Below are 57,350 nucleotides of genomic sequence, written 5' to 3'. Positions count from 1 at the left end.
TACTGAACTGTCGGTGGTGCTAAATCAGTGACGGAAATTCAGCATTCCCATGGAGGGAGACAATCCTCGCGTAGAAGGCAAACCACTTTTTGTCGACTTCTCTCCAAAGCGGTACCCGTTTTATCGGCCCCGGGGTGATGATGGGCCGAGTCTATTCGCACTCGGTTAAACAAAGGGCCGCATTGCTAACGCTCCTACGGAGATGTATGGACCTTACAGGATGAACGTGGGAAACGGTTGCTGCAGGTCACGTGACGCCGCACAGGCATACACCTGGTTCACCTGGAACTCACCTGGACACACCTGGCGGGAGGGTGGGGGGTGGTGGGGAGGGGGTGAGAGGGGAGGGGGTGAAAGGGGAGGGGTTACACCTGCCTCCCCAATGTGCTCTATACAGTGCGTCTATTTATATGCAGATCCTGTCGGACGAGGAACAGCGGAGGGTTAGAGGGTAGCTGTTGGGTCCACGTGGCTCCTTCCAGAGACGCAGGGCAGCATTTGACACGCACCATTCCCATGGAACACAGCTCTTGTGTGAAGAGGGTGTCACAGTTGTGTAGAGGAGGATAGTATTCACTGTTTAGATGAGAGTATTGAATATATACGGTGATAGTATTGATTGTATATAGTGGTCGTAACTGTATCATTGATTGTATAGACGGTGACGCAAATATTGTATTGAGACTAATACTATTGATTGTATAAATGGAGTATAGTATTGATTGTATCGACAGTTAAGCATTGATTGTACAGTCCTATTTTTTTTTTAATCAGGAATAGGACTGGTAGCCTAGAGGGTGATGGTATTGGTCGTATAGAAGAGGGTGATCTTGTTAATTGTTTCGATAGGCATAACACTGGCTGTAGGTGAGTGTATGAGCCTATGCCGTGTCTATTGTTGATGTGGTCGCTCAGGCTGGGACACGTGGGTGGTGTTGATGGTGGCTGCGAGGTGGATTCATAGAGGATTAGGGAGGCTGGAGAGGTGCTGGGCAGGGAGAGGAGGGGGTTGGAGAGGCGAGGGAGGGGAGAGCTTTAGCAGCGTAGGGGGAGTGAGTAGAGAATAAGGATCTGGAGAGGAGAGAAGGGGACAGATGAGAGGGGTGTCTGTGGAGTAAGACGGGGTGTCTGCGGAGTCGGGTGAGCAGACGTTAGGGTAGAGGGGTGTCTGGAGCGAGAAGAAAGGCGGGAGGAGCATCTACGGGAGGACCGAGAGGATCCTGAGTGTCTGGAGAGGAGAGAATAGTGTGTTGTGTGTAGGGGGGACAGGGGTGTCTGTAGAAGTAAGCAAGGAAGGGGGTGGGTGGGGGGTCCTCTGGGGAGGGAGAGGAGAGCGGCGAGCGCCATGCGGACCGTGATGCCCGCGGAGCCGCTCGTACCGCGCGCCGCCGCCGCCGCCACTGCCGCCGCGGGCTCCCCGGGCTCGAGCCACTCGCGCAGCCCCAGCGCCGGCTCCGTGTGGTGAGTGTCGAGTTCACACACACACAGACACTCAGATACACACACTCACACACACACAGATAGATATACACACACACAGATACACACAGACACACACACTCAGACACTCAGATACACACACTCACACACACAGATAGATATACACACACACAGATACACACAGACACACACACTCAGACACTCAGATACACACACTCACACACACAGATAGATATACACACACACAGATACACACAGACACACACACTCAGACACTCAGATACACACACAGAGATAGATATACACAGACACACACAGATACACACAGACACACACACAGACACACACACACACACACAGATACACACACAGAGATAGATATACACTCACACACACACTCACACACAGACACTCAGACACACACAGACACACACACAGATAGATATACACACAGACACACACACAGACACACACACTCAGACACACTCACACACACACAGACACACACAGATACACACACAGAGATAGATATACACTCACACACACACAGACACTCAGACACACACAGACACACACACAGACACACACAGACACACACACTCAGACACACTCACACACACACAGACACACACACAGATACACACACAGAGATAGATATACACTCACACACACACTCACACACACACACTCAGACACACACAGACACACACACAGACACACACAGACACACACAGACACACACAGACACACACACTCAGACACACTCACACAGACACACACACACAGACACACTCAGATAGATATACACTCACACACACACTCACACAGACACACACACACTCACACACACACACAGACACACACACACTCACACACACACAGACACACTCAGACACACAGACACACTCAGATAGATATACACACTCACACACACACACACTCACACACACACTCACACAGACACACACACTCAGATAGATATACACTCACACACACTCACACAGACAGACACGCACACTCACACACACACACAGACACACACACTCACACACACACACAGACACACACACATAGACACACACACAGACACACACACACACACAGATACACACTCAGACACAGATACACACTCAGATACACACAGATACATTATAGATACACACAGACACACACACAGACACACACACAGACACACACAGATACACACAGATACACACACAGATACACACACAGACACACTCACACAGACACACTCACACACACAGATACACACACACACACAGACACACTCACACAGACACACACAGACACACACAGACACACACAGACACACACACAGACACACTCACACAGATACACACTCACACACACAGACACTCACACACACACAGACACACTCACACAGACACACTCACACACACAGATACACACACACACAGACACACTCACACAGACACACACAGACACACACACAGACACAGATACACACACAGACACATACACACAGAAACACTCAGACACACACAGATAGATATACACTCACACACACACTCACACAGACACACACACACACTCACACACACACACAGACACACACTCACACACACACAGACACACTCAGACACACTCAGATAGATATACACACTCACACACACACAGATACACACTCACACACACACTCACACAGACACACACACACAGACACACTCAGATAGATATACACTCACACACACACTCACACAGACACACACGCACACTCACACACACGCACAGACACACACACTCACACACACACACAGACACACACAGACACACACACATAGACACACACACAGACACACACACACAGATACACACTCAGACACAGATACACACTCAAATACACACAGATACATTATAGATACACACAGACACACACACAGACACACACACAGACACACACAGATACACACAGATACACACACAGACACACTCACACAGACACACTCACACACACAGATACACACACACACAGACACACTCACACAGACACACACAGACACACACACAGACACACTCACACAGATACACACTCACACACACAGACACTCACACACACACAGACACACTCACACAGACACACTCACACACACAGATACACACACACACAGACACACTCACACAGACACACTCACACAGACACACACAGACACACACACAGACACAGATACACACACAGACACATACACACAGAAACACTCAGACACACACAGATACACACACAGACGCACACACAGACACACTCACACAGACACACACAGACACACACACTCACACACACACAGATAGATATACACACAGACACACACAGACACACTCAGACACAGATACACACTCACACACACAGATACACACACAGACACACACAGACACACTCAGACACAGATACACACACACACACAGATAGATATACACACAGATACACACACAGACACACACACAGATACACACACAGATACACACACACATACACACACACATACACACACACATTGATACACACACATTGATACACACACATTGATACACACACATACACACACATCGATACACACACAGACACACACACAGACACACACACAGACACACACACACAGAGAGACACACACAGACACATCCACACACAGACACACACACAGATACACAGTTTCAGTTTATTTATTTTGGTATAGCCCTGTGAGCCATTCGGCTCTTGAATCGGGTGCAACCACAACAAACAAAAAAACAAAAACACGAACAAGAAAAACATCTTAAAGTGACTGTGTGTGACTGTGCAAACAGAAAATCCATGAAAAAAGAGCAAAATATTCCTGAAAAAAGCACCGTACACCAACGCTGTGTGCAAAAAAAAAACACAGATACACCCAGACACACACAGACACACACACAGATACACAAACACAGATACACACACATACACAGATACACAGACACACACAGATACACACACACAGATAGATACACACACAGACACACAAAGATACACACACAGACACACGCACAGATAGATATACACACACCACACACAGATACACACGCAGATATACACACACAGATACACACACACACAGACACACACATAGCTATATACACACAGATACACAGAGATACACACACAGAGATACACATGTAGATATACACACAGATACACAGACAGACACACACACACACAGATACACACACAGATACACACACAGCTACACACACACACAGCTACACACACAGATACACACACATTCACAAACACACAAACAAAGATCTCACGTACAGCCTTTAACAGACTGTTGGTCCAAGTGCTGTTAGCGAGCACTTATAAAGACCGGCGCTGTGGCACACGAGGGGTGGGTGGCCAGCACCACGCCCGGCCGCCTTTGTCTCCCCAAGGGCCACGTTTACACATCGCACCAGGTATACTAATTTGAGGCTGAGTCGACCTAGGGGACCGGTTAAGATAATCGTCGCTGGTGTTGGTGGCCGAGGGTTGGAATACACCGAGTTAAACAGTGGGTTTACTCCCCAACACTCCAGTGTGCTGTACTCGTAACGAATTGCCATGTGTTTTTCTTACTTGACAAACCTTACTAATTGGCTGTGTCGGGTGGTGGCGGGTTTAACGGCACATATGTACGCAATCTAACGCAGAAAAAAACCTATGGGTCTACGTGTTAAACTAAGAAAAATATACTTCCTGAGCCAGTGACGAAAATTCCACATTCCTAAGCCGAGGGCGAGTATATCCATAGGACAACCACTGTTGACTTCTCCACCAAGTGGTCCCCGTTCAACTGGAGGGATGATGTGCTGAGGCAACCTCCAACCAGGAATTGAACTCGCGACCTTCTGATATGGTGAGTCATTAAGTTCAGTTGTTCAAAAGCACTCCAATCTGTTCTAGTCTGCCTCTGTACTTAGTCATATGTTATCCCGGGTCTCCTTCCATAACTGCCCTGGCAAAACACAGTATCTTGTATTCACCAGTCCCGACCCCCTGACAGATGTGTTCAGTTGCTTGGCGAACTTTGTTTTGCTCATATTCATCTTTAGCCTACCTTTGCAGCTTTCTATACGAGGTCAGGCGATAAATTCCCATGGTTAATTTAATGACTGTCATCAGGAAGTGACTATTGCAACCTTTACTGTGTGGTGGTTGCTATGTACGTGACCTGTAATCCAGCGCTGTGAGGGCGAGGGTTGATAGATCACACAAGTTGTGAAACTCCCTTCCTGTAGGCGTCGAGGAGGAGTGATACCCTGACTCACCAAGAGAAGGCTGTACAACAAATGTGGACTCAACCTGTTCCATCCCTATGGGATAGAGTGTTGCCCCCTTCCATGCGTGAGTTTGCTCCGCGTGCTCCGGTTTCTTCCAGCATGTAGACAAATTAATTGGCCGATAACGCCTTAATATGTAGAGGACTGCAGAGCTTTGGGGGGAATTTGGTGGCCGCACATCGCGTGAGTGACCGAACACTATGTGGCACATTGCCAGTTGAAACTATTTTTACTATTGACCCCACAGATGCCGAGGATATAGCGCGTGTTTCTAACACTGCAATTCCTGCAGATGTATATCCAAATAGACCTACCCTTGATTACAACTACTCGTTAGCGGTTCTCCTCAAATCCCACTTGTTTAACTTTCAGTCTATGATAAAAACGTCACTGTTTTAGCCTTTGTGCACTCTTACAGGTTACATTTTAGGGTAAGGATTTCAGTCTCGGGATTTCAGCTTGGGGTTTAGGGGTCAGGCATTTCAGATTCGGGATTTAGTATTCTAGGTTTAGTATTTCGAAGTTGAGGATTGGGGATAAGGATTCAGGGGTTAGGGTTGGGGGTGTTTGGTAAGGGATTTAGGGTTTAGGATTATGAGTTTGTGAGGCATTTGCGTTTGAATGGCAAGACTGTATTTGTACTGAGATTTGGTGCATGTTCTGGTGTTGAACTTTATTGCAGTAGACTGCACAGTCTTGATAGACCTCTGTAGGGACTGGCCTGTGCAAAATACGGTCACTGCTTTTTTGTTAAATCACAGACCTAGGAAAGTTTAACACGTAGGCTTTCGCGACCAATATTATTCATAATAAAGGTCTTTGGGTTAGATCGCGTTATTTATAAATGTGTCGTAACCCTCCACCACCCGACACGGCCAATCAGCAAAAAAGTATCACGTTGACCAAAGACAAATAGTTCACTACTTTAGCCCACCGGTGTGTTGAAGAGTGCGGCTTGGAAGCGTATTATTAAATAATACATATTACAATTCCTTATAGGGGAAACACATACTAATTAACGGATTACTAACGTAGCATGTAATCACAATAACACACATTACAACTAATTACTAATCTACAATTCATTACTAATCACAACCATTGACTGATTACCAATCGATTATATAATTACAATACCCCCCCTCCGCCTCAAATCACTGTACCTGAATGAGTTAAATGATGACGTCACCCTGCTGCTGCTCTATTTAAGACCGGGAGCAAGTGAGGGCTTTACCATTCTGGCAAATTGCCCGATGATGCTGGATGTAATTACCAGTGAAACGTCGTACTCAAACTGTAAATGTTGTGGATTCACTCTTCAACACACCGGTGGTCTAAAGTAGTGAACTATTTGTCTTTTGTCAACGTGACACTTTTTTGCTGATTGGCCGTGTCGGGTGGTGCAGGGTTACGACACATTTATAAATAACGCGATCTAACCCAAAAACCTTTATTATGAGACCTAGGAAAGTCTACGATCGGGATCAAATCAAGATTCTGGGCTATGATTGGATACAAAGTTTTGGTGAGAGTGTTTGCTCCGATGCAATTACAGGAGAAACGCCCCCAATCTGTGGTGGAATTAAATTGGTCCTTAAGGTTGTCTGCGATTTTACTCTTATCCGTGGGGTAGAAATTTACAGATGACCTGTGGCTAATAGGATGAATTTGTCATGGGACTTCCCTTATCCACGCACAAATCGGATAATATGATGCCATTCCCGCAGAGACCCATGCAAAAGGTCGCTCGTAATCGCGGATAATAAGGATAATAGGGCCGGTGGGTAATATGGGTTTTTGCGGACCTCAGCGGTCACCAATAATAGGAGTAATGGATAAGAGGGTTGCAGATAAGAGGAATTGGCATGGCACTGGAGATTACAAAATGCTGTCTTGTCCTAAAAGGTCGACATTGTTAAACGTGAGTTTTAGACATTGAAAACAATTCAATGTCTTTGCACTATTGACAAATTGTTATTGAACAACTGCACGTGCAAGGGATACATTAATGGTTACACAGCCAGTATGAACATTTAAACATCGAGTAAACAAATACATATAACTCCAGAGATCCTAAATTTGTCTTAATCCCAACCACGTTTGTCCAATGATCTAATACTGTACTAGGTTTTCATGCATTGACTTATTGCTCATAGCTGGCACAGAAATACGTTATAATTGAGTGCCAGATTATAGATGCTTGTAGTTAATTACGTGTGTAAACAGTGTGTCGGTACGTGTGATTGTTGTGTATTGTATATGTATGTGAGTGTCGGCGTGTGTATGTGTATTCGTGTATCTGGGTACCTTTGTGTGTGCCTGCAGGCTGGTGTGTGTTTGGGTATCTGTATGTATATCTGTGTATGTTTGTCTGTGTGTGTATGTTTGGGTGCCTGTGTGTATACTTCGTGTTATTGTGTGTGTCGTTGTTTATTGGTTGAATTAGTCGACTACTGTACTCACTTTTCATAGTCGGTGATTCCCTGCTCAATCAAGCAATGGTGGTGAGGAACCCTGAGCCATTGCTCGAAATCCCACGTTCATATGACAGGCGCCATGTCAATTCATGGGACTAACACCGTTGATTAGCATCCGACGTGCTCGATAATATAAGTTCCGCTTTTTGGAATGTGGAGTTGCCACCCCGCACGTTCACTTGTGCAGGGAGACTCTTGACTTGGCATTCAGATACCAAGTGTTTGGTAACGGAACGAGTTCACATTTGTCATCGCCATCAATCGCCATCGTCATCCCTACCTCCGCGATGGTAAAAAAAAAATGAACAACACCCCACGAGGCTGCGTCCACTCCGTTGCAGAGAAGCCTGCGGTAGCTGTTGCCGAGTGGAGCCTGGGCACCGCCACTGGAATGTGGAATTTCCACCACCGTTCTCCGAACTCGGAGGTGTTTGGTCGCAGTTCAAAAACGCTTAAGTCCGGGAGCAGGCAGATGGATTTCCCCTTCCGTTTGCAGCCCTGACCTTGAGGGCGAGGCTATCGCCGATGCACTTGCAAGTCGGTACAAAGTGTTGTCAATTTGCCGCAAGCTTCAACATACCTTTGGCACCCGGGCCCATAGCTCAGCCAACACCCTCGCTCTGAACACCTTGCGCGCGCGTGCGTGCGTTCGCACACGCACCCAGGGTTCGGAGTTTAGTTTCTCGAGGCGTTCGTAGACGCGACACGGGCGCCGAGGAGGACGGAGAGCGTCGTGGTGATCTTGGGCTTCGCCGGGTGTTTGTGGACAGGCCCACCGGCAAGTCGCTCGAACACCGACGGAACCTGTGTATGTTGGCTCAAGGAATAACGCTCCGAACGGCTTCACGTTTTTAATTTGTATCTGCTTTGTCTCGTGCTCCTCTTAAGAGTTGTAAACTCATCTGTGTGTCTGGGGGGATCAGCCCAACGCATCACTCGGACTATCTGGGAATGGTAAGACTAGTTCAGCTTTTTGGAAAAGCGCTATGCATAGATGGACTGGTCCTTGCCATAGGAATGTGGAATTTCGCACCTGCAGGCTTAGGGATGCCAGTGGAGCGGAGCGCTGTCCCACGCTCACTTGAGCAGGGATATATGCCGACCTCTGACTTTCTAACTCCTGTGTTTAGTCCATGTACTTATTTACTTTATCAATGCTATAGAAACATACAGTACCTTTGGATCGGACTGTTTAACGCGAATAGGTGTGGTCGTTGATCTGTTTAATCCTGTCGGAGCAAGTCGTTTGTTTACACAGAAAACCCGCACTGAATCTCGGGACTTGTGTGAAATAGGGTCCTGCTTGGGATATTTAGCCACTTTTTATGAAGGTGAGGAAACCAGAGACGAATATTCAGATGTCTTATCTAGAGATAGAGACAGTGCAATCCATAGAGATAAGATTGGTAACATTTATACATATAGAAGATCGGTCAAAGGCAATGATGAAGCCCTGTGATCGATTGGTCACGCGTTGGCTGATGACCCTGTAGAGAAGAGCTCTTGGGTGTGCTTTCGCCTACTCCTCCACACTGGCCAGACGTCTTCTCGCAAGAGGTTGGTGGTGGAGTACCCACAATTTACCCCTCCACAGGCAACCTGTCCATTGACTGTGGTGGTTAAATCCACTTACACAGCTGGGTGGACACGAGGGGCAGTGGGGATTTGGGGAGTTTGAGAAACTTGTCCCATTGTTTAAACTGCAGCGAGCCGGCGGACCTCTGGATTGCAAGTCCAGTGCTGCTGACCCTCACAGCACGGCAGCATCCCAGATAGGCCGGCAACAGTGGAGATTATTAGGTCAGCTGATGCTTCCAGCCAGCGGCACACGTGATCAGACCCCTGCAGCTACTGTAGGCACTCGGATGCACTGCGATGTTTAAAATAATATGTTGGATCCAGAATTGTGACAATTCATCGAACCGCTAGAGGTTATTCATAGTAAGCCTAGAAATGAGGTACACATCAACAGTCCTGGGGATAAGTGCTGGAAGGGTTCGTTCAATAGCTGCTGACAAGTATAATATCTGAGAAGGGCGTGCTAGTTGTGTGCCACGCTTGCGAAGAAGAGAAGACCATGAAGACCATGGCTTAAACATCATTGGCATTTGTCTCACCTTTTTGGTCATCTGCGTACGCGAAGGCAATGCGTTTTGTCTCAACCACCACCACTATCACCACCTCCCACCAGCACACCACCATTGCTATCAAACCACCGCCATTGCCAGCACGCACCACCACCACCAAAGATCCCCACTAAAGCTTTAACAAACATTTTGGGCAAGTGCTGTTAGCGAGCGCTTAATGAAGGGTGGCACGGCACACGAAGGGGGTGGGTGGCTCGCACCACGCCCAGCTGCCGTCGACCATCTTTAGCAGCAGCAGCACCACCACCGGCATCTGTCTAACCACAGGCCTCCGTGCTCGCAACACAGGTCCAACTCCTCTGCGAGCTCGGGTACCCTCAGCGAGCCGACCGCCTCGGGCCAAAGCGCCGCGAGGCAAGGGCAGAACAAGCGCTACAGCCTGGGCTTCATCCGCGGGATGCTGCCCCGGGGTCGCAACCCGTCCTCCTCCTCCTCGACCGACATCTCCCCGCAGGGCGGTGGCGGCCCGGGGGATGCGAGGGGAGGAGGCGGGGTCTCCCCGGGACCCTCCACGTCCCCCGGCTTGAACGGGGGGCTCCTGCCGTCGAAGCCATCCGTCATCAGGGTCTACGGGGACCTCATCAGCCGCGGCACGCTCTACAAGGGCGTGCTCACGTTGCCCGACAGCAGCGCCCATCAGCTGGTGCAGGTGGGTGTGTGGGCACAGGGGGCTCGCGAGCCTCCCGCCAGCGTCTCTGTGTCTTTGTCTTGTGTGTCTTTGTCTTGTGTGTGTGGATCCGTGTGTGTGTGTGGGAAGCGGTAGTGTAGTGGTTGGCGCCCTGCGCTACGAACCCGGCGATCCGAGTTCGATTCCCGCTCATGGCCAACACCAGTGACGATTATCTGAACCGGTTTTGGGCCTCCCGGGGGTCGACTCAGCCCTCACATGAGCACCCGGTGCGATGTGTAAACTTTAGCTTTGGGGAGAGAAAGGGTGCCGGGCAAACGTGGTGCTGGCCACTCACCCGCTGTTGTGCTCTGCCGGCCTTTAGAGGTGCTCACTAAGAGTATTTGCCCCCAACAGTTTGTGTAGGTTACACGGGAGATCTTTGCCTTAGAGTCTGTCTTTATTGACGCTTGTGGGGAGCGGCAGTGTGGTGGTTCGCAGACTGTGCCACAACATCGGCATCTCGCTCACGGCAAACGGTGGCAATTATTAAATAGAATTATAATCGATCCTTGGCCTCCTCTCGGTAGACTTAAGCCTTAAATGAGGACCTGGCGTGGTGTGTAATTAACATCAGCACTGGGGAGGCAAAGTTAGCCGGTGTGGTGCTAACCACACCACCCCCTCGCGTGCCATGCCAGCTTTAATGGGTGCTCTCGGACCGTACTTGCCGCACGAGTCTGTTAAGGCTATACAGGTGGTCGTTGACTTTGTCTTTCCATGCGGGTGCTCTCCTTGCTCTCTCCATAACGTCATGAGATACTGTCTCTTGATATTCAGAAGCTGTTGTGCACTGCTCATGACCTGTACACAGCCACCATCTTTGCACAGCCATCGAGCTCAAATAATTTTTTGACAAAGCATTTAAGGTCATGTTGGTGTTATATGTGTAAGAGAAATTGGATGCAGTGCTGGGCCAGTTGTGGAAACTCCATATTCCTATGGTGAGAGTTTTTCCATATGAAGACGATTGCTGACTTTCCCACAAAACAGTGCTAGTTTTTCGATTTTAAGCTTTCGTGACTGCAGGGATTCATATTCTTGGTTCTTTCGGTAAAGACACGTAGGAGGGAAATAATAAAGTAATAAAAATAAAACATAATAAAATTCTCACGACGTTTCGGGCACAACGCAAGCAGCCGTCCTCAGGTGAAGAAAAACCTGAGGACGGCTGCTTGCGTTGTGGCCGAAACGTCGTGAGTATTTTATTGTTTTATTTGTATTATTTCCCTTCTACGTGACTTTACCGAAAGAGCCAAGAATATAGTGCTAGTTTTATTAAACCTGTAGGGATGATGAGTCAATCTCCCTCACCCCCTCCCCACCGAGATTTATACTTGCAACCTTCCAATTGCGTGTGGCTCACGTTGGGTACTCAAGGTGAGGAGCATCCATTGCCGAATATTAGAGATCTTCAACATCAAAACATGAACATTAATTTATCCAACGTCGGAGGTGTCCACTGGTCCAATGCTCACTTTGCTGGTGACGGATGTGGGTCAACGTGAACGATTAATTACCTGATCGCCGATCCCACTGGAGGACCCTCGGGGTTTCACCTCCACCTCGGGGAAACTCCGGTTGCCCACATTCAAGTGGAATTCGCACGACTTGCGACGAATCCGCACGCGAGTTTTCGATGGTGCAGGAGGCTGGTGGTCGGTGGGCGTGCGATGACGAAGACGATGACGACGATGACGACGATGACGAGTCCTCTGTCCCCCCCCCCCCCAGGACGCTCTCTCACGATATGGGCTCGACCCGAGCCGGGCGCACGAGTACGTGCTGTGCGACGCCATCGGGCGCCTGGAGGACGCGGAGTGCGCCTGGGTGGAGGATGGGAACGGGTCGGAGGGGACGTCGTCAGAGGTGGGCCTGTGCTGGGAGGTGGCGGTGGTTGCCGTGGATGCGAGGTTGTTGGTGGTGGTAGAGGTGGTGGCGATTATGATTGTGGGGGAGCGATCCGGGTTAGTTTCCCACTCGCGGTCGACACCGGTGACGATAATCTTAAACGGTCCCGGGCATCCCCTAGGTCGACTCAGCCTCACATTGGTTCCTGGTGCGGCGTGTAAACATCGCCACTGGGGAGACAAAGGCGGCCGGCCGTGGTCCTGGCCACCCACCCCCTCGCGTGCCGTGGCGGCTTTCATAGGTGCTCGATAGCAGCACTTGCCCCTACAGTCTGTTCAGGCTACACGGGGGATCTTAGTCTTTGTGTACCAGTGTGGATCAGCAGAGCAGTGCTTCGTGCACTGCGCTTCGAACACGACGACCTGAGGAACATGTCCTCACCCTGGCTGGGAAAGCCGCATCTGACCTTGTCTTGTGCGCTGCGCTGTGAAAGCATCAGCATTGAGGTTGACAAAGGCAGTTGGGCTCGGTTCTCGCCATACCATCCCCCTCATGGTCAGCCCCAGCCTTATCAGGTCCTTGCTTAACAGCACTTGACCCAGGAGTTTCCTTGTAGGCTATACAGGGGATCCGTTGTCCGTGCCGCGTGTGCAGGAGGCGCGTGTGTGGGTGCCGGAGTCCGTGCGCGCCCTGGCCTCAAACGAGCGGCCGCTGGAGCTGCAGGCACTGTGGAGGCCCAGCCCCGGATTCTCGCGCCGATTCCAGATCCGACGGCGCTCGGGCATGGAGCTCAGGGTCACGCCAGGGCCGGCAGGTACTCGCCACGCGCGGACACTTGAGACAAGGACACGCGTGCACACGGATGCATGGACACTGATGCACGGGCGTGGATGCGGGAATGCGGACACTCGACATACGGGCACGGATACGGTACGGAGACACCGATGTGGCATGTGCACAGAGACACAGAGGCGCTGACACACGGGCGCAGAAATACGCAGGCAATGACACTCGCGGCCTGACATGAACTTCCTGTAAAAGTACTCTGTCCACGCTGCCGATGGGGAAGAGAGTGTCTCTGTGGGGCAGGGGAAATGCGAGATGGCAGGGGAAATGCGAGATGGCTGGGGATGGCCCTTGCAGGGGGCTGGCAAGGCGTGAGACGCTGCCGCGGTGGAGGAATGTGCCTCGCAGCACGCTCTGCTGGCTAAGTACACACGGGGACACTCACCGAGGGTGTGTAGAGTTCTACATTTGTGGCGCGCATAAACCCACACGGACAGGTTTTCCCACTTCGTAAATATTAAATAGAAATATGTCCTTCCTCAGCAGAGCAATTGGGCGGTGCTCAGCCCCGTCGTGGATATTCCACATTCCTGTAGCAGGAGCTGGTCTCTCTGTTGTACGATATTTGACTGCTGACAGGGTGGTAGTGATTTTATTGACCTTGAGCTGAGCCACCTACGGCAACCACCGATTTGTCGAACATCAATGAAGATTTTTCGATTTAAAGCTTTCGTGACTGCAGGGATTCATAGTCTTAGTTCTTTCGGTAAAGTCACGTAGAAGGGAAATAATACAAATAAAACAATACAATTCTCACGACATTTCGATTGCAACACAAGCAATCATCATCAGGTGTGAATTTTCTTGCCGTCGTTTTCACACCTGATGATGATTGCTTGTGTTGCAATCGAAACGTCGTGAGAATTTTATTGTTTTTGTATTCTTTTATTATTTCCCTTCTACGTGACTTTACCAAAAGAACCACGAACGTCAATAAAGATTTATGCCTCTGCCATAGGAATGTAGAATGGCCTAGGGTTATCAATGGAGAAAAGCATCTCCCCATTCTCGGTTTCAGCAGAGTGATCCATTGGTCTCAGTGCAGCTGAATCCATTGTTGTACTTTACTTCTATGCTCCCACATCCGAGCTCGCACTGACCACCACCCGACACAGCCAACTAGTAAGGGTTGTCACGTAAACAGAACGTGGCCAATTCGTCACTAGTACAGCATGCCGGTGTGTTGGAGAGCCAAGCCACAACATTTACAATCTGAGTACGACGTTTCGAAAACTGATGAATAAATGAGACCGAAATAATGAGCAACAATACAAATGATGAGGTAAATTCGTGAGATTCTACGATCAAATTAAAGCCCTGGCAATCGAAACAATTCATAGAATCACTGTGGGGGTGTGGGGGGATATTGCTCCACGCTCACTTTAAACATCGTGATACTGCGTTGACCCAAAGAGAACAGATTATACAGTGTGTGATGTTTCGTGGGCAATAGCCTTTAATGCCCTTAATCATAACAGAGAGCCACAAAGGGCAGAGAGATGAAGTGAATAATAATAATAATAATAATGGGGCCCTGATTTAAATGTAACGTTCATAGTGCGTCAGGATGAACGGCGTTAATTTGGCCTATGAACAGTTACCCGTTCATCGAGCCCCGTGGGCAAAGTAGCACAGCCACAGCTCACGTTGCCTCCGGGTGCGACTTGTCATCCTGCAGAGGTGCCCGTCTTTACCGAGACCACTTCGTCGGACGACACGGACACCGACGCCACCGTCATGCCCGCCGGGGTCGCCCTTCCCGGGCCTGGTGATGGGGGGGCAGTGGTGACCACCCCCGACACCGGATCGACAAGGAACCCAGGCGGCGGAGCAGCTGTCGGACAAACGGGGCCCACGGGGGAGAGAAACCGACTGTGCCACCGATGCAACTCGGCTCTGGCGGACGAGCGGACGGGCAACTCGCGGTCAACTGCTTTGCAGAACAACGTCCCGCCGGGCGGCGGCGTCACGGCAAAGCGGCGGCAGCTGCCGCGGCAGCAGTGCAACGGAGTGGCAATGGAGGATGAAGTTGACGATGACGACGATTTGCCGGCGGAAATTAATGAGACGAGGTTTCGCTCGGCGGCCGCGCTATGCTTTGAGCCCTGGAGCGAGGATCTGCTGCTGCACAAGATCCTGGAGATGCCGCCCAGCGGTGGAGGAGGCATCGCCGCTGCCGCTGGCGGTGGTGGCGGCGGTGGTGGCGGCGGGGAGAAGGAGGAGGAGGCCGGCAGCTCGTCTCCGCTGGCGCTCGCCCGGCTGCTGTGCCTGTGCGTGCGCCACGCGGCGCTGCGCTTCTCTGCGCCCGAGATGCGCCGGCTGATGTTGAAGATGGCGAGTCGCGTGCAGGCGGCCGCGTGGGTGAGTGGGACGGCGTGGACGACGCGTGGACGACGGGTGGACGCATAGAGAGGTGGACAACGAAGATGAATGGATAGGATGAGTGGTTGGGCAGATACAGATGGGCAGATGGATGGCTGAAAATATATCGATGGACATTTCTTTCTTTCAGCTTCTTGATTTGTGGTCACATTTAGACGTTATATTGATCCAAATTGTTACTGTATTATTGATAGCTGGATGGCCCTGCAGATAGGCAGGCAGATGGATGAACAGGTAGATGAATTAATAATTTGTATGGCAGACTGATGGACAAGATGAATGGGCAGACAGACAGATAAAGAGAACATGGAAGTCTTACAGATGGACAAACGGTGAGATGGATCAGCATACCAATGGATGGATGTAGGATGGAAAGAAAGACTCATGGGCAGGTAGATAGTAGACAGAAAGATCAGTGGACAAGCAGGCATATGAATAAACATTAGACCCAGACATATGGACAGATAGCAGATGAACGAATAGATAGATAGACAGCTCAATAGCCAGATTATAAGGATGGAAAGACTTGGGACAGATATATGAACAAACAGAGAGGAAGATGGAGAGAGATGGCTGGACAAATTAATGAACATACAAATAGACTGGTGGTGTATGAAAATTTCGACTCGTAGACTAACAGACGGACAGACAGTTACACTAATGAACGGTCGTACGATGTATAAAGGACCTCTGAGGGCACGTACGGCCCCATTCCATCCCCCAAGTTTTAAATCCTGGGTAAACCACCGCAGGTGTGAACACAAAGATGCTCAGAAGTCGCTGGTGAGTGGGTGACAGACAGTTGAACGGAGAGGCATTAAGAAGACAAAGGCCCTGCGGTGATTCAGGCCCAAAGTGACATCAGAACAACATCGGAATACTCGCACGATTAATATGTAACCCATTTCACACACAGGTTACCTTGAGCAATTACAACAATACGCTTGTATGTATGGGCAGGTGTGGTAGTTTATAACGAGTGTTCACAGGAATGACTCACTGGGGCTATAAACACATGGCACCGCTGCCAGCTCGTTCCTGAATTAGCAGTGTGCTGAGAACGCGGGTGGTGTTTGCGTAACGGCCATTCGGTGTGTGTGTGTGTGTACGTGAACATTCAGTGGGGGGGGGGGGGGGGAGCAGGAGTGTTGCATTGCTACTCACCGTTCTATTGTGAGAGCCTTGTATACAAGACGACACCCTTTGCTGTCTCTGCGCGCGTGTGGTGGCAGCTGGCTTGATTCTCTCGTGTGATTCACAATGCTTTTGTTGCCTACAGCATCCGGGTGTCATCATGCTTTTATGTTATGCATTTGAACTTCTTTTGCATCGTACGTAGCCAACCGTGCTGTCCATCACACAAATTCCCCTCCACCTTTTGGCGATCTTTCGCTGCGGGTCTCTTTCCGATTCCCCTGTGTGGGTTTCCATCGCATCAGTTTTCATGGAACTTCTGGAACGGTATCCGTCGTGATTCGATGTCTGAGCCACTGCAAGTCTCTCCTCCTTGACGATGAGACTGACTGCCCCCCCCCCCCCCCCGCCATGTCTCATTCTCTTTCTGACTTCTTCATTGCTCTTCTTTGGTTCTTTCGGTGAAGTCACGTAGATAGAAAAAAATAACAATACAAATAAAGTGAATAAAAATAATATAAAATAAAAACAAAAACCATTTCATGTAGGCTGTAGCCTGGTTCTTAATCAGAATGAGTGTACTGGCAGTCTGTAATGCAGACTGTAGCAATGGTTATTAAGCTGGGTGCGTTAACCTCGACGTTAAGAACCAGGCTACAGTCTACATTATAGACTGCCAGTACAGTATTCACTTTATTTTTATTATTTTTCTATCTCCGTGACTTTACCGAAAGAACGAAAGAATATGAATTCCTGCAGTCACGAAAGTTTTAAGTCACAATTTCTTAATTGCTACTTTTATTTTCCCCGTCGATTGGTAGGATCTTACACAGGCAACACTGCTCATGTGCGGCGTGAGATAATTCATACCCACAATTCATAGTTTCTTACATGCATACATACAAACGTACAAATTGTCAAACACAAACGTACAGATCCCCCAGGTAGACTGAAGGCCAGCAATGATGCACGATGGGAGTGGTTTGGCCAGCACCACTAGGCCGCCTTTGTCTCCCCAGTGCTGATGTTCACAGACGATACTCATTTAAGGCTGAGTCTACCTCGAAGAGGCCCAGGACCACTTCGAGTATAACACTGGCTAATTGTGCGGTTATTTAAACGCAGTCGCCGGGTTCAAGGCGCGGGTGCGCTAACCACTGCGCCACCGCTCGACCCAAGCGCACACACAGTACACACACACAGTACACAAGCACACACACAGTACACATAAAGTCGTCGCACAATCGCACGTTTCCATCACAGCTGCTGTGAAGAAGAGCATTGTGAAGCCCCCATGCTGTGTTTACTTTACATTAATGGTCGCCCAGCCGTGGGTGCTATTAAAGCCAGTGTGTGTGGGCACCCGTGATCCTCCCTGCGCCGTTATCTGCCCCAACAGACGCGGCGAGGTGGTAATTGAAAAACCCAACACGATGAGAAGGGCCACCACCTTCACTGACACACCCCTACATATAGCAGACGCGATACGCCTCCTTCACATCGCTGTGTGCCATGCCGGCCTTCATAGGTGCTCTGCCCTCCATAGAAGACCCCCAACAGACTGTGTTAGGCTAGAGGAGAGGGACCTTTGTCTCTTTGCAGCACCCTAATGTTACGAAGTAGACTACGGGGCCGTCCATAAATGACGTCACGCACCGGGGGGGGGGGTCAGACATTTGTGACGATGTGTGATGAGGGGAGGGGGGTTGAGAAATGTGACGTCACATCAAAATGCGCAACTTTAAATAAATATAGACAACACGTTCTACTTAATTAAATAGACTTTTTAATAAATGTTTTCACCTACAACATCAGAGTGCAGCGCCACATTAAATACGCACCTCAATGACAATAGCTTAAAGCGATTTGAAGCATGTTTTATTTTCAAAATGGAAATGTTTTTTTGGGGGGGGGGGGGGGCAGAGCTTTGTGACGTCATATTTGAGGGGGGGGGTTTGACTTTTTGTGACGCCGTGTGACGAGGGGGGGGGTCAAAAATCGCGTGACGTCATTTATGGACGGCCCCTTACAGGAGAGAGACCCTTGTCTCTTTGCAGCACAGTAATATTACGAAGTAGACTCCTGTGGCCGGAGTGCTAGAACTCGGCAGGGCGCTAGTTCATATTCTCGATCAAGGATCGACTTAGCCCATCATCCTCGATGAGCTAATAACCTTGGAACCGCTGTATGGGAAGTCAACATTGTGATGGTGAGAGACTGGGCTGGTTGCTGTCATGGGAATGTGTACAACTGACAGCAGAGCTGCCAATAGAAATGAGCTCCACCCAATTGAGCATCATCCAGGCATAATCAACAACCATCATCATACCCCTTATCCCAGCCACTATCATTATCGTAATCATTCACAAAGCAATTTGCTTGGCTTGAGTTTTATTTTGTCACACGGATGATCCCGTTTTAGCCAGCCGCCTGGCTATTTTACAGGAGGAGCCACAGCAACACAAACGTGAATATTGCAGAGAACGAGCGCAGGGTTCTCAAGGGACGTTGCACAACGAACGACCTAGTTGGTTGCAAGTGCGAGTAAACTCTATATTTTAGTCTGTCAGTGACTTAAAAACCACCACCATTATCACCACCAGCGCCCGCCATCATACGGAGGTGTGCTGTGGCTTCAGGTCAGGCAGTCTGTGAGCTTCACCCCTGCTTCCTCAGGCAAGAAATCCGTGCAGGCAGGTCTGGCCAGGCCTGATGGTGCTTTCCTCCATGTAACTGTGAATTAATCACCTGCTCGCGTCACCTGCAACGGCAAAACCCGAGGCGGTGATCAATGCCGATCTGAACTGGAGAAACGACCACTGCCTAACAACATCGTTGTCGATAGAGACACTGGTCACGGAATGACTTAACTCTGCCATGTCGTATACAGACTCATTATGCCTTGCTGCCGTTGTTGTTGTTGTGAGTTGTTATGGAGAATTATGGATAAAAGCAAATACAAGAGCAGAACTCCACTCTGTATCGCCTGGAGATAGAGAATGGCGTTCTGCTTGTAACTGCACCATAGAGCCCTTCTCACACATCTTGTGAACTCAAAACTCAGCAAGTTCAGGCTTATACTGGTAGGAACGAAGTTGTAAACTGAGTGTACCAGCCTGCAATAGATGAATGTGTCCGTCCGTCTGTCCCCTTTCAATACTTTAACGAAGTGAAATCTCGTGCTGTTGGGGTGTAAAAATAAAATTGCTCAAAATTCCAATGTTCCTACCAGCCCACCCTGCAGGGACCTGTTTACGTTTACCCTGGTGAGCACTCGAGAGCGAACCCCGTCTCATTTGCAAGAGCGACCCCTGGGTTTACAAAACGGTTCATGGGCATTCAACGGAGGCACGGGGATGGAGGCTGGCGTCGATCCGCACGGTCAGCGCGGCCCGCGACACCACGCGGACCTCGCCAGAGGCTCGCTCACAAGGGCCTGCGACACGCCCGCTGCCGCCTTACTGTGCCTTCTCTGTCTCTCGTTTTAGGACAACACGAAGGATTTCCTTGAAAAGCATCCTGAAAGGTGAGTGGGGAGACGGAGGGACTTGGGGTTGCACCGTTTCTACAAGTGAATGATGGCTACGTGCCTCGCCACTAACAGCCCCTTGCCCCAACAGTCTTATAAAGAGGCGGTGGGGGGGATGGGGAATCTGTGTGGCTGTGCACGTGTGTGCAGCTCTCTGTGGGGAGCAGCAGTATAGCAGTTCGTGCGCTGCGCTATGAACCGAGTTTGAATCGCGTTCACGGCCAACACCGGTGACGATTATCTGAATCGGTCATTGGCCTCCCCTAGGTCGACTCAGCCTGAAATGAACACCTGGTGCGGTGTGTAAACATCATCCACTGGGGAGACAAAGGCGGCCGGTTGTGGTGCTGGCCACCCACCCCCTCGTGCGCCGTGACGGCCTTCGTAGGGTGCTCGCTAACAGCAGTATGTTCAGGCCTAACGGGGGGCGGGGGTGGGATCTTTGTCTTTATTTTTCAGCTCTCTGGAGAGCCAGGTGAGCGCCAGCGAGGTGCCGGGCCTCGTGTGGGCCCTGCAGCCCGTCGCCCACTGGCTCGCCAACGCGCTGCACCTGCTGGCCTTCCTGCGCAACCCTGGGCCGGGGCTCGCGCGGGGCAACGCGCGAGCCCACGGAGACGCAGGTGAGCCGAGCGGCGCTCGAGCAACCGAGCGCAACGCCGCCCACCCGGACGTAACATCAGTGATGCGGCGAATCACCGCCACGGGCAAACGTGCGTGGCGACTCGCCCCGAGGCGCCTCGGATTTGGGGTCGTGATTTAATCGGGTCGCGTGTGCCTTGTCTGCTACGACTTCCAAAATGACAATAGTAAAAAGTATCATTTGATTTTGTAAGGCGCGTTTCAGCCGTAGATCCAAATGCGTTCACGCGTTTGCGCTGTCGGTCCAACCATCACGGGGGCGTGCATGAATCTCGCGTATAGATGGTCCAATGTGTATTGAGCAAACTTACCAGTAAACATGAAACATTGGGCCAACGTTGGTTCAACGGTTGCAACCACATGCCGATGTTGACCCAACGTTGCATGTTTACAGGGGTCGCAGTAGAAGGTTTTTGGCTTAGTTACCTATCCTATTGAAAACCGGCCACATAGATCAAAACCTGGAGACGTAATCCAGCGCAACAAGGACAAGTTCTGTTCTTGTACATGTATATTGCTTGTGCGCACACATACACGCGCATGTACGCGAGTGCGTTTTTTGCCCTGACAGCTACCCATCAGCTTATCTGTTTGCTAGTTCAATGCTAAGCGTTACACAAGCCATGTGTATGCACGATTTTCCTGGTCTAGTTTACCGTCTCCTTTTTATCTCGCTTTTTTTCGTTTCGCACAAAACACACGGCAGGCGTGCAGGCACGCATGGAAACGCGCAGGAGTGCACACGCGCGTAGGCACGCGAATACACGCACACATAGGCATGCTTACGCATGTGCAGGCAGCACGCAAAATTGTCATTATTATTATCATCATCATCGTCGTCGGCCTAAAACCACAGAGAGTGATTAAAACAAAACAAGACGTCAAAACCATAACAACGAGGCAATGAAACCGAGATGAGGCTTCTTCAGGAATTCCTGTTTCCTCCCACGTGCAAAAACGTTCAGTAATTAACCAGCCCAGCATCACAATTTAGGAGCCTCCTGGAAAGAAAAAAAAACAGCATCTTGAGGCTCAGTAAAGGTTTCCTGGATAAATTAGAGAGGTTTTTTTTTGTATTATGATAATAACTAAGCCCACGGCACCACGATTAGACTCCTGGACCCACTGTGGGAAGGCCGTGAGTTCTAATTGCAGTCAGGCGTTGATTCAGCCAACTATCATCCCATTGCTGCATTTGCTTGACCCGCACTTCAGATGGAGATACAGGCCCCTGCGATGTTAATTACTCTCGCATCTCCGATTAGCACGGTAGGCTATGTACGGTGCGACAGAAGTTCTACGTACATTAATGCAAAATAAGAAATATATAATTATGCACATATTATCAGAGCATGTTTGTGTGCATGTTTTGCCACAAGTACGTGTGGTTAATGCAAACTTTATACCTTCCAAAAGGTGTTTATGTGGTGTTTGAACATTTTAACAACTGTTTTATTGTCCGAAAGGGTAAAACCTATTCTTATTTTTCATCATTTTTGATACTGGCAAAAAAGGTCCCATAGACACAATAAGGAAGTTCCACCCTTGGCTTGGGCATGCCCCATACTTCGATTGTTACAGATTATTACAGACATCCCAGAGGGATTGCAGTCTGTTTAGCAATGAAACAAAGTCATAAATTTCGATTTAAAGCTTTCGTGACTGCAATGATTCATCTTCTTTGGTTCTTTCGGTAAAGTCACGTAGAATGATAATAAAATAATAAATTGATAAAATAAAATAACACAATAAGCGGCCTTCATGAAGGCCGCTTGTGTTGTGGCCGAAACGTCGTGAGAATATTATTGTGTTATTTTATTTTATCAATTTATTATTTTATTATCATTCTACGTGACTTTACCGAAAGAACCAAAGAAGAAAAAGTCATAAATGCCCTACCTATTGTATATTGGATCGACCACAGACCTTCACAACTATGTTGTCAGATTTGCGGTGATGGTCGAGCCATGCTTTGTTTCCAGGACCGGTCCTGGGCCGTTCCAGGATCTCTGATCTGCATTCCCAAACTTCATGAGCCGCAAGAAAGCAACTTCAAATCACAAGTTGCTTTTACAAGGCATACGTTATGCTTCGGGTAATTTAGGCAATCCAAAGCGAATATTTATTTGTCATGAAAAAAATTAGGCCCCAAAGTTTGGGTTGGACAAGAGACTTAAACTTTTTAAAATAGATATTTATTTTACCAGGTTAGGCCCCCTGAGCTATATAGCTCTTTTTCAGAAGCGACCTGGCCACAAATGATAGCTCAGCACAGTGGCATATCACGTGCAAATTTCGAGCAGCCAAATACTCTCAACCCATGTTTCTAAATGTGGAGGGAAAAACCTCAGGACCCAGAGAAATATCCACGCCACCAAGGGAAGAACATTCAGACTCAAAATATGCAGGCGTCAGGGTCAGTATCGAAGCCACAACCTCCTGCATACCAAGCGAGGTAGTTAACATCTTGCCACGATTGATAGCGCAATCCAATATGTGAGTTGACCCCTTGGCGTCACATCTCGTTCCAAGGGCTGCCCGGGTGAAAGCGCAACCGTTCCCTTACGGAAGGGAGCTCTTGAGCTCACATCCGCAGACCGCTTGGAGCCAAATCGTCTTGCCGGGCCCGCCGTGAGAATGCGGGCTAAGGCCGGTGAGCCTGGTTCACGAACCGAGCCAGCGTGCTTTCCCGGCGGTCATGGAAAGGCTGTAAAGAGATTTGGTTCTAATCGGGTTCTGATCCCGAAAGCAAAGCAGCAGTAAGCGAGACGAGACTCCGTCTCGTTCTCGCACGTGTCTTGAATGCCTGCGCGCAGACGATGAAACGCAGAACGTGGAGGCAATGGAGGAGGCGGCGTCTGTCCTGGAAGAGGTGGTGCTCTACACCTTCCAGCAGTACGCCTTCTACATATGCAAGGTCAGCTAATTGTGTGCCCGTCCGTGCGTGCGTGCGTGTGTGCATACAAGGGTGTGCGTGTGACTGATGGGGAACAGTGGTGTATCGAACCCAGTCGCCTGAGTTCTATTGCCAGCCACAGCTAATATTCGACGTGTATATCTGAACCGATTTTGGGCTCCCCTAGGTCGACTAAACGTTAAATAAGTCATATTCTTAGCTCTTTCGGTAAAGTCACGTTGAAGGGAAACAATGTGACTTTACCGAAAGAGCTAAGAAGAGCTAAGGATATGACTTACTGCAGTCACGAAAGCATTAAATCAAAAGTTAAATAAGTCCTTGGAGTGTTGTGTAACATCAACTCTGGGGAGACGAAGGCGACTGGGTATAGTAATGGCTGCACCACTGTGGTAGCGTCAATAGGTGCTCGCAAACAGCGCTTGCTCCAACATCCTCTGAAGGCTACATGGGGCATGTTTATCTTCCAATCACATTGCGTGCTGATGGCCTTATTAACCACTCACTCTTCGTACATTACATACGCTGGCATGATTACTGGACAAAAGAGCCCAATAGCAAAGTGTAATTTCAATGAGATAGGATTGATGCTAAGTTTAGCCCAGGTGCATACCTCTCCAAGATGTGCTGATGTGCTTGCTAAGAGTGGGTGCCCTTGGGAAGTCTGGTCTATTTGTGTGTGTGTGAGGAACTCCTTGTGCCAGGATGACTGGATCCCATCGCAGCAGCCTTGCCAACAGAGGCAGTAAATGTGTGTGTCACGTGTTTTTGTTTTGCGTTGCATTTTCTAATCGAGTGGGGATTGATTGGGAATACGGGTGGGGACAATGGGGGGCAGATGGGGGGGTGGGGGGGGGCGGCTGGGTGGGGGGTGGGGACATTAATGCCACAGAGGTTATTCGTCTTTAGTCTGAGAGAGGCTGGGTTTACTGCGTGATAAGATCCAGCAGGTAATGCTCGTGATGGATATGATGATGATGATGATCATGTTCATGATGATGGTGTTGATAATAGTCAGGATGATAATTGTGATATTTCAAGATTACTTCACTGAACCATACGAGAACTAAAGAGGACCGGGGCATGGTTTAATTTGCAAGAGTCGCCTGGGTCACCAACATGACAAAAGCAAAAGAAATACATTATAGCAATGAAGCAAATAGAAATCGGAGCAAAAACAACGGTGTCGAAAATATTGTGGTGATGATAATGGTGGTGATGGTGGTCATTATATTGTGTTGTTGGTGATTGGAATATAATAATGATGGTGATGATGGTATTCTCGATGAGATGACTAATTATGGACCAATGATGATTTGCAATGATGATGATGACAAGGCTCACGATAATAGTGCCGACCTGATGGCGTTAATGGTATTTATGAAAGTCACTATGGTAATAATAGTGGTCATGTTGATGGTAACCAATGTCATTAGGGTGGTGACGCTTGTAAAAAAAAAATCCTCCTCCAGTTGTAATGAAATAACATTCTTCACTTCACTCAAAGGGCACACACACACACAATCACAGACGAGCACGCGCATCTGGGTGAAGGTTAACCGTAGGCTGCTCTGCCCTGGAGCACATTTTCTGCGCGAGAGGCAGCGAGCTGAGCCGTAATGGTATTCCGTTCACAGAGACACGCACAATAATGACATCAGCCCGCCACGTCAGATTCAAATGCTGCGGCCTCCTTGGCAACGGTTGCCGCGGAGAGAGAGGAATGCAGCGAGTCGCTAAGGGGGAGGCCCTTCAAATTCCACGCCGTGGATTTGGAAATGGGATAAATAAATTATAAGTAACAAAAAACTATCGCACGGAAAACAAAAGAAGACTTGGTGTCCACCAGGCTTGAATGAGTTTTGGGGGACCGAGTGCTCTTTTCCGTTGACGGTTCTGAGATAGATATTGTAATTCCACATTCATATGGCAAGGAGCAGTCTGCCCCGTAGTGCAACCGCTGTTGACTACTCCTGCACCAAGTAGTGAAGCCTCCATCAATTTACTGACCCCAGAGATGATGATGGTTGATGATGGGTAGTGATGATGATGATGGAACTGAGTTCACTGTGGCTGCGATTCGTACTCCTGGGCTATCATATTCCATAGTGACTGATTTTTCTACATCAGATTTAACACGTACACTTTCGCGACCAATATCATCCATAATATAGGGGTTTTTTTGGGTTAGATCGTGTAACTATAAACACCGGTGTGCTGTACTAGTAACGAATTGGCGTGTTCTGTTTACGTGACAAACCTTACTAATTAGCTGTCGGGTGGTGGCGGGTTTAACGACACATTTATATTTATGCGATCTAACTCAAAAAACCTATATCCCCATTGCTACCAATGGAGCTGGCTCCACCACGATTTTACAAACAATATGACGAGCAGTCATAAATATGAGAATGATACCCATTATGTTGTCCAATACAGCGTATATGTATACTGCTAACTTGGTAGCAGGCTAATAAGCGAGCTTTTTATTTGTTCCAACATCGCACTTCATGTTAGGCAGCTTGCTTGGGTCACGAATGATAGGGATTGTATATTTGTGTGTGTCGCATGAGACTTAAGGCAAAAACTTTATGCTGAGCGCGCCCTTACCCCTGTCCACTATCAGGTTCATTCAAGGGAGTTGTACAGGCTTCTCTCGTTAAGCGCTTTATCATTTCGATCTCAGAATATCACGTGATGGGGCTTGGGCTATGAGGTGGCCAGGAAATTGAGCTTTGAGTTGTACCTCTCCTCATATGCATGGCGGATTTTATCTTTCCAGCTATTCCAGTCTTCTGCCACGTTCCAATTGGCCGTGCATTCCAAAATGGAACCCTCCTGAAAAAGAGTCTTGAGACTCGGTGAGGTTTATCTGGGTTAAGGGAATTAATATCATAAACTCTGTTTATGCGGCAGGCTGAGGTGCTCGGTGTTAATTCAGTGAAAGGCTGGAGATGACTCTACTGTGACTCACCATGGTAAAGAGCTCCCGGTTTAAGGGCCCTGATTTAATTGCAGGTTAAACATTGATGAGAATATGACATTCATTTGTGAAATGAAACGAGCCTGCTTATTGTGTAGCCGGAATGGCTTTTTGCCAATGATCAGTGGACTGAATAAATTGCCGGTTTAAAAAAAAAACACATCGAATGAGCAAAACAGAGACCCCGAGGCTGAATCACCACTCCCCCGGCAATGCGGTGAATTGTCACGATTCAGAGTTCTAAAGGATCAATGATTTGTGAAGCACAGTCGTAAATGTAGCAAAAGCCTCGGGCGGTGGCATGGGTCACATCAACACATTACACACAACATGTTATCATCAGCCATGATCTATCCACTGCTGTAAGAAGGCCGCCCCCCAAGCCCTCTCGCCATCCTTCGCAGTCTTGTGACGGAAGAGTCCACCTAGCACATGCACGAGAGATTATTTCATCTCCACGGGGGGGGAGGAGTGGAGATCCTCTCTGGCGCGTTTTCGCTTTTGTTTGCCACTCAATTGTTAATCTCGCCCACCGGCCATCCATGTGTCCTGCCCAAGTCAAACGTCACTTGATAGTCAACGCTGTATTTTGTATTTTGACATCTGACAAGCATGTGTCTTCTCTGATCTATGTGCATATTCCTCTTTACGTCTCTCAATGGCATCATTTGCATCGGCCTCTCTCCCTGGTTTTCTGCAATAAAATGTTTGCACATTTTTTGGAACATTTTATTTTTGTTAGTTTCTATTTAGTTTTCTTTGTCAGTGCCTCTATATCCGATCCACGAGGTTTTGTCATTTGCAATGATTGCAACTGTTTACTTCAGATATGTATGTACGTTTAACTTCTTTCATACCGTACGTAGCTGTGGCAAAGCTTTGCCTTTTCGAAAGCATTCCAACCCATTAATCTTCCTCTCTTTCAACGTCGTCATCTTCCCACCTTCACCGGCTGCCTAGGTAATGCACATCCTGCCGTGGTTCACAAAGCCGTGTCTCTCTGACAGACATCCCTGGTTGCTTCGGGAACTTGTACATGACTTTTGATTACATTTGTTCATCCCCTGTTGGACGTTTCAATGATTGTAACTGTCGAGTCGGCCACTCTCTCTGCACTCCCCTGTGCCCTGAAGAAGGGACATTACCCGAACCATCACAGTCCACTAGAACTCTCTGTTCTAAGCCAGCACTGATAACACACGAGTGTTTTCCGAGCTGCGACTATGGCAGTCACAGTATATATATATATTTTTTTAAAAATTAGGTTTTTCAAACCGGAGTCATCGTCCAGGGATGGGCAGCCAAGTGGCTTCAATGATTAACCCCAGTGTGGTACGTGCAATGCACTAGGGCGGGAATTAAATTTGGGATTGGTTTAATATGGTCCAGTGCTTTCGGTGTTAAAAAACAAATCCCGCAGGAAGTTTGAAGTTGTCCTTACCTAGGTGGGGAAATGAAAACAAACCCCTCTATACGGAGCCGATGCTTTGAAGTTAAACGAGGCAAGGAGAACTGGGTTGGTTGCTCCTGTAATTGAGTCAGAGTTGTAAACTGCAAAGTGTTTGGTGGTCATTTACATCCGCAAAGACAAAGCTTCCCCCTGTAGCTTTAACAGACTGTTGGGGCAAGTGATGGTATTGAACGCCTCTATGAAAGCTGGCACGGTACACGATGGGGGGTGGGTGGTCAGCATCACGCCCGGCCACCTTTGTCTCCCCAGTGGCGATGTTTACACACCGCATTAGGTGCTCATTTGAGGCTGAGTCGACCTTGGGGAGGCCCAGGACCGGTTCAGATAATCGTCACTGGTGTTGGCCGTGAGCGGGAATCGAACCCGGGTCGCCGGGTTCATAGCGCAGCGCGCTAACCGCTACACCACGCCTCCCCACAATGCAGCTACACAACAACAACCACCAATCGCCACTAAGTGGCGGTGACGTCACCACGACGCTTGTGCCAGGCCATGTGCACCTTGAGGCCACGTGAAATGTCGAACGCCCGCTGACAGGAGGTCACGGAGCAGACCCAGGTGCCACGGGTCGACTGACTAAGATGACTGGCTGATGCACCACCTGTGCCCCCTACTGTGCCAACCTGCTGTGCTTTAGTCACCCGGCGCTCCGCTCGTTGTTGTGAGCGTCGCTCCTCCGCCCTCCGTTGTTGTTGGAGGGCGACTGCCTCCAACTTCCCAATAGCGTCCTTCACGAGCCTCCTCCACAGAGGCCGATCTTGACACCGCTGGTACCAGTCATCGGCAAGTCCACTCAGCTCCACGTCCTCCTGTACCACATCACTCCATCTCCTCTCTAGCCCGTGCCGCGCCCGTTTAGCCCCCTCAATCCGGCCGAACAAAAGCTGTTTCGGCATGCGGTGGCTGGGCATGCGGGCTACATGACCCAGCCATCGCAGCCTTGCCTGCCGGAGGAGCTCACTGATGGGACCCTGCCCAGATCTTTCAAGGATTTTTGAGCTCCTCACACAATCCAGCGTGGTTAAACCCAGGATGGATCGTAGGCAGGCCAGCCTAAATGTTTCTAACCGGCGAAGATGTTTTATTCGGGGGGTCCACACACCTACACAAAGACAAAGATCCCCATATAGCCTTAACAGACTGTAGGGGCAAGTGCTGTTAGCGAGCACCTATGAAGGCCGGAACGGTACACGAGGGGGTGGGTGGCCTGCACCACGCCCGACCGCCTTTGTCTCCCTAGTGGCAATGTTTACACACCGCACCAGGTACTCATTTGAGGCTGAGTCGACCTAGGGGAGGCCCGGGACCGGTTCGAATAATCGTCACCGGTGTTGGCCGTGAGCGGGAATCGAACCCGGGTCGCCAGGTTCATAGCGCAGCGCGCTAACCGCTACACACCTACACACACAGACACACACACAGACACACACACACGTACACACACACGTACACACACACAGAAACACACACACACGTACAAACACAGAAACACGCCATCTGCTGGCTGTGCTTACCTGCAGCAGTATTTGCAGGCTTTCAAGGCGAACACTTTGTTCGTCTGTGCGAACACAGTACAGGTGTTAGAACTCGTACGTACGAGTGGTCAACACATTTTTCAAATGTGCGAGGCATGTAAGGGTGTATCGATTCAAATAAATACGTATTCTTATGATGGATGTGTCGCATTGTGCGCGTACCAACCGGTTATTCCCGATTCGTCGTGTTTTGTGGAGGGCTTGAGGCGGTAGCCGATGGATCAAAAAATGGCCTTGTTGTGATGCCATCTTGTGGCCACTCCGCAGCCCAGCGGGTTTGGGAGTTTCAAAGATCTCTCCGTGATCCACTAACCCTTGCTTCGCAAGCGATTGATTGCAGGCGAGTGTCACCACGACGCAGGAGTAACCCCGAGTTGAATTAGGATGGATCTTGTGAATGATTCACGTCAACTTTTTGACTGAACCTCGCACATTTGAACGTGGACCATAATACCATATAGCGACCAAAGATAGAGTGTAGAGACTCATTTTCTTAGACCAGCGGTTTTCAAACCCATTGGGGCATGACCCCACATGGGCACGCAAGAGCCTTAAGGTGGGCGCAGGCTGCAGAATGGTTACGGTGGTGGATACATTGCGTGCGTGGGGAACATCATCGCCACGTTTCAGTGACAAAACACACAACTGCTATACTAAACTAATATTAAACTTGTATTTAAAGCTTTCGTGACTGCAGGGATTCATATTCTTGGTTATTTCGGTAAAGTCACGTAGAAGGGAAACAATAAAATAATAAAAATATAATAAAAATATTGTTTTATATTTTTATAAAATAATATATAAAACAATATTGTTTTTATATTTTTTATTAAATAATATATAAAACAATATTGTTTTATATTTGTATTTTATTGTTTCCCTTCTACGTGACTTTACCGAAAGAACCAAGAATATAATATTAAACTTTTTTTATTTCACCAGGTAAAGCCCATTGAGCTATATATAGCAATCTGAGCCAGCTGAGTCAGGTCATCACATGGTATTCCGTGATGAGGAATATCACGGACTATCACGAGACCATTTTCTCACTAAAGAGGCTGAAATTCTGCCCTCACAGATACTCTACCAGGTCCTGCCAGAGCTGCTGGACGGCACGTGCGAGGGCCAGGAGGGGCAGGCCGCAGGGCCCCCGGAGGGCCCGCCCAAGGTGGCGGCTGTGCTGGCCGTGTTCCAGGTGACCTCCGACCTCCTGGCGTGGCAAGGCGTCGAAGCGAAACTGTCGGCGCAGCTGGCCGGGTACCTGCTGCGCTTCTCGCACGCGCTCATCTTCAACTCGCTCATGGAGAGAGGTGCGAATCATAGGCTCTATATTTTTTGTTCCCTGATTGTGTTCTAATCTCTGCTGTGCCATCACGATCCGGTGGCTGTTGCTGTCAGCGTGTAACATTTTGTTGCTGGGCTAAAGGCCATTTCCTCCCTCGGCTTCTCTTCCCTTCTCTCGGCCCCCACTCCATAGTTTTGTCATTACTCCTGAGCTGTTCTCATGACATGTCCCTGCCTATTGCCACTCGAGATTGAAAAACTAATTTCTTAAAAAAGCAGTTCTAAAGAAATTAGTTTTCAACCTATATTCAAAAGTGCATCGTTCCAGTGGCTTCCTAATATCGGAAGGAAGAGCGTTCCAGACAGCCGCATAGGCACATTTGAAAGGGCACGATGGCGTGACCATCCTTGTACGATGGCCAGCGAAAAGCCACCACTGCCAGGATGACCAGAGCTCGCATGATGCTTTTATGCTCCTGGACGAGATTAGGAAGGTGTCGTGGTTAATTTGTGGGCGAGCACTTTGCGCGCGATCAGCGCCGCCTTATAACGCAATTCGTTCGGCAACCACACGCAGGCCTGGAGAGCGGCTTCCGTCCCGACGTGCGGTTCTACGCCAGCGTGAGCATCCTCCTCACGTGGTGCACGGAGACACAGCTGGGGCAGGAGACCCACGCCATCCTCGCACCGGCACTCGCAGCATCGCGCCTGCTTGCAAACCCGCCCGCTAAGCTCGCCAAGGTGAGTCGTGAATGGGCCAGCCTAGCCGGCAGTGGTGAGTGGGCCCTACTTATCCGTCTGTCTCTGTGTCTACTGCACCCCCGGTACGGTGGGAAAGAGGTTCGACATACATACTTACAGTCGGTCGGGCCTGTCTGTTGATCCGTCTGTCTAGCTGGCTGGTTGTAAGTCTGCCCATCTCTTCTGGAGGTCTGTCTGTTTGGTCAGCAGTTGTCTATTTTGGCTTGTATGTTTGTCTGCTGTCTGTGTCTGCTTGTCTTGCTGTCTAGTTCTCTAGCGGTTTGGTTGTTTGTCCATCCATGTGATGATGATAATAATACAATTTAGAGATTAAAACAGATCTGGGTGCCGCCCATATGTTAGTAGCTCCCAGTCAGCGGTAGAAATTGCACATTCCCTTGTCAGGGGAAATTCTCTCCAAAGCACAACTGCTATTCGTGCTGGAGGGTTGATAATGACAGGCCTCGTTGCGTTTTTAATGCTATTATAACACAAATGAAGATGCATAAATACATTACGAGCTGTAAATAGGCAAAATTTGGCCTGAACGGGAACAATGGGGTTTTGTTGAGGGGCAGTGGCACTCCTCATTTCGCCCGGTATTTCCGTGGGCAACCTGCACACCCTTCGCCGTCGTAAAACAAAAACAATCAAACGAGCCCCGTCCCTTCGCGCCGCGTCTGCTCTGCGCGCGTGTCTCTCGTCTGCCCGCGCGATCGCTCCAGTGCTCGTGGTCATCCCTGCGCAAGGCGTTCCCGGCGCTCAGCCCCGCGCAGCTGCACACCGTTCTGCGCCGGTACAGCGGCGGCCCCGCCTGGGAGGCCCCGCCGGGGTGGCAGCCGGACGCGCACGAGCGGGAAGAGGCGCTCGCCAGCGGTGAGTCCACGCGGATGGCGCAGGGTGGGCCCACCGCCATCCCCGTCTCGCCGACACTCGCGACCTCCCACGGCACACCCCCCCCCCCCATCCCCTCCGCCCGTCCAGGTGGGCCAAATGAAAGTACGTGCAGTCGCGTCCAGTCGTACATCTTTATTTAGTCCAGGTGAGAGCCCATTGAGGTGAATTGCTTTTTAAAGAGACCTGTGTCACAAAAACAGTGTATGTGTGTGCATGGCCCATTTGTCTTCCTATCACTGGATGAGGACCTCTCCCCACTCACTGCCTTTGTGGATCGTGTTGAGGGTTATTTGACCATACATCACCATGCTGGTTGGTGCGAGTGACGAACAGGTCACCTGAAGAGATTTCAGTAGTAGTACAGTCATATCTCCTTTCATGGACTATTCGGGTGAATCCACTACCCTGTGGGTTCCAATTAGATTTTTAATCCCATGACATGACACCGATAGCACATTCGGGGTAACATTGATGAAAATCGATGTTTAAAAATCCTGTTGTAATTGAAGACGATCAGGGAGGCAAATGCTCCCAATGCCCAAAATACTGACGAATCTTGTGACGAAAAAACGGATACGATGGGATCTGCAACCTATCATCTACCACCCAAAACACACTGACCTCTCCAACTACCACCGACTGCTCCCACCACACTGTTCCGCGCCTACGTCGTAACACTATCCCTGTTGCCTCATCCGCGATCTCTCCCCAGAAATCCTCGTGGGCTTCGATGATCAGCCCATGATCTCGCCGCCATCCGAGGACACCCACGCAACACTAAGGGACCTGGACACCGCTCCCAAGCCGGCCTTCCAGAGAATCCTGGGGCAGGTGCAGCATTTCCTGCGTCGCCTGCAGTGCGTGATGTCACTTCCTGTCGGCGAGGCCCAGGAGGAGGCGCCTCGGTTGGAGCAGAAGCGGAAGGGGACGTTTCGAATCTGCCGTGCCGATGATGTGAGTATTCAAACGATTTTCACGCTGATGTTTTTTTAAATGGTTATAATGCGTTCGCTGTTCTTTGCGACTGCAGTAATTGACCCAATTTGGCAAATTGGGATCAGATCTGGACACCGGTAAGCGAGTGAGTGAGATGGCATTAACAACGACCCACGGCGCTCTTCGCAGGCCACGGCACAGCCCAGGCGCCCATCTGCGATCGGGCAGGAGATCAGGAAGTCGTGGAGTCACAGTGGAACGCAAGACCTGTCCAAGCAGCAGCATGTTTCCCTGCGGAGACCCACGGAGAGTTTCGGACGCTACCCGAGTTTCCGCCGCTCGTCCCGGCCGCTTGTCGTCAAACACGACGACTCGCGGTCTAAACCCGGGCGGCCAGAAATTTCGGGTGATGGTGACGGTGGCAATGGCGCTGGCGGCGGTGATGGTGCCGGGACCAGTCACTCGGAGGACTCCTCGCTCTGCGGTCAGCCAGGCCAATTGCTGCGCTTGCCCCAGCAAGATCAAAGGTTGCCAGAGGCCTCGGCACAGGAGGAAGTGAGGATGGGTCGCAGACGGACGGCGCTGCCAGCAGATGGCGCGGAGGGTCAAGCCAGCGTGAAAGGTTTGTGATTCGCACGGACATTGTTATTTTCTGCTTTGTTTGGATGACGCGGTGACGCATATCTGCGACTCTGCATTCACGGCTGTGATGGTAATTGTCTCATTTCAGGTCGGACAAATGGTGTTCATTCTGTACGAAAAGTACCCCCTACTGTACAACGAATATCTCCGGCTCATCGAAAGCTCATGGAGGTATTAATGGTGGTGTGTGTGATGATGATATTGGAGGTGTGGTGATGTCGTTGGCAGTGATAAATGAGGCGTGATGATGATGATGTATGTAATGATGATGACAATGGACGTGTTATGATGGTATATGTGACGATGATAATAAAATTGTGAGGGCGTCAGTGATGGTGATAATGGAGGAACGATGACATGCATTCCAACTCGACCACACCTTTTTACCTTATACCAGCTTGCAAAGCTAATCGTACCACGTCATGAAATGTTTTTAATCAAATAAAATGTTTTGACTAAATTTTTGTTTTGCATTTCGGTAGGCCGTACAATGTTCAAAATTGTCAGGCTGCCGCTTAAATCGGTAGGGTTGGCAGGTATGTGACGATGGTCCAGGTATAATAATAATGATAATGACATTGTTTTATAAAAATTAATAAAAATGTAATCACAGGCCTATAACCACCGCAACTGACTCCAAGAGAAAGCAGCAAGCAACATAGGACACTCGTGATACTATTGCAAACAAGCAAAATGCTTTCCTTGAATTGAGCGAGATATATGAGAATTTACTTGGGCAAAAGCGATGAAGGCGAGGATTTCCAACGTCGATTGGTGCAAAGAAACGAGTCGGAAGGGAGAAGTGTTTTTGTTTAGCAGTTTTAGATGGAAACAGTGGAGGTGAGAGGGACTGTGGCTTTCTCTGTGCATGCCCCTCTCTTTCTCTCTGGGACCCACTCATCCTAAACCCTTTCGCCTGCAGAGTGACGATGACGGAGACCTGGTTTAAATGTTTGTGAACAAGGAGTCGCATTGGAACACGTCTTGGAGCCGCTAACAAAGCCGTCTGCAACGCCATCGCCATCACGAGTGCCACCAGCAGCATCAACTCCACCATCAATTCCACCACTATTACCACCACCACTACCAGCAGCACCAACATTGCCACCATCCAAAGCATCCACACCACCATTATCTCCACTGTGACCACCGCGACCACACCACCAACACTTCCAGCATCAACACTACCACCGCTGCCAAATAACGCCACCAGTAGCATTAACCCCAAACACCATCACTGCCATTATTACCAGCAGAGTAAACACTGATACCAGCATCACTATTAGAAATATCCTAACCACTATCATCTCCACCCTGACCTCGAATGTGACCATACCTACCAGCACAATCAGCTCCACTCATCAACAGCAGCAGCGTTGTACTTCAGCACTATGGTTATACGTGTATAACCTCTAGGCACGTAACCGTTTATTGACTAAAATAGTTTTACACTCGTCAAATTACGCATGCAAAATTCAGTTATTTTTTTGGGAAAATGTAAATAAAAACCGTTGGACTATTGGAAGGAGACCGAACAATGGAGAGAATAAAAACGAGGCTAAACCTTATACTTGTGAAGCAATTTGCAAAGATTCAGAGAATCGCGGGCCTAGTAACCACCACCACTACGGTCACCACCACCACCACCACAGAAATCACCATCACGTTCCTCATAATGATCACCATCGCACACAACGAAAACAAAGATCTCCTGTGTAACCTACACAGACTGCTGAGGCAAGTGCTGTTAGCACTTATAAAGGCCAAGACGGAGCACAATGAGGGGGGCGTGGCAAGCATCCGCGCCCGGCTGCCTTTGTCTCCCCAGTGCTCGTCTTTACACACTTCACCAGGTACTTAATCTAAGGCTGAGTGTACCTAGGTGAGGCCCAAAACTGGTTTAAATATTGAGATGTTAGCCGTAAATAGGAAATCCAACTCGGGTCACCGGATTCCTCGTGGAGTGTGTTAACCACTATGGGACCGCCCATAAATGACGTCACGCACCGAGGGGGGGGAGGGGGATGAGACATTTATGACGATGTGTGACGAGGGGGGGGAAGGGGGGGGTTTGAGAAATGTGACGTCACATCAAAAAGCGCAACTTTATATAAACAATATAATTGTTATAACAACACTAATTTTGATCAATTTTTATTATTAACTATTTGCTTCTCCATGGGAGAATGGAGAAGCATACATTTTATTAATTTTTTTTAATGAATTTTATTAAACATTTTGATTCTAATGATTCTACCAGGGCTTTTCATTCTGTGGAATGATTATGTGATTGTTATAATTGTACTCTCCATTTTGCTTCGTTCTACTACAAAGTTTCAAGTATTTGTTTAATAGTCATAATTTAACTGTTTTATAATTATAAGAGAATTTCAACATAATATTCTGAACATCTGCAGTTTTAGTTAGATGTTGAATATTTTCAAGTGAATTTTATGCTAAATTTCAGCTTTCCAACGCCTTTTTTTATAAATGTTTTCTCCTACAACATCAGAGTGCAGCGCCACATTAAATACGCACTACAATGACAATAGTTTAAAGCGATTTGAAGCATGTTTTATTTTCTGAACGGAAATATGGTTTTTGGGGGGGGGGGAGGGGGGGACAGAGCTTTGTGACGTCATTTGAGGGGGGTCTGACTTTTTGTGACGCTGTGTGACGAGGAGGGGGAGAAGTCAAAAATCGGCCAAAATCGCGTGACGTCATTTATGGGCGGCCCCTTTGCTTCCGCTCCCTCCACACCTTAATAACCGACACGAGCGCGCACACACATCGCCACCATCGCAGTGAAACGCATCGCCACCGCAGCCACCGCAACGGACGATGGCTAATTCAGATGAAGGGCAAACCCCAGTGTGATGGCTGTCCTGCCCGTCACGCACAAGCGCTGCCGATCCTTGCAGCTGAATGAATGGGACAATTATTTGTATCGATAGAGGCTGACAATCCTTCCAGGGTACTGAATGGTTCAAAAAGTTGGGACCCTCTTTCTGTTGTGTGACTGTAAAAAAAAAAATGTGTGTTTTTTTTTTAATTCTCGTTGCTTTTGGGGAGCCATGGGGGTTGTAGAGACCTGACAAACGGGTCACGCCTTTGACACGGAATGAGAAAGTGCCAAGAAAGATCGTTGCAGAGTTTTAGCGGCGTCGTGTAAAATATGTACATTCATCAACGTGGGTAGCCGGTTTAAACAAAATATATAGCCGTAGGAGTTCATCAAAATGTCACTTCCGGCAAACTATGGGCAAAAATACTCCGTTGTATTTTTGTTGAGAATGTGAAAAACAATATATACATGTCTACAAATAATAAATGTGGATGGAAATATTAGTACGTGTTCAATGCAAGTTTTTGTTATGTAACTTCCGGTTTACATGTAAATTTCGGGAAAATAGCCGAATAACATTGTCTGCTTTTGACCATCATCAGTCATGTTCAATTCACTGTTGGATGAAGCCATCTGAAAGCCACCACTACCTCTCAATCCTGCCATGTAATATTAAAGGCTGAACCATAGGTGACCATAACACATATTTAACCTGCTATAGACTGTAAATTAAACGTTTGACATCTATTAATCGAGAACACGGTTGTAATCAGCTTTCCTTTCTGTAGTCACAATGTATGAATTACCGTTTGGTGTAAATCGTCTCTGTAGGGCTGTAGCCACACGGGACACCCGGGCTGACATGCAGTGCAGACTCTATCGAATAAATCAAACCACATTCAACTGGAAACAGACGTGACGGGATTAAACTTGTTACTATCGTTGAGTGGCAACCTTTTCTGACACAGAGGGAGAGGTGACTTACCAAAGGCGAGATGTTATCTCTCTCTCCTGGTACGCAGGAAGCGATGGGTTGTTGCATATTTGGAGTTGGGGAGTTCTCTCTCTCTCTCTCCCTCTGTTGCGTGGATTTTTATCCGGGGTCCTCCGGTTTCACCCTCTACATTAGAAACATGCATTTCGAGTATTTGTCTGCCACGATGAATGTCCACGTGTGATAATACAAGCCACTTAGATGAGCTGTCATGTGTGGCCAGGTTGCCTCTGAAAAAGAGCTGATAGGTCAGCGGGCTTTACCTGGTATATAAAATATTTTATATAATTATGGAGGCGTCGGACACAGAGTTGAGTTTGTTATCAGTTAAATCGATTCCGTATCTCACACCGACCATGTAACCAATTCCCGTCACGAATACTATTACATTTGCAGGCATTTGTGTTCACAAATCAAACTCTTACATTTGTATTAATCTCATCTGTACGGTTTGCCATGTTTATTATTCTGTCTCATCCGTGTACAGTCTCGTTCATCTCATTAACATTTAGTTAACATTTGCGGTTTCAACTGATGAAGAATACGGTCATCCACATGCGTCTCGCATACAGAGCGCCACTGTCTTGTCTTGCTTGAGCGCTGAGCGCGTCGAATAACTCCGTTTCAGACCGTGGCGGGGCATTGGCATCGCGTGGCTGCCATGGACCAAGTGAAAGCCATGAAATGGGGGCCCCCATGTAAAATATCGCTCCCTCTGTCGTCGCCCAGCATCTGGGCCGTCCGTGGTGCAGTTTTGCACCACCTGCACCCAATACCAAACGTACTGATAACGATTTGGTTTTGGCTGAACCCATACATGGTGATCTTATTTTTTTTTTGCCTTGGACCCATAACTTAGAGACAAGTCTTTTGCCTCTGACATCTGTCAGTTAACCGGCATTGAGTGAACCAAGCCCGACTGCTGATGAGACATTGTATCAAAACCGGTCCAGCCGGTGTTTGCATGTACTGAATCAGTGCTGCTGACATGCACTCCCAGAAAGCTATTGGGTCAATGAGTTGTGTAAAGAGTTCAAGTATTTGTTCATGTAGAGAGACATAAATATATGGAGACAGCCTGCTTGTCGACTGTTATTTATTTTGGCCTGTTGAACGATCACCACCACACCACAAGGTGGCGGTACACAACAATATGCAGACAGAGACAGTACCTTGTCAAAATCTTTCGCAAAAAACACGCGGTGGAGGCTCCAACGGTGGCAATGCGGAGACACCTACGAGACCCGAGTAATGAAGACTGTAACGATAGCCATCATCATGGGACCTCCTTTGCCAGTGCCAAAATATGAGAATCGGTTTTTCCCATTTTATCTGGCAACAAAGCAGGTGTTAAGTTGTTAAAATACCCAACTGAAACCTTTTACGAGGAATCATGTCTGCATTAACCACAATACTTGTGGTCAAAATGCAAACAAAAACATACTCTAATAATATGATGCATTGTCTTTGAAACTGATTGGTCCACACCAGAGACAGCTTTCTTTTGAGCCTCGTCTCAAACGGTGTTAGACCAGAGGACGCCTAAAGGCGTACAGCGCAAATACAATGCCACTATCAGAGTAATTACAGTGGCATTGTATTTGTGCTGTACGTCGAATTATCAGAGGGGCTTTATAGGGAATTCAGCCAGGGACCTCAGATATTGAGGAGCCCCAAAAATGAACTGCTTTACAATGGTTGAAAACACTGTGGAACATTTTTTTTTGTTCCTGGGTAGTAAGTGTTATTTCCTAATTGCTTATGCCTCAAAAGTACAGAAAATTGCTATTATTCCTCACAAACATTGCTTTTGTGACCAGAACAGTGATATTTTGAGAAAAAAGGCGAATTTGTCTTTTCGTTCAGATGAAGTCAGAAAAAATAACATTAATCAAAATTAACATGTATTTGTACTAAAGTAATACAAAAATGACTACAAAAGATTTAGACAACCAAGGCGCACTACCACAGGCGGGACTGGCCACAGCGGACCGAGTTCTCTGTGGGGAGGAACAATCTCGACAAACTACTCGCTTCTAAATCTTTTTGTCGTCAACCGATCGCCAATTCTACGCCGCAATGCAACCACCGGATGGAAACGGTGGCTAAATGTGTCTTATTAACAGCGTGGCTGATGTCTCGTCGCCAGTGCATGAGAATGAATTGTTTCTATGTGCGTGGGGTGGTGCGATCTGCCACCTTTATCTCCCCAGTGCTCATGTTTACGCATCACACCAGATGCTCAAGTAAGGCTGAGTCGGCCAAGGGCCAGTTCATATATTCGCCACTGTTATTGTTTGCGAGTGAGAATTGAACTCGGGTGGCCGGATTCATAGCGCAGTGCACCAAACATCACACTCCCGCTCCCCATAGACTACAAGGCAAAGATCCCCTATATAGCCTTAACAGACTGTTGGGGTAAGTGCCGTTCGCGATCACCTATGAGGAAGGCTGGCACGGCACAGGAGCGGGTGGGTGGCCAGCACCACGCCCGGCCGCCTTTGTCTTCCCGGTGGCGATGTTTACACACCGCACCGGGTACTCGTTTCAGGCTGAGTCGACCTAGCGGAGGCCCAGGACCGATTCAGATAATCGTCACTGGTGTTGGCCGCGAGTCGGGAATGGAAGCCCAGGTCACCAGCTTCGCGGCGGAGTGCGATCACCGCTGCACTACCGTATCCCCACACAAGACAAAGGTCCCCCGTATACTCTTTGGTTCTATTGGATAAAGTCACGTAGGTAAAAAATAAAATAATAAAAATCACGACGTTTCGGCCACAACACAAGCGGCCTTCATCAGGTGAAGGGACGAGACTGTCTGGAGGACAGCGCTGGAGTGAAAAAACCACGCTCAGATCACGACATTTAAAGGTCGTGATCTGAGCGTGGCTTTTTTCACTTAAAGGTCGTGATCTGAGCGTGGCTTTTTTCACTCCAGCGCTGTCCTCCAGACAGTCTCGTCCCTTCACCTGATGAGGGCCACTTGTGCTGTGGCCGAAACGTCGTGATTTTTGTTATTTTATTTTTTACCTACGTGACTTTACCCAATAGAACCAAAGAGTATGGATCCTTGCAGTCACGAAAGCTTCAAATCTAGAATAGTCCCCCATATAGCCTTAACAGACTGTCGGGGCAAATGCTGTTAGCGAGGAGCACCTATGAAGGCCGGCACGGCACACGCGCAATAGATTGAACGGGGCACGCTGAGGCGTGGGTATCGCACAATAGTGGCCTTGTCCACTGCAGGAATGCCACTTTGGATGATAAGGGTAATTGGGAGTGCAGGCTCCGAGGCGCTCGACTCATATCTCCGAAACAGGGACACGGCAAATGCATCGCAGGTGATGAATAAACATTGTGAAGCCAAGTCATGTTGACCGCGAGCACGCAGTCACAACAGCCGTGGGAGACGGGGGCAGTTTTTATAAATATATTTGTGTGTGTGTGTGTACAGGTCCAGTTATTAAGGAAAGAAAGGAAAGGTCATAATGACAGTGGGAGGGTGAGCAATCCTCTGCGCGTGCGTGCCCGAGGTGACGCACGCAGCATCGCAACACGTGGCGAAGGTGTGAGATACGAGGCCGATCGGTGTCTGCTGTGCGTTGAGAATGGTTGTTTGCGTTTGCAGCCAGCGAGTTGACAAATTTGATATACGGTAAAGACGTAAAAAACAAACGGGGACATACGTCTGGCGGTCATCACAGCCAATGCAGTTGATCTCACCACACCTTACCCAGATACTGCGGAAGTTGCACAGTCGACATACGACCTCCAAGGTTTCACTCAAGTAAAAAAAAGCAGTGAAATGTTTCCCTTCCGCAACAAGCATGGAGCAGTGTTCATTGCCACACACATCCCTGAGCCGGTTGGTGGAAATTCCGCATTACCATGGCAGAGGTAGCAGTGAAACGACAAAGCTTTCGACCCCCTTGTCAGATCCCGCGGCTAGGCCTCGGCAAGGTAAGGTGATTTACCATTTTTACCGGGTAAAAGGGTAAAGGTAAAGGTGTCGCCATGCCAATGGGTAAGGTAAAGGGTAGGGTAAAGGTAGCGCGAAGTATTACCCGGTAAATAACCTGTTTACCGCTCGCTAAAATCTCCGTGGCGCAGTCCGTGGCCTCCATTCAAACTTGGAATAATCGAGAGTGTTCTATGTGAATAAAGCGCTCTACCGATCATCTACCTGTTATAAACCTTGTTCATGTGTAGTAGTACCCCAGTAATTACCCTGTAATCGGGTAATTTGTATGGGGTAAGGGTAAATGGTAGGAAAAAGGTAGGCTCGTTGCTTTTAACCTTTTTACCTTTCCTGCTGAAGGGTAAAAGGTTGGGTAGAGTGATTGTATTGTGGTAAGGGTAAAAGGTAAGGTAAAGGTAGGCTCGTTGCTTTTGACCTTTAACCTTACCTCGCCGAGGCCTACCCGCAGCTGCTGCAACTCCCTTGGCCTGGGCCTGTCAGTCCCCCGCCGTGTCTCCTCTGTGGTTTGGACTTCTCTTCTTCGCCAGACCTTCGCGGAGACCAATCCGGTGGCTGTCTTCGGTAACTGGCCCTCGTCCATCTCGCACACGCGTCCTGGCCAGCACCGCCTCGTCATATCCTAGGGATCGTCCATAAATGACGTCACGCGATTTTGGACGATTTTTGACCCCCCTCCCCCCCCCATCGTCACACGGCGTCACAAAAAGTCAGACCCCCCCTCAAATATGACGTCACAAAGCTCTGCCCCCCCCCCCAAAATAAAACATGCTTCAAATCGCTTTAAACTATTGTCATTGTAGTGCGTATTTAATGTGGCGCTGCACTCTGATGTTGTAGGAGAAAAACATTTATTAAAAAGTCTATTTAATTAAGTAGAACGTATTGCCTATGTTTATTTAAAGTTGCGCATTTTGATGTGACGTCACATTTCTCACCCCCCCCCCCCCCTCTCGTCACACATTGTCACAAATTTCTGACCCCCCCCCCAGGTGTGTGACGTCATTTATGGACGGCCCCCTACAACGCTTACCCGGCCGCGTTCTCTTTTCATTCTTCCGTCTTGGGCACAAGCTGCCTGGCATTCATCTCGGACCGACATCCCACAAGTACATATAGGATGCCGTAAATATAGCATGTCATAACATGCGATACTGAATAATCATAGATTCTAATCGGCTGCAGATGTCAACGCTGGTGACATTGTCAGCGAAAGGAAATATCATGCCCGGGAGGATGACCACCGCGGAGATGAGGCAATGAGATAAGTTCACGTGCAGGAGTGAGATGTGTCTGTCACAGGGCCACGAGCGACGGCGAGGTCGTGCTTAGAGACATTCATTCAGCGGTTGATAGGCGATAGCTGCTGCTGATGCCACTGCTGGCGACGATGATGATGGATGCTATTCACACAAAATATTAGAGTTGTTATAAATCTGTATTATTTTTTTTGTAAACAGGCAACCTAAAACAACGTTTACACTCCAAGCAATTTGCTTCAATCTTATCACAGTGGCGTAACCATCCATGCTAATGCGAGAGATTAAATCAGTTCCCGCATTAAATGAAATGTTATGACTTATCTCTCCAATCCCACCCTCCAATCTGAGCACTCGAGAGATGCCAGCGAACAAAACAAACCCTTTGACGCTCGCCGATTCCCATCACCACGGCTCATCGCGATGTGCAAATCTCTCTAACTTTCTAATTGAAGTTTCAGGGAGAGTTTGGAGAAGGACGTATTGCAAAAGTTTAATCGCGGCTGAGGGTAGATTTTTGATCCTTCACACTTAATGCCACCTTGGGCTGCAAGGTGGCCAGAAGATATCAGTGTAGCAACAGATTATTGAATCCATCTCCGCGGAGCTATGAAGGTTGCTTGGTTGTTTGTATGTTGAACTTCTTTCGCACCGTACGTAGCCACCCGTGCTACGCCTGACCGTACTTCACCACGCCGGTCAGTGCGGGTTGGTGATATCCTGGTGCAAAAATGCAAGGGACATGGAAGTACAATACATTCACGGATGTCACTGCACTGCCCACTATTAGGCACCACTTAACAAAACCTCACAGCCACCTATGACAACCTAGAATGCATGTATAGTGGGTTCCAGGACACGGAGACGGCAGAGTAGAGGCAGCACTATTTATTTAAACCTTAACAAGGGTTACACTAGAAGGGGTAGCGGCCCCTTTACCCGTATAACTCAGGAACACACCACCCCAGGCTCTCTAGCCTAAGCTCTAGGCTCCCAGTTCCTCCTGGTAGGGCTCTAAGGGAGGCTATCAGATCTGGCCCTGGTTAGGCACAGATCTCGGCACCCCGCCGACCAGACCGGCCCTTAGAAGGACTCTGACTCTGGGGCTCTGGGTCCGCACCACTGGCTTGCTGTGCCGGCCCTGAAAAGGGCAGCGGTCACAGGAGTTCCAGGGTCTCACCGAGCTGGCCTTCTTTCTGCACTGGTTGCTTCAGCCTCGGGCCCAACAATCTGCCCCGAGCTCCCTGGCTCCCCGCACTTTATACCCACAGGGGGTGGAGCCTTAGCGGACGTTGTTGTAGCCACCAAGGTGTGGGTGAACCGTACCTTCCCGTGCCATGTGTTCATTCCCCATAGCACCCCTACACATGTATGTATGTATGTTGAACTTCTTTTGCACCGCACGTATCCAACCGTGGTACTCGGAGGTGCGGGAGAAGGAAAACAAACTGAACACAAAAAGCGGCTCTAGAGAAATTCGTTTTTAATGGAGATTTAAAAGGGAATATCTCCAGTGGCTTCCTAATTTCGGAAGAAAGAACGTTCCAGACGGCCGCAGAAGCCCATCTAAAAGCGCGTGATGTGGTAACCGTCTTTGTTCGATGGTTAGCAAAACTTTGCTTGCGACGATGACCGGAGTTGGCGTGATGGTTTTTTGCTCCTTGACGAGACCAGCAGGGTGTTGTGGCTCATTTGTGGCGAGCACTTTATGTGTAAAGGGTGTGACCTTCTAAAGTATTCGCTCGGCAACTGAAAGCCAATGCAGCTCAGCGAGCACTGGATGTACATGTTGGTCACCCCCGAGCGAGCCGAGACCGTTACACATTTCACTCGTCACTCATGATCATTATTTCGTATGGCCAATGAAGAGCACCCATTAAAGATTCAGTTCTCGGTGATTTAGCCATTGAGAATTGGTGAATTGCTGATGCACTGCCTTAAAAAATGTGCAAAGTGATATGGTCCGTGGTTTTAGTGTTCATAACCCCAGTCGCTCACAATAAGGATTATTTTATTCTCCACTTGTCCATCATCTATCAGCATCTTCCATTGTTTGTATGGATCCAGTTTAGCACTGCCAATTTTTTGTGTGGCAGATGGAAGTCGCTCATCAGCAGCTACTGAAGTGAGCCGTGGCCAGGAATTGAACTCATGTAGTTTTGTTCATAGCGCAGTGAGCGAACCACCACCACTTCGTACAACAGCCCTGCCATATATCGGTCTGTGCGTGTGGGTTCCAGTCAAGGGGAAGGAATTCGTATTAAGTTTTAATCACAGGAATGTAAAATAATATTCATGAATGCAAGCACTGGGCCTAAAAAACGGCCGTTCCGAATATGCATCACCAATGACTTCTGGTCCAGTGAAGCTTAAAAACTTCAATTACCAAGCAGCATTGAGTAATCTAGCAGTGGATTGACAAAGGGCTGTGAATTATTATTTAATATAACTATCATATATTGAAATAAGCACTGAAATGCTCGAATGAATTTTGAGCAAAAGCCTCCGTAATGCATAAATATGAACTTTTTCAATCATGACCCAGGGTGTTCTGAAATTTGCTCATACTTATTGTGTTGTTTAATTGCATTTAACTTTCCAGTTAAATGTGTGTTTTTTTTTCTAGAGTGGTACAGAGAACATTTATCGTGTCATCTACGTCAATGCACTGCAGGAAGAAGGCCTCCTCACCCAGTGTCGGCCATGGGGGGGGGGGGTTGTTTGAACATACTTCACCATACTAGCCAAGATGGGAGCCCAGTACCGGTTTAGATATCACTTCGCAGTGGATGTTATCTATGCACGGGAATCAAACCCAGCTTTACACCACAGTGCTCTAACGAATGCGCCACCGGGAAATGGTGGTTGGCGTAGCAGAAATGTATTGAGTGAAACGCATTAGTCAATAAAACATCAGTCCTAACCACAACCCAGCTACCCCACGAGAATCTATCTAGCGGTAGCCCTATACGTATCTGTAACCTAACCACACCAGCCAACCAGACACAAGCCCTACTCCTCCTATTCACTAACCAATCTTGCCAACCAGACCCTACCACGATCCCGAGTCTAAGCCACACTAACCAATCGAACTCTAGCCATACCACTAACCATAAGTCATTGGCCAATCAGTCCATATAACTAGTTATACCTGGTACCATAACACTAATTCTCTGCCTCCCTCTGGCGCTTAACCCTGTCCACATTCTGCTTGTTGGTCTCTTTTCACATTTCAATCAACTATCAAACTTAACAGGGAATGTGTATGTGTCAGCATGCATATGTAATGCATGTATACTTCATATAATCAACATTTTCTCATTCTCACGGCAAACTGTTGCTTTTGTTATGATTGCTCTTTGATGCATTGCTATCATTTATTTATATTTGTTTTGCCTTTGTCAGTGTGGTGACCCAGGTCAATCTTGCAAATGAGACGATTCTGCCTGTGGAGGTCTTACCTTTGTTTAACAAAATACACCGGAAACTTGAAACACGCGTGGAGAGTAGCGGCACATTTGTCAGGCCACTGAACCAGAGCCGTCATTGGGGGAGCCCTGGGGTGGGTACTGCACAACCAAACGTCCCTTTGTCCTACCCACGCCATTCTCCTTGCTTGCTTGTGTAAAGTCAACGATTCACAGACAGAGTTTCTCGGAGGCACTTTCTTTATTAACAACTTTCACGGTCTCGTCCGCACACTCTCCACAGTAGCTCAGCCTAGCCTGTACATTACACTAGCCGTCTAACACTGACGGCCAACTACTATCCTTCGTAGCGCAATATCTAGCGGAGACGTTTAGCGACGACGGCGACCAGATGACAGCGATAACAAGACGAGTCCATTCCTAGAACCGGCAGCCTCAAGCTCCCCGCTATCGACTCCTTTTATGCTCCCAGCGTGGCCTGGCTCCGCCCTGACCACGCCTCCATTCTCGAACCCACTAGCAGGTTCCAGGGGCATTCAGACGGGGTCCTCCATGACCCTTACCCTGGTTCCTCCCCTCTGCCCACACACCGTACACGCCCTCACCGGCGTGTGTGCTGTCTGTCCACCACAGTTGCCGCTGCTGTCCACCAGCCGGCGCTATTACACTACACTTGTATCCGTGTGTGTGTTGAACTTCTTTCGCACCGTACGTAGCCACGTGTGCTAATCGGAGGTGCGGGGGATCCCTGTCACTCTGTCCCCCCACAACACAGCTCTACTGTCCCCCCCCCCCACCATCAGAGGGGAGCTTGAGTCGGGCCTACATTGAACTCTGACCCTGGTGACCTGTGTTAAATTGTGTTGTTGTCTTGGATAACATCAGCAGAGTGTGTTATTGAACTTGTCCTGGACCTCCTTGAGGGCGAATCAGCCTTAAATCAGTACTCGATGCCGTATGCAAACATTAGGACTTGGGAGACAAAGGCAGCCGGGCGTGGTGCCAGCCACGCCATCCACCCGGGTACCGTTCCAGCCTGGAGAGGTGCTCGCTAACACTCACGGGCCACTTGTCCACGTGCTTTGACACGGCCACGTGTGTTTGCTTGTAAAGAATGCATGTGCATGTTGTACACTGCATCAACTGCATGAATAATTAAGGCGGACAAATGGTTGTGTGGGACAGTTAATGATTGCTCGCTAACACCGAAGGAATACGCGCAGGCGATATTAATTACAGCGTAATGAGTGACAGACAGGGCTTTACGCGTTGAGATTAATTTGCGAGAACGGCGAGTCAATGAAAATGTGGCATTTTTGTGTTGTATATGTCTTAAACTATATTTTACACTCTGTGTGTGTTTCTTCAAAGCGTGATCACAAGGTCTCACTCCTGACACACACACAGAGAGAGAGAGAGTAACAGGTGACCTTGACGAAGCCACGTTATATTTCTCTCCGTACTCTCTGATTCTTTCGGTAAAGTCACGTAGCTAGAAGGAAGAAAAAATAATAAAGGAAACACGACGTTTCGGTCGCAACACAAGCGTCCATCTTCAGGTGAGACCGAAACGTCGTGTTTTCTTTTATTATTATTTTTTTCTACCGACGTGACTTTACCGAAAGAACCAGAGAGTATGGATTTCCTGCAGTCACGAAAGCTTCAAATCAAGAAGATTTTTCTCTCTGTCTCGGTACTTGCCTTGAACTTCCGTCCACGTGGTCCATCCAATTCTCGAGGCTTTATATCCTCACCCTGAACAAATCTCGAAAGTATCCTTGAATAGAACATGTCGACTTCGTTGTCTTTACAAAACGACTCTCTCCATATGTATACACACACACACAGAGTGCTTCAAAAAATGTTAACAATTACATGGTACGATCGTTTTTAATGTGTAGAGGTGTTAACTACTCACTGTATGGTAACCTGCATTGCCACTAGGTATCTTAGGGGCAGTGCGGCGTTACCTCTGTGTACACAACGGTTGGGGTCAGACGAGGTGAAGTGGATCGAAGCCACAGTTTGGTAAGAACCAATCAGACAGTGCCACGTAGGAATGTGGGATTGGTTAGACCTGGCCACAAACGGGTATAAGAAGGGTGACCGCGCAGAGCGCGGGGAGTTCTCTCCTTATACGAAGCCCGGAGCCTGGGCTGAAGATAGCCAGGACCCTGGACCCAGCCTTCCAGCCCTTCTGAGGGCTAAGGCTCGGCGTACCCAGTGGTCAAGACCCGCCGGGCCAGCGGTGGGTCAGATAGCCTCCCCTAGGTCCCAGCCGGAAGACTCTAGGATAGCGGTAGATGTGTGAGTAAGTCCCGCCAAGACAAGAGGCTGTGCCTCCTTAGGTTAGCAAGAGAGCTGTGTGTAGGTCACGCTGAGTCCAGACGCTGGACCTCCTTAGATTATCAAGAGACCTGTGTGTAGGTCACGCTAAGTCCGGACGCTGTACCTTCTTAGGGTATCGGGTAAGGGGACCGTATTACCCCTCTGTGTGTTAAGGGCTGTGTAAAGAGAAGTATTACAATAAACAGAGTGTGCCACATAAGAAGTTTATTCGTCATTATAAACTCTACAAATGTAAGAAGAACGGATAACACACTGTAACATGACAACAAAAGTAATGTTAATAGCTTCAAAAAGTCGAAGAGTCTCCCACGTGTTCGTCATCGTCAACGCACGTGGCCTGGAATCTTCTCCACGTGGTCTCCAGAGCCCGGAGGCAGCAGCACATGTCACGTGGTGTTGTTGCAAATTCTCTGAAGTGTTAACATTGCTTTGAAGCAGCCGGTATAATAATATAATTGCGGTATAATAATGCCTCACTGAGTCTCAAGACGCTTTTTTTCGGGAGGATCCTTGCATCGGATATGTTTTGGGTCACTTCCATTCATGATGGTGTTTGCCTTCGTGTGGGAGGAAACCGGAGAACACAGAAAGTAAAGAAAACTCACCATGCAATAAGACCTGGTAACGCTGAAAGCGCCGCATAGATGGATTTAACAATCCATGGCTATACTAGCTTGTGTTTAGTTTGCTGTCCTTCTGATGAACAGGGTTGGCTACGTACGGTACGAAAGAAGTTAAACATACATAGGTACATACTGCCCTCTGTTGGCTGCCTCGCAGCTCAAGACTCGAGCACCTGATATCCCCAGGCAGTATCCTGTCCAAGTACTAGCCAGGCTAACACCAGATCCACTAACCCGCACTGACCACGGTGGTGAAGTATGGACAAACAACCCTCATGACCGAAATGGCATTGGGAGACTTTCATTCAGCAGTGGATTAACAGCAAATGCTGTAAGTGAATGCAAATAGCCCGCTTGGAAAAGCAGCAGGGCTCCCAATCTCGAGGGATGAGTTGAAACCCCGGCTAAGGTCTATTGTCTTTGCCATCGTTATCACCTGCAACGTATCGTGTTTCTCATCATACATCATCATCCACTTACGATCGCGACTCATTCGTAATTATAATCACCGTACAATAGTTATCGTCATCGCATAATCTTGCACGATTCACTTGTTCACTCAGTGGCTGCCGGGAAAATTAAAGGAATTCATCGAAGGCGTTTTCTTCCAAATGCATAGGCGCTTTACTGAATCACGTGACTCACAGGATGACACTCGAGCGACAGAGAGAGAGACGCGTTCTCCGTGCAGCTACACACCCCACTACTGAGACATAATCATATTTTAACATATATAAGACTTTTCTTTGAATGATCAAAAAGCGCTGTACAGGTGAGCATTTAAGCACTCCGTAAATTAAAATACAAAGTGCTATGTACAAGACTGAACAAATACATCATTTGGTCCGGTGCTCCAAAAGCGATGGAATAAGAAGTTGGTGGATGTGCTGCCCCCTTAGGCCGGAGGCTACATCACGGCCATCCGAGGTCATCTGCCATTCTGATGTTGTCCCGGCTGACAAGTGAATTCCATTTAAAGCTTTCGTGACTGCAAGGATTCATCTTCTTTGGTTCTTTCGGTAAAGTCACGTAGAATGAGAATAAAATAATAAATTGATAAAATAAAATAACACAATAATATTCTCACGACGTTTCGGTCACAACACAAGTGGCCTTTATCAGGTGAAGGGACGAGACTGTCTGGTAGGACAGTCTCGTCCCTTCACCTGATGAATTCCAGTCCGGTGCCTAATTGGCCACAATATGCTCCACCTAAAACTCCGGCTCCCTCCCGTGTGCTGCCCGCCTCTACTTTCCCCTAACCGACCGCCGTGACGAGGCAATGTCTCACACCGCGTCAAACGCCACGTGGCATATGGTGTGGGGAGGCCATCATCCAGCAGTGGATTTCTTTTGTAAAAAAAACCAAGGGTCTGCCCGCACATGTTATCGTGTGCTACTTGCTTCCCTGGGCCTGCCACGCCTGCCCTGCTGTTGCAACCCGGTCAAATCTCCACAGGGATTCCCTCGGCCCGTGCAATAGCCCCGTCCCACCGCTGACATTTTAAACAGCAAATTCGCGAGACCTCTCCAATCTGTCGTGTCGAGATAGCAGCTCAGACTCCTCTCGCGGCGACGCGAATACAAAAGTGACAACAACGAACGACTCCTTGTTTTGCCACCATCGCTCACTCCAAGCCCTTATCCCCCAACCACCCACCACCACCAACCACCGCCAACCACAGAACACTACAACTCACAACGCAACCCACGAAACCTGACCACCACCCCTGCTCCCGTCCATCTGTCATAGCCGAGTCAACTCTATTAAAATGTTACATCTCATCACATTCACACATTCACCGGGAAAACCCATTCACAACGAGATGTCACATTTACCACTGTGGAAATATATACACATGAGTGATGTGTGTTTTCTGTGTGTGTGGTGCGTGTGGTATGAGTGTGGCAAATGTGTCGTGTGTTGTGGTGTGTGGGTGGCTCTGGGGTGTTGTGTGTTTGTGGCTTTGGTGTGCTGTGTGTGCCATATTGTTGGTGTGCGTGTGTTGCGTCAGTGTGGTTTCAGGGTGTTGTGTGTGGCGTGTGTGGTTATATGAATGAGTGTGTGAGTGAGGTGAATACGAGAGGTATGGTATATGGTGTGTGTGTGTGTGCACTAAGCTCTGCGTTTGTGTGGGGAGCGATTGTGCTGTGGTTAACGAGCTGCACTACAAACCTGGAGACGCGAGTTCGATTCCCACTTATGACCAACAGCAGTGGCGATTAGCCGAACCTGTCCTGGGCAAACCCTAGGTCCACTCAGCCTTCTATGAGTGCCTGGTGCGGTGTTTAGACATACCCACTGGGAAGATAAAGGCAGCCGGGAGTGGTTCTGTCCACACCAAAATAGATGTGCTCAGTGTCATCCTTCATCGGTTCTCGCTAGCAACACTTGCCCCAACAACCTTTGTAGACCACACAGGGGATCTTTGTATTTGGTGTGTGTGTGTGTAACTTGTGTGTTTTAAACGCATTTATAATAAATAACAATGCTATTTTATATCGCGTCATTCGTGCTCATAATACTGTAATAATGAGCACAGAGCCAAAAGCCCAAACGGCCAGCAGCAAACAGCACAGTTGTAATGGATGAGAGTGTAACACGTCTCTTGAATTGAGCGAGGTTATAAGAGCTTGGTTTAAGAGACGATGGGAGGCCCGACTCAGTATCGCATGCTGGGGTACATTCGTGCATTCATGTACTGCACAGCGCATAAGGACCTTCACAACCCACACTATATCCCATTGCTGCACGAGGAAATGATTAAAAGAGTGGTCCATTCCTAATGTGCCACAGAGGGAATTCATTCCAAAGTGGACAAGTGAAGTAACCTGCAGGTCTGGTGGCTTTAACACAGCGTGGATGAGACGAAAAAGAGTCCGTGTCTGGCAGGCCGAGTATCCATCATGGGCGGAGGAAGCAACGAGTGACGTTTATGGGAACAGTGACCAGGGTAGTAGCGATAACAGAGTGAAAAGGAGGGCGACTGACCAAAAGGCGAGTTAGCGAGTGGCTTCGGAGTGAATCGGTGAATGCTGGATCATCATCAATCACCGCGACTTCTGCTTTACTCTGAATTATATCGAGTGGAGCGAGATAGGAGCGGAGTGCTCCACCCCAGATGTGACAGAAGTATGCCAGCTTAGGCCGACTTTGTGCTTTGTGTCGTAGTAATCATTATTCGGACGTAAAGAGGCTTTGAAACAATAACAAAACCCCAGCTTCTTCCATGGCCTCCTTAGCCAGAAGAGTGATATTGCCCGTTCCATGACAGCTCAGATGGGATTGTTTTGCCAAGCAGATTAACGATGTTTGTCAGTTTGGGGACTGTGGGGGTATGTGTGCGAGTGTGATGCGTTTGTGTGATTGCGGTGTGTGTGATGGGGAGTGTGTGTGTGTGGCGTGTGACATGCGGACATGGTAACTGGCAGTGAAGTTATTGGCACGGCACACGACGATCCGGGGTGAACCGGCGTTCAATTCCCCCCCCCACGGATACAATCGGTGGCAATTTTGTCTGAACTGATCTACCATAGGTCGACTCAGCCTTAAATTATTACCTGGTGAAATGTGTGAACCATCGCCACGAGGGAGATAAAGGCGGCCGGGGGTGGTGATGGCCACCCACCCCCTTGCGTGTCGTGCCGGCCTTCATAGGTGCTCGCTAGCAACACTTGCCCCAACAGTCAGTTAAGGCTATACAGGGGGATGTTTGTCTTTGCGTGCAGTCTAGTCCTTCAAGTCAGTTAACCCATAACCCCTGCATCTGTCTTGCCACCTACTCGACACTTCACGTGGCCTCAAAGAGCACCTAGCCTGGCACAAGCACCAAGGTGACGTTGCTGCCTCCCATGGTGACTTTCGCTGTGCGCTGTGGTCCCAGTACAACGTACGATCCTGATGTGCACTTCGATCCCAGTTACGTCCAAGTTCAACTCCTGACCATGGCGCACAACTGGATACGTCTCGAAATGTGGGCTGGCCTTGATCACCAACATCCGAGGAGACAATGGGGCCACTGGCCGTCAAGGTGCTCTTTTTTTTTTTTGCCCCCAGCATCAATCGACCGACATGTGCGTCCTGATTGCATTAATCAGTGCTTGCGAAACAACTTTCTCAAGCAGCAGGGCACAACGTTACAAAAATAGGAATTGTTGTGGGTGGGTTTTTTTTCTTTGCTAGGGTGGGTGACAAACACATTTTCCTTCAGTGTTATTGACAAGTGGTGTGCACTATACGTCAATTCAGGGATGGATGGATGGATTGCAGAGGGATGGTTGAGAGCGATATGAAGTTGGGCATTGATTGCGTGCTGTGGCCGTGTGTGTGTGTCTGTATTTACGTGCGTGGTGTTTGTGCTGGGCCTCCCCTAGGTCGACTCAGCCTCAAATGAGTATCTGGTGCGGTGTAAACATCGCCACTGGGGAGACAAAGGCGGTCGGGCGTGGTACTGGCCACCTACCCCCTCGTGTACCGTTCCGGCCTTCATAGGTGCTCGCTAACAGCACTTGCCCCTACAGTCTGTTAAGGCTCTTCCGGCAAGCGAGGCTACGTTGGCTTGGTCATGTAACCCGTAAGCCCAGCCACCACATGCACAAGCAGCTTCTGTTTGGCCGGATATAGGAGGTAAAATGGGCATGAAATGGGCTAGAGAAGAGATGAGCTGGTTCTGTGCAAGTAGGGTGTGGAGCTGAGTGCTTTTGCCGACGAATCGCACTACCCGTATCAATATCGGCCTCTGTGGAGGAGGAGGAGGTTTGTGAAGGACGCTACTGGGCAGTTGGAGGCAGTCGTGCTCCATACAAAACGGAGGGCCGAGAAGCGACGCTCCAAACAACGGGAAAAAACCGCAGAAATTTGGCACAGTGGGGAGTACAGGTGGTGCATATGCCAGACGGTGTGTGTGTCCGTGTGTGTACACGTGGCGTGTCGGTGTTGGGTGGGGCGGGGGAAAGGTGAAGTGCAGACGACCATGCCGCTGCTTGCTGATGATTATTATGGAAATATGGTAATGATGAATGGATGGTGGTTATTATGATAACAGGGCTGAGACGATCCTGGTATCGATATTAACATAGGGGCCGTCCATAAATGACGTCACGCACCTGGGGGGGGGGGTCAGACATTTGTGACGATATGTGACGGGGGGGGGGGGTTGAGAAATGTGACGTCACATCAAAATGCGCAACTTTAAATAAATATAGACAACACGTTCTAAATTTTGATTTAAAGCTTTCGTGACTGCAGTAATTCATATTCTTAGTTCTTTCGGTAAAGTCACGTTGAAGGGAAACAACAAAATAATAAAATATATATAAAACAATAAAAAATTCTCACGTTTCGACCATAACACAAACGGTCGTCTTCAGGTGTGTTGGTTTGCATAAATTTACACCGTTTAAAAATAAATTTATGCAAACCAACACACCTGAAGACGACCGTTTGTGTTATGGTCGAAACACGTTCTACTTAATTAAATAGACTTTTTCATAAATGTTTTCTCCTACAACATCAGAGTGCAGCGCCACATTAAATACGCACTATAATGACAATAGTTTAAAGCGATTTGAAGCATGTTTTATATTTTTTTTTGGGGGGGGGGGGAGCAGAGCTTTGTGACGTCATATTTTTCAGGGGGGGGGTCTGACTTTTTGTGACGCCGTGTGACGACGGGAGGGGGGAGTCAAAAATCGTCCAAAATCGCGTGACGTCATTTATGGACGGCCCCTTATAGTGCTGTGATTCATATTTCCCTTCAGAGCAATTATTTTGTATTGTCTTTCCTTGCATAGAGGGTGACACTCAATTACAATCAGCGTTACTTGTGTAACTACTACTACTGTACTGCGGAGCCCGCTGAGATTCAAAGGTGGTCACATCGCTTTAATGCAGTTTATTCTCTTCCGAAACACAGAATTAATGAATTTATATGGAATTCATTTGAAAATAAAAAAAATACACGATGAGGCCATAATAATTGTGGTTTCATATGAGTGACACATTCACACACTATCCAGCACGATGCTACGTTAATAGTAGGTTTGAGAGGCAAATGCATCGGTTTCAAAATATATTCATCAAGAACTTTTTATCTCAGGTCACCATCAACATGAATACAAACAAATGTGACCATATGAAAAAATATATACGAAGATACTGTATATCTGTTGTGCGATTTTGAAATGGGGCCAGTCATGATGCTCTGAGGTGTGTCTGGGTAAACAAGCGTAACAACAATAATAATCATCAAAAATGTCATCTTAAATTATAGTGGCGAATCAGCGGCAGGGCAAATAAGCCAAATTATCTGGTCAAAGGTGGCTTATTTTTAAAAAAAAAATTCCGACCTCATTCACTTCAACCACACACATCTATAGCTTTCAAAATCACGGCTCGTGCATTGAAATCGCTGGAAGGGCCGAGGAGGAGCGCTCCGATTATCCACTTCTTAGATAGACGGGGAATGGGCAGCGTTCAGAGTAGTTATCGCACTGTGTTGCGAAACCCAGGAACTCGGGTTCGAATCCCAGGCAACGGTTAAAGTCAGTGTCGACAAGGCTGCCCTTCGTGGCAGCAGCTCCATGCTCTCGTGGCTCGTTGCTGTGGAGTCATCCCATCGACGAGCTGCTCCGCTCAGGAGGCGCTCATCGCGCTCGTTGCTTAGTGGTGGCAGACAACCTGGCACTCAGATCACACTGAACTGCATACCTTCATTGCCCATCAGTCACACGAGCACATGGGTAGCAGCTGTCCAGATTGCCCTTGGACGAGGCTCAAACAGGCCGGTGTGCGTGGCGGCTTGCGGGCGCCCGGCCACGCTGATGCGCCGTCTCGGTTTGTGCCCCATCCCTGCACGTGACTGTGTGGCTGCCCCAAACGGCCGTCCACCTTGTTGAGGACTGCCCCATGCAAAAAGCCAGAAGGTTCGCACGTGTCGTCACATTCCTCATTTGAGCAGGAGACGTTTCCACTTACATATCATTGGTGCCGAATGTCCTCTACCTTTGACCAAATCACCCGGAATGTGCCCACTCTCTCTCTCTCTCTTT

The 57,350-nt window shown here is 48.6% G+C and overlaps 1 protein-coding gene and 1 long non-coding RNA gene across 2 annotated transcripts; one reads left to right on the top strand and one right to left on the bottom strand.

The window, feature by feature from the left end:
* The first annotated feature begins 393 nt into the window (after window positions 1-393).
* LOC116946241 (ras-associating and dilute domain-containing protein-like) lies at window positions 394-38,174 on the top strand. The gene is made up of 15 exons (XM_032961253.2): window positions 394-1,461; window positions 10,664-11,024; window positions 12,777-12,911; window positions 13,548-13,707; window positions 15,418-16,100; window positions 20,744-20,781; window positions 21,244-21,404; window positions 24,240-24,340; window positions 31,405-31,636; window positions 32,188-32,351; window positions 33,077-33,227; window positions 33,961-34,202; window positions 34,374-34,806; window positions 34,915-34,997; window positions 35,749-38,174. The coding sequence occupies exons 1-15, from the start codon at window positions 1,346-1,348 to the stop codon at window positions 35,773-35,775; spliced, it is 3,087 nt and encodes a 1,028-aa protein (XP_032817144.2). The 5' UTR covers window positions 394-1,345; the 3' UTR covers window positions 35,776-38,174.
* LOC116946242 (uncharacterized) lies at window positions 19,690-30,571 on the bottom strand. Its single transcript, XR_004403453.2, has 3 exons — window positions 30,493-30,571; window positions 30,306-30,349; window positions 19,690-20,016 (listed from the first exon to the last, which is right to left on the bottom strand). It is a non-coding gene; the product is annotated as an uncharacterized LOC116946242 (long non-coding RNA).
* Window positions 38,175-57,350: the final 19,176 nt, after the last annotated feature.

This window comes from Petromyzon marinus, chromosome 26 (assembly GCF_048934315.1).
Source record: "Petromyzon marinus isolate PM22_M1 ecotype Great Lakes invasive population chromosome 26, UKy_Petmar_22M1.pri1.0, whole genome shotgun sequence".
NCBI classification, from domain to species: domain Eukaryota; kingdom Metazoa; phylum Chordata; class Hyperoartia; order Petromyzontiformes; family Petromyzontidae; genus Petromyzon; species Petromyzon marinus.
The sequence above is the reverse complement of the archived record's forward strand: the minus strand, read 5'-3'. Positions and strand labels throughout refer to the sequence as shown.

Coding starts and splice junctions, on each gene's coding strand:
- LOC116946241 (XM_032961253.2), top strand. CDS start 1,346: ATGCGGACCGTGATGCCCGCGGAGCCGCTCGTACCGCGCGCCGCCGCC. Junction 16,101..20,743: donor GCGTGCAGGCGGCCGCGTGG/GTGAGTGGGACG, acceptor CTCTCGTTTTAG/GACAACACGAAGGATTTCCT. Junction 24,341..31,404: donor ACGCCTTCTACATATGCAAG/GTCAGCTAATTG, acceptor CTGCCCTCACAG/ATACTCTACCAGGTCCTGCC.